Source organism: Esox lucius, chromosome 16, assembly GCF_011004845.1.
Source record: "Esox lucius isolate fEsoLuc1 chromosome 16, fEsoLuc1.pri, whole genome shotgun sequence".
Lineage (NCBI taxonomy): Eukaryota > Metazoa > Chordata > Actinopteri > Esociformes > Esocidae > Esox > Esox lucius.
Window position 1 is genome coordinate 23,679,421 of NC_047584.1, and position 72,089 is coordinate 23,751,509.

General features: G+C 43.5%; 2 protein-coding genes across 5 annotated transcripts in view; one reads left to right on the forward strand and one right to left on the reverse strand.

The window, feature by feature from the left end:
* Positions 1-356: 356 nt before the first annotated feature.
* LOC105016363 (E3 ubiquitin-protein ligase SH3RF3) lies at positions 357-52,196 on the reverse strand. 3 transcript variants are annotated; one of them, XM_020054500.3, is made up of 10 exons: positions 51,538-52,196; positions 18,939-19,214; positions 16,678-16,773; positions 12,770-13,233; positions 10,480-10,650; positions 7,555-7,603; positions 7,383-7,461; positions 6,268-6,593; positions 4,649-4,980; positions 357-2,927 (listed from the first exon to the last, which is right to left on the reverse strand). In XM_020054500.3, exons 1-10 carry the CDS (start codon positions 51,910-51,912, stop codon positions 2,759-2,761), a joined length of 2,337 nt encoding a protein of 778 aa, XP_019910059.1. In that variant the 5' UTR covers positions 51,913-52,196; the 3' UTR covers positions 357-2,758. The 3 variants fall into 3 exon arrangements, with proteins under 3 accessions (XP_019910059.1, XP_010878445.1, XP_010878446.1); XM_010880143.5 differs by having other exon boundaries at positions 7,383-7,603; XM_010880144.5 differs by lacking the exon at positions 16,678-16,773 and having other exon boundaries at positions 7,383-7,603.
* A 3,471-nt stretch (positions 52,197-55,667) lies between these two features.
* edar (ectodysplasin A receptor) overlaps positions 55,668-72,089 on the forward strand; it is a 26,291-nt gene continuing 9,869 nt past the window's right edge. The window contains exons 1-2 of one of the 2 annotated variants that reach the window (XM_010880145.5): positions 55,668-55,920; positions 69,571-69,635. In XM_010880145.5, coding sequence (XP_010878447.1) covers positions 55,812-55,920; positions 69,571-69,635 — 174 coding nt within the window. In that variant the 5' untranslated portion in view covers positions 55,668-55,811. The remainder of the gene's footprint in view (positions 55,921-69,570; positions 69,636-72,089) is intronic. The other variant, XM_010880146.4, reaches the window with a different exon arrangement.

The following is a 72,089-nucleotide window of genomic DNA, read 5'->3' on the forward strand; positions in this document are numbered from 1 at the left end:
CGAGGAGGAAACCAAGAACACAGAATCTGGCATCCTGAAGTACTTCTGGCTTTAGAGAAAGAGAAGTGTTGACTGGAATGGTGATCAGTGTCCTGCTCTGTCTTTCTCTCACTCTCTCTCTCTCACACAAACACACACACCTCCAACTACATAACGTGTGTGTTGGCCAGGCTTCACTCTAAATGCAAATTGAGGTGTGAGGTGATTATTCCTGACAGCCTTGCTATGACTGGGACAGAGACAGGTAGATGTGAGGGGGGAGGAGAGAGGGGGAAGAGAAGAGAGACAAGAGTGATGAGAGGAAGGTTGGCAGTCGAGATAACCGGTTTGTCATCATCAGGCCGAGACGAGAAGGGTTGTTTTAAAACAATGGCATTTATTGCGAAAATGCACCTGAAATGAAAAACCAACCAAACCACAAGGTCATCAATACGAGACAATGTTTAATGATCACATGATCACATGATAGAACGCTGGTCACCAGCTCCGGGAGACTCTGGCACCCATGAAATATAAATAATTTGCACAATATATATTTATATATATCCTTTCTTTTCTGTTGCAGTAATGTAAAACTTCACTCACAGTCAGACAGCATGATGTTCCATGCTCAACAAACACCTTGCAAATTCTTTAAAACCTTGCCAGTGGGACAGCACTCACATCAGACAGTATGTGGTGTTTTGTTCAGGAAAACCCAACAGGCAGTTCACCGGAACTAATTGGGCGAGTTGACTTTTGTATGTGCATGGGTGTGGCTGAAGATTTCACTTAAGGGCCAACAGAACAAAAACGTACAGACTCCGGCTGCTTCATCGTGCCGTGCTAAATAAACTCACCCGATGATTCATGGCACCACTGGGGAGAAGCAACATGTCCACAGTGTGGGGTCTTACACTGCATACTGACAAAAAAAAATTGTAAACTCAAATAATTGAAATACATGCCCTTGGAGATGAACGGCAGGAGATGTGATCAGGTGGGACCATTTTAGCCAATGGGAGGGCTGATATGGCCACTTCCAGCAGTATACTCAACAACTGAAACATTACGAAACTCCAATTTGATCAAAAACGCCTCAAGGAATTTGACCCACTCTGACAGATCGTACAGAAATCTCCACCCGGTCTGCTTATCTGGCTCAGACAGATTTGGGGATTTACGTTCCGTTTACTTGGCCTCTTCCTCCCTGGCAGCGTCGACGTGCTGTGCTCCATCATGGCGGATTTGTGCTTCAGCTCAGCAGACAGACAGCAGAAACAGACAGACGGCAGAAACAGACCGACGATAGAAACAGACAGACATGCGGTCCCTATGGGTTTAAGAGGAACTGAGACAGGACCACTCCTGGTTCTTCGGGGGCCAAGGGTTGTTTTGGGAACAGGCCGAAGAATCTGTCCACATTAACATCAACACATTTTACTGATTCACTCAGTCGGGGGATCCAGTCCTTTCCCATCATCACTGTGTGTGTGTGTGTCAGGGTTGGATTAAAAGTTTGTTATCTAATCTGTATCTCTGGGTAGTCATCTGTCTGTCACCCAACTCAGGGATTACCCTGACTCCCCTGATGCTGCTCCTCCAATCAGAGCCAGATGGTATCACACACCCAATACACACATACGCATGCACACACGCATGCGCGCGCACACACACACGCGCAAGCACACACACACACGCGTGCACACACACACACACACACGCACACACACTGCTGTCGGCTGTATAGATCTAGCCTGATCCCATTTGTGATTTGCTTTAGACAACCTTTTTCTGGCTGTGTCCTTCACAATGTAGTACTGACCTGTTCTGACCTACTTCTTCACTATGTGGTCATAACCTGTTCTGACTGTGTGCTTCACTATGTGGTCATAACCTGTTCTGACTGTGTGCTTCACTATGTGGTCATAACCTGTTCTGACTGTGTGCTTCATTGTGTGGTCCTAACTTGTTCTGACTGTGTGCTTCATTGTGTGGTCCTAACTTGTTCTGACTGTGTGCTTCATTGTGTGGTCCTAACTTGTTCTGACTGTGTGCTTCATTGTGTGGTCCTAACTTGTTCTGACTGTGTGCTTCATTGTGTGGTCCTAACTTGTTCTGACTGTGTGCTTCTAACTTGTTCTGACTGTGTGCTTCATTGTGTGGTCCTACCCTGTAGGCTTCTGTGCTTTACTTTTCCTAATCACCTTCTCTTGGTTTACTTTTGTTGTGTGCTTAGCCAATGAGAAAGGACCATTGTTGTGTGCTTAGCCAATAAGAGCAGAGCGCTTTTGTGTGTTAAGCCAATGAAAAGTCTTGAAGTAGCTTGTCAGACGTGGTGTATGTTTAAGACCGCGATGGACTGTTGGTGTGCTTTCTGTCACAGTGCCTCAGCTGCAACATGGCTGGTATTAAACACTACTGGTCTATCTCACTCACACGCACACAGATACACTTAAACATACATACTGACCAGTAGGAAACGGTATCAGAAGCCATGGACTGTGTGTGGGTGCTTCTGTAACCAGTACAGCCATACCACAAATTCACATGGACAAGTTTAGAGCTAATACACACTGAAGCTGTAGAAAAATACTGTGCAGCGCTGGATGTGCCGTCAGTAGCTGCTGGCACCTCCTGATGATGTAAACATCAAATGTCATTGATGAGTTTGATGAAGGACCCCTCACATAGGTGTCCAGGGAGTGCCTATGTGGAAAAAGGACCCGCTACTGTGTGTGTATGGATGTGTGTGTGTGTGTTTGTGTGGCGGTCCGGTTCAGAAGATCTCCACAAAGCTGCCTGGGAAGAGGCCAGTGCGTCCAGTTCTCTGAAGAGTTCCTTTGTACCAGCCATCTTCTCTCTTCTTATGAACAAACACCACGTCTCCCTCTCTCAACTCAATCTCCGCTTCACTCTGAGGGGGGTAGGGCACCAGTGCACGATACCTGGGGAGGGAACGAGAGATGGGAATAATTGTTCATTGGATGTGTTCTCGAACAAAAGCAATACAGGATTATCTGTGATTATTTTTTTTTCTCTTAAAGTAGCAGTTTCTCTCCTTCTCACACACGCACAAACACACACACGCACACACACGTACAGTGGGGAAAAGTCACTATAATTAAGCAGTCTTTTACATAAAGCCGTAAACAGTTTTTGACACCGTGTGTTATGATTTGTGTGAGGTAGCATATGAGCATGTGGGAAATGATAATCCACGGATCAAGCCAGGGGAATTAATCAAAATTTGGAGATAATTGTAAATAATGTGGATTATTTGTTTGTATAATATAATTTGATAATTATTTTTTTATTAGTAGATGTACTATAGTTGTACTATAGTTATACATTTTTGGTTGTATTTTCATATGGAAGCTCTTGAAAATGAGATGGTGTATCTCAATATTTTTTTTTTCCTGCAAAATTTCAAATTAATAAATAAATACATTTCTGTGTAAATCCGAGCAACTAGAGCTCCCAGTGACTGTTGAAGGATAGACAGCTGTAACTCCTGGCCCTGTATGTGTGTGTGTGGGTGTCTGTGTGTGTGTGTGTGTGCGCGCACGTGTATATGTGTGCATGTGGGTCTGTGTGTGTGTGCGCGCACGTGTATGTGTGTGCATGTGCATGTGTATGTGTGTGTGCGTGTGTGTGTGCGTGAGTGTGCTGGAGGGCACTGTTATCTCTGACACACACTGTGGTTGCACACACACCAATGGGGATAGGAAAGTAATGATGATCACTAGCTCAGTTATTTCTGATGGCATTATTTGAAAAACACTATATAACACTGAAGTAAGCTAAAATATGCAAATGCACCAAAAAGAAACAAAAGCTTCTTGTGTTTTAAAAACAAGTATTTTGTGTGGCCTTACTTACAATGCAAAACTGAAACAATTCGCTTTGGTAGGCTTTTGTGTAATTTTTTTATCCTCTGTAAAAATCTTCCAAGCTTCTTACAAGATTTGCCATAACTCTTGTTTTGACGTAGGCTTTTTCCTGTCCACCTGATCCCACACAGCTTCAATTACGTTCCGGTCTAGGATCTGAGGTGGCCAATCTAATAATCGGGTTTGCAGGGTTTGGGGTCATTACTGCGTGGAACAGTAGCTTATTTTACAGCATGATGAATCAAAATCAGTTCATATTTCTCAGCATTAATATTTCCATCCACTTGGACCCAAACCTGTAGTATGTTGGCTTAAATGCATCTCCAGATGAGTACACAGAAGGCTGCAGATCATTGTACATCATTCTGTCACAGCTAGCTGCTCCATGCTTTACACATTTTGAAATCTCTTTTGCTTGTTGCCTTTCCTCTGTAATGGTTTCTTTTGTGCAACATTCCCACTTCTCATGGTGGAAACGTACATCGGTGCCAGATGAATCTGCCAGATGCCAGTGTAAAGAATTTTTTTCATTGTATTCATGTTTGTTTTTTATTTATTCTGGTGTTATATTGTGGTTTTACAAGCAACTAAACACTTAACAGATATTTAGCCTTAAACAATTTTCTCAGGTGATGTAAGACCTTTGTACAGTACACTATGTTTGAGGGTGTATTTGAGATGGTGTACTCTAGGGTAGGAGTTTCAGATTGTCTGAGGGTGTGTGTTTGTGGGTTGTGTTTGGGAGTGTTTACGGACGTGTAACCACAGTGTTCTACCTTTCTCTGGACAATGGTTTGGGTTCTGGCCGGAGAGCCAGCAGTGCGTTTCCAGAGCGAGTCGTTGGCGGCGAACGAGGGAAGTTAAGGTCGAGAGATCCCGATTTCCTGTGCAGCGGCTCCAAACCCATGGCCCCAGCCATCTCGCTCTCGATTGGACAAGACCCGGCACGCCCCTGAGCCTCCATTGGACAGGACCCAGATCGGGTGTGATGTGGGAGGACGGCACCCGACAGGGGGAGATTTGGGGGGGAGGACGGGGGAGAACGGGATGATTTCTTCTTGGCTGCTGCCCCAGAAAGAAGTTTTAGCAGACCTCCTTTCTTCTCTTTCTGTAAAAGGGGAGCAGGACACAGAAAGTATGAGCAGCATCTTCTACAGGTCTACAGACTCTACAAGTCTACAGACTCCACACGGAGTCACTCAGAGACGGCTAGCTGCCACAATCTACCTGATTTCATAATGACATCTTCAGCTGGCAACTACGTCCTCAGTAGCTTTGTTGGTAGAGCTTGCAACACTAGGGTTGTGGGTTTGAGTCCCATGGCGGACCAGTTACAAAAAAAGTTTGAAAATGTAAGCACACACTTTTGTAAGTTGATCCTGATAGAAGTCAGCTAAATGACTAAAAAGCGGGTGTCTACTTTAGAGTAATTCTCAAAACAGCCACAAGAGGGCAGCACATATGTGCGTCAGATGTGAGGGGTGAGTGAGGGTTAATCAACAGTGCAGTAGGCCTTATACACACATATACACATTTGTCTTTCGATCTTTGTGGTGACCTGACCCTGACCCAGAAATCCATTTCCCGATTCCCTAGCCTTGCACTTAACCTAACCTGAACCTTAATGTCTAAAATAGCCGGTAATACCATAACCTAAAAGTAACCCCATTTAGTTTTCCCCTAAACCTAACCTCTATGACTGAAATTGTATTTCCCCTAGTGGACCTGTCAAAAAACCTTCTATCTGACCAATTTTTCTTGTGTATATTCATGGGGACTTCAGCTCACATAGATGTGGAACACAAACCACAAACCTCATGCTATTCAACTAAGTCATACTACAGTTGCTCCATCACAACCCATATGTGTCATGACCTACTGTTTATTGAGGTCATTCCTTAGTCTCTGCTCCAGATTAAATCCTGCTGTCACCAACTGTCTCATCTTGTGTCTGAAGCCAGTCACTACCATAGCAGATAAGCTCCTCTCTCACAGATAGTCTCCTCTGACAACTCTACCATCTATCACTGTCACCATGGACTCTGTTTGAATGCACACATTCAGACGTAGAACTGGAACACACAGAGACAGTCCTGTCCGTCTTTCTGTCCGTCTCTGCCGGTCGTTTGGGAATCCTGCACCAGGAGCGAGTCACTTTCATTGTCCAGGTGCAAGTTGTTTCCCTTTCACATCACTTCCCCTAGCTGTTCCTATGACATGCATATGGTATCATGTTGAAGGATGTTATTCCCTGACTAACCTGCCTATGGTAAATTATTGAGGGATGTTAAAGATGTTTGACATGGGAAACAGACGGCTAGGGGGGTGGTGGTGCTGTGAGCGAGGGGGAGGAGACGAGGAGGCAGAAGAAGAGAAGTCTTCCTCGGTGACTCACCTTTTCTGGTTTTGGGGCGACTGCCCCATGGGAGTTGCTGTGGGAGGGGCCAGGCGAAGGTGGCTGGAAGGGATTGGTTGATTCACCATTCAGTAGGGCTGCACTGGTGTTGGGAGGGGTGAGGCAGGACAGCGGGGAGGAAAGGGGGAGTAGAGGGGAGGAGAGGCAAGAGAGGGGGCGAGAGGCTGGGGAGGAAAGGGGAGAGGGGCCGGGGGACACCATGGACATAGGGCGTGCCGACTGGCCAGCGGAGCGCGGCGGGGAGGAGTTCTGAGGTCGGACGGCAGCTGTGGGACGCTCTGGACTGCTGGAGGGCGGGCTGTGGACTGAACACACATATTAAACACACTATTACATCTATATTATACACCATAACATATTACACACTATTACAAATTTCTATATAACACACAACCACAAAATTCTATATAACACATAATTACATATTGTTACGCTTAATTTTGAAAGTCGCAATTTCCATCTGTAGTAATACTATCAATAAATGAATTGCTTGCTAAGGTTAGGGTTTGGGTTAGGATTAGGGTAAGGGTTAAGGTTAGGATAAATGTTAAGGTTAGGGTAAGTGTTAGTAGAGAGTTAAAATAGTATTGATAGTCAGTAGATAATTTGTCGAGCATCCTAGAGAAACACTTTTGGGACTCATACTTTCATATTACACTATATTACACACTGGAGCCATCTCATTTAGCAGAGACATTACCTGCCTATTGTTCCTGCAATCACCAGAGCTGCCAACCGATGGGAGACGCTCCTAGCCTACCTATTTCTAGAACCTCTTGTATAACAGATACCAGATGTGTTGATGTGTGTGAGAACGAAAAAGTAGAAAGTGGGTTCTGGGCTCTATCATTACGCCTCCACTAAACAACAGCATAGTGATGTCACTGGCTGAATTGTGTGTGTGTGTGTGTTTTTCTTGGCAGTGATTCCATACTGTGCACTCATACTCCCAGGACAAACTTTAAATACCATCACATGTTCTCTGAGAGAAATGGAGAGAGAAGCCAGATCTAAGAAAGCTGAATCCAGTGTAGGACATCACAGCTCTAGAATCCGAATAATAAGTGCACGTGTGTGTGTGAGTGTACACTCACTCAGTTGCATGGGAGAGCGGGCCTGGTTATGTGTTTGTTGTCCGGAGCGAAGACAGTTCTTCAGCTGAGCTGCAGCAGACTGGGGGGAGGAGGGGGGAGGGGAGGGACGAGAGGATGAGGGGCCAGGGGAGGAGGGGGAGGCTGCCTTACTCCCCTGTGCCGCTCCACCCACCTGCCCCGAGAGACAGGAGCTCCGAGAACCACCGACAGCAAATGGAGCTCTGCAGAGGGAGAGATACAGACAAGAAAGTGAATGAGAAAGAAAGAGAGATAGAGAGACGCACACAGAAACAGACACACAGAGAGAAAAAGAGAGGGACACAGATAAAGAGAAAGAGTGTGTAAAAGAGAGAGCGGGAGAGATGAGGGAGAGCAAGTGAGAAATGAGAGGGATGAATGGTTCCAAAGATAGAGTGGTGACCATGATCCCATTGATATCAGCCCTACTCTAATAGCATTGCTGGTCGTCCTGTAATCCAACACATAACCAAAGAGGTCGTGAGTGAGAAACCACAGTAAAGAAATAGGAAACATACATAGCTGTACTTTTGGGAAATTGCTATTTTGGGTGAGTAGAGGATTGGCAACAGATTGCACAGATATTCACAGAATCTCCACAGATATTCAATGGGCTTCAAGTACAGACTTTGTGTGGGTCACTCAAGGGCATTCACAAACTTGTTTTCCCGAAGCCACTCCGGCGTTGTCTTGGCGTTGATGTGCTGAAAGTCTTTCTGAGGTCCTGTGCACTCTGGATCAAGATATCTTTAAGAACCTTGCTGTTTTTTGCTTTCTTTAATCCTTCCCTCAAACCAGACAAGTTTCCCAGACCCTGCCACTGAGAAGCATCCTCATAGCATGATGCTCCCACCACCAAGCTCTGTAGAGACGGTATTAGCAAGGTGATGATATCGTGTTTTCGCCAGACATAGTTCAAGTCATTCAGGTTCTAATTGAAAATGATCTCATCAGACCAGATCATCTTTTCTTTATGCTGTCAGAGACCTTCATGTGGCATGTCTTATTCCTTTTACTCAGGGGTGGCTTCTGTTTAACCATTCAACCATGAAGGCCTGATTGATGGAGTGTTGCACAAATGCTTGTCCTTCCGGCAGGTTCTCCCATTTGTGCAGAAATATTCTGAAGTTCTGTTTGAGTGGCCATTGGGTTGGTGATTCCAAACGTATGTTTCACAATGATGAAGCCCACTGTGCTCCTGGGAACTTTCCGTGGACTTGAATTGACTGGTTATTGCCTGGTTTGTATATAGGCAAGTGACTTTGTAAATGATGTCCAATCAACTGAATTTGCCACAGGTCTCCAAGGATGGTCAAAGGACACATGATGCATCTGAGCTCAATTTTGAGTGTCATAGCAAAGGTTCTAAATACAGATGTACTTATACATTTATATATTTCAGCAAATTGCAAATATTCAACAAATTGGCACAAATGTTTAAAAATGTGTTTTGACTTTCATTTTGGGGTAGTGTGGGTGATTGATGGCGAAAACATTTATATTTAATCAATTATAATTTAAGTCTTTAACACAACAAAGTATAGAGAAAGTAAAGGGGTCAGTACTTTCCAAAAGCACGGTATGTGTTTAAACTAAAATTGATATTTTCCAAACATCCAAATGAAAACTTGAATAAAAGTTTGAAATACAACTATGGAAAACCAATTTGTCACATTTGTCTGTGTGTACAAATTTTACTTTATAAATTGAGCCAAACATTCTCTAAGCTGTTAGGTGTTTATCTATTCATCGTTATTTTACCAGGTTAGTAAAACATTTCTCTTATTTACAAGAACATCCAGGGAGCAATTAAGGTTAACTGTCTTGCTTGTCTCTGTGTGTGTCTGTGTGTTTGTGTACGTGTCTGTGTGTTTGTGTGTCTGTCTGTGTGCTATTGTATCTGTCTGTGTGTTTGTGTGTCTGTCTGTGTGTTATTGTATCTATCTGTGCGCATGTGTGTCTGTCTGTGCATGTGTGTGTGTACCTGTCTGTGCATGTGTGTGTGTGTACCTGTCTGTGCATGTGTGTGTCTGTGTGTATGTATGTGTCTGTGCGTGGGTGTGTCTGTCTGTGTGTTTGTGTGTCTGTATGTGTGTCAGTGTATCTGTTTGTGTGTTTGTGTATCTGCCTGTGCACATGTGTGTCTGTCTGTGCGTGTGTCTATGTCTGTCTGTGCATGTGTGTGTGTATCTGTCTGTGTGTGTATGTGTCTGTCTGTGCGTGTGGAACGCGTATACATGGGTGCATACACGTATACACGGTCGCATACGCGGTGGTATCCACATTAGGTCATTTCAATAGCTTATTAAAGTCCCTTTTAACCTGCCATAGTGTAAATGTCTGTGTGTGTATGTGTGTGTCTGTGCGTGTGTGTGTGTCTGTGCGTGTGTGTGTGTCTGTGCGTGTGTCTGTGCGTGTCTGTGTCTGTCTGTGCGCGTGTCTAATCACGATTCCCACTTTGCCTTGAGCTGTTGTTAGATCAGGTTTATTTACAGAATTAGATTTTTCTGCTCGCTTGGATTACTTGAGGTGATAAATAGTTCCATGTTTTCATGGCTCTTTATGTTACTTTGTTCTTCACTTCTATTCTATGCTTGAGGACTATGAAGAGACCTCCGCTGGCATGTCAGGTTGGGTAATCGTAGGTGCCTGATCTCTTATGTTATACAAGTGTGGAGACAAGTTGGACTTTAAATCACATCAATATAAATTAATCCAAGAAGTGATGTAGACAGTCTCTCCTCTGTTAGCCCTATTGTCAAAGTCCGTGCTATGGGTTGTTTAGCGCCAGACATGCAGATCTGTTGTAAACCATTGTGGCTTTGTGAATTCTGTGCTCCCCCTAGTATTCAAGATGCAAACAGACCAGAGCCTTTAGACCTTTGTGTCACAAATGGGAAAACACACGTTTTTTAACTAATCGACTGCCTGTCACACAGAGATGTATGTTTGAGGTGGTGTTGGTTTGAGAAGTACGTTCGTCTTAGAATAAGAGATAGAGCTGAGAGACAGTTGTGCGTGTGTTTGTGTGTGTGTGTGTGTGTGTGTGTGCTTGTGTGCGTGTGTGTGCGTGCGTCACCTGGACACGGGTGTGACGTAGTTTCCAGGGAAGACCCCAGAAGCAGCGGTGCGAAGTGAGGTTCCTTTAAACCAGCCGTCCTGGCACTTCTCCGTGACACGATACATCTCTCCTTTCCTCAGTTCCAACTCATCTGCTTTCTGAGGCTTATATGCATACAAGGCCAGGTAGCTGGGAAACACGGGGACAAAATGTAATACTTCAAATGCGACATTAACATTACCCAAAATGACTGTCTGTGTGTCAGTTAGGAAGAAAGTGATGGCGAACAACTTGATGAACAGGAATGATGTCAAACTGTGGGTGTGGCATGCTGAGCTATGTTTATACAGTTAGATTGGACACTGACACAAGCTTTGGCATTTCGTTTTTTTACCTAAATATATTCAAGTTACAATAAAATAATGAAAATGGGCTTAAAGTGTAGTCACTCAGCTGTAATTTGAGGATATTCACATCCAAATTGGAGGAAGGGTTTAGGAATCACAGCTCTTTAATACGTAGACCCCTCTTTTTCAAGGGACCAGAAGTCATTGGACAGTTGACTCAAAAGCTGTTTCATGGACTAGTTTGGGCTATTCCTTTGTTATTTCTTCATCAATTAGGCAGATAAAAGGTCTGGAGTTGATTCCAGGTGTTGCATTCATACATGGAAGCTGTTTGCTGTGAACCCACAAAGAACCCACAAAGAACCCACAAAGAAGCTCTCAGTGCAAGTGACACAGGCCATCCTTAGGCTGCAACAATAAAGAAACCCATCAGAGAGATAACAGGAACATTAGGAGTGTCCAAATCAACCGTTTGGTGCGTTCGGAGAAAAAAAAGAACACACTGGTGAGCTCTGCAACACAAACAGGCCTGGATGTCCTCAGAAGACAACAGTGGTGGATGATTGTAGGATCCTTTCCACGGTAAAGAAAAACCCCATCACAACATCCAGCCAAGTGAAGAACACTCTCCAGGAGGTAGGCATGTCATTACCACAGTCTCCCATATACTGTACAAGGGTTCACCATAGGGTGGAAACCATTCATAAGACTCAAGAATAGAAAGGCCAGATTATACTTTACCAAAAACATCTAAAAGAAAGCCAGCCCAGTTCTGTAATAGCATTCTGTGGACAGATAAAACTAAGATCAACCTGTACCAGAATGATGGGAAGAAATGGATATGGAGAAGGCTTGGAACGACTCATGATCTGAAACATACCACATTATCTGTAAAACACAGTGGAGGCAAGGTGATGGCACAGGCATGCATGGAATATTGATGGCACGGCATGCATGGCTTATTGATGGCATGGGCATGCATGGAATATTCTGCAATGGACGAGTCAATCACCTGATCTCAAACCATTATCGAGCCTGCTTTTCACTTGCTGAAGACAAAACTTATGGCAGAAAGACCCATGAACAAACAACTACTGAAGCTGCAGTATAGCTGCAGTAAAGGCCTGTCAAAACATCACAAAGGAGGAAACCCAACGTTTGGTGATGTCCATGCGTTCCAGACTTCAAGCAGTCATTTGATTCTCATAAGTATTTAAAAGAAAAAAATTATTTAGGATTATTTTTATTTGTCCAATTACATTTAAGCCCCTGAAATAAAGGGACTGTTCAATTGCATCTCGGTTGTTTCATTTCAAATCCAGTGTGGTGGTGTACAGAGGCAAAATTATGAAAATTGTCTCAGTGTTCAAATATTTCCAGACTTAACTTTAGCTAAAAGGAATGTAAACCAGTTGGGTCATCCGCTACAATTGCCCATGAATGACATCACGGTCAGAGGGGCTGAGTTCACTTGCCTTGTTTGTTCAAATTTTTTGTGAAACAGTAACTGAACGTCTTGAGTCCTGCCTACCTGTCAATATTATATAGAGGACTAAACACACTGTATGTAAAATAAAAAAATCATAAATGAATGTAGATATGTAGATATGCTGCATCTCTGAATATATGTCTGAGGAATATAAGGAGTAAACAAGGTATCCATGCACTGCTTCGGGGTTACTATGGTAACTAGGGGACATATTCCCCATAGCAACAGGGCAGGTTGCCGGGTCGGAGATGGAAGTGACCAACCTCATCAGCGGGACAACCCCTTCTGGATTGAGTGTGTGCGCACGTACGCCCAGAGATACTAGATGTACCGCTTCATTCCACCCAGCGTCTGTCTGACCATACAGCTGATACTACCCGTTAACGCATCTTCATTTAGACTGACCGCAGTCAGCGAACCATGCCGAGGTGAGGAGTGGTCTCGGTGTTAGGTTCTTGAGTGGGGGACTTACATGTTGAGTGGGAGTTGGACCTTGGCCTGAGCAAGCAGTTCTGAGGTGACCGAAGCCACTCTGGAAGGAACTAGAACCCCTAGAGAGGAGGGAGAGGGAGCAGGGGGAGGTTCCTGGATGCGTGCTGCGGCCCTGGGGTCAGAGGAGCTGATGAGGACGGGGTGGGAGATCTCCATGCTGTGTCTGTTGTTGAGCTGGGCTGCCCGCTGGGTTACGCTCAGGGCTGTGAACGAGTGGCGCTTTTTGGCGTTCTTCTTCCCCTCCCCTCCCCTCCTCTCCTCTCCCCTCTCCTCCGCTTGCCTCTGGAGGGCGCCATTTCTACTTCCTGGAGAGGATGGGTTAGGGGAAGGGCCAGGGGAGCAGGGACCCAATGGGAGGCTGGGAGATGGGTCAGAACTTGGGCCAGGGACTGGATTGGATATGGGCTTGTCAATTTCCATCAACTGTTTGGCGGTTTCATTCAGCTAGAGTGAAGAGGAGACAAGAGAAAAGAATATGAGATGCAAGTCCTTCAAATGATCCGCTACACAGTCTTGGCTTGAAGAGCCCGCCTGCTCTTGTTGGCGGAGCTTCAAACCAGCAAAACACACACACACACACACGCAAACATACACGCCGCACCCTGAGGAGTATCTATTTACTCAGTGAAAGAGGAGGAGGAGAGAACAGCGTTTGTAATACTGCTCATATCTGAGCGGATGATAGTAGATCTTGTTGTCTGTTCATGCTAGTAAGATAATCCCACACACACGGAATCTGCCCGGCAACAACACCACTCATTCTTCTTCACAGACAGATTCCCAGTCTTACAGTCACAACCCAGGGAGAGCAGGTCCTCTCAGTTCTCACACTCGCACACAAAGGTCAGTGTTATGTCATTTAGTGGGGGCTCTTGTCCAGTTTACAGGAGCAATTAGGGTTAAAGGAGGATTTCACGTTTTATTAAGCTTTATGGCAGATGGTTCCTCACCTTGGAAAGAGGTCTATTGGCAAAGAGGAGGTATAATGATTTAGTTTTATCTAAACAGCCATTTGCAAACTTCTTTTAACTACAGCCACTAATGGCAATGCATCTATGGAGGGAATCAGGACACATGAGCATGTTTCTGTTTTAAAGGGCAAATCACCAAGCATCAAACCTAATATATATAATAACATAATATGAAGCAGTGGTTTTTCATTGATTAATTTCTAGAGGTTGCTAAAGAAAAACATGGGCTTCATAACAATCTGTAAAATGTAATGGCTCTCTAACAGTCAGACAAGTCTCCTAGCTTGTGGACCGTTTACCCATTCTGGACCACTTTCAACCAACAATGTGTTGTACAGTGGGCTCTGTGCATTCATGCATACTCACTGAAGCAAAGTGAAGTTTTGAATATGCGGTCAAATAAGAAATGCTGCGTGCAGACAAAACAATTATGACCGATTTCACAACCTCACTTTCTCTCCACCTATCAAAAAACATGTACCCAATGGATCTCCACTGAGATTTCAGTACCTATTCAATGTTTGGAAGCACAATAAGCAGCAATGTCGTTCAGATGTCTATGAGGAAAGAATGTGTCCATTTAATATTGTGAACCCTCAGGTTTGATACCCATTTACCTCATACTGTCTTTTAAGAGCTAGGATGAAGTGTGTGGAATCTGTGATATCATTTGCATTTCCTTGCCTATCAGAAAGAAAAATTGATTTTTCTCTGGCTCGTAGCGATGACAAACGATGTGGAAGAGCTTAACTCTTGCAGCAAAGGTGAGAGAGATCAGGGCTTGAAACAACAGGGCTTGCATATTGCTATGATGTTCCCAGGCAGATTCATAGCTATGAACAGCAGGAAGTACTAGATTGTAGAATTTTAGCAGAGCTTTCTCTTGGTCACAGACAACTGCAATCCCTTCTGTCGTAAAAGAGAAAGCCATAGGCCGGAGGCGCTCAAACAATGTATGTGATCTAAATGATGCAGGCAGATCCATGTCCGAGATAAATCCTACAAGATGGTCCTAACTTTTTATTGACAGCATGTCAATCAATCAAATGAATTTTGTACAGCCCTTTGTACATCAGCAGTACAGGTCAAGCGCATTTGGCCGGTGAACTGAAGCCGTTCTGTCCCTGAGCAAGACAGTTACACCTAGTTGCTCTCAGGTCAGGCTGTAGATGAGAATGCATTCTCAGCAGACTCATCCGGTAGGAAATGTATCTAAATATCTAAATATATATATAGACTGATGAGCCAAAACCGTGGAGTGAACATTGCTGATCATCTTTTAACAGGGGCACATGTCAAGGTCTGGGAAGATTAGATGGCAAGCAAACAATCAGTTTTGGTGGTCAACATGTTGGATGAGGGGCAAATAGGCAGCATCTCTGAAACCGCAAGGCTTGTGGGGTGCTCCCGGTCAGCAGTGGTGAGTACCTACTGAGAGTGGTCCGAGGAGGGACAAACCACAACCGATGACAGGGTGCTGGGCGCCCAAGGCTCACTGATGCACCAGGGCAACAAAGGCCATCCTGTCTGGTCCAAACAGACACAAGGTCCACTGTGTCACAGAAAATGGTAATGATGGTTACAGGAGGAATGTCTCGCAAAACACACAGCCCATCGCACCCTGCTGCTTATGGGGCTGCGTGGCCGCGGACCTGTCAGAGAGCCCATGATGAGTGCCCTGTCCACTGGTGAAAGCACCTAAAATGGGCATGCGAGTGTCAGAACTGGACCGTGCAACAGTGGAAGAAGATGGCCTGGTCTGATGAGTCCAATTGTCTTTTACATCACGTGGATGGACATGGGTACACCGTTTACCTGGGGAATTGATGGCACCAGGATGCATTGTGGGAAGATGAAAAGCCGGTGGAGGGAGTGCGATTTATCCCATTGACGTTTTATCTAACATTAAGTTGGAAAACTGAAATCCTCCTTTAAGTGCCTTGCTCAAGGGCACAGCAACATTGCGGGTATTCACACTAGCAACTTTTGCTGTAACGGCCCCAACACTACGTGTGAACGTTGTGTGGACGCTCGTGTGTGCGCAAAAGCTGTAGAGGGCAGGACAGAGTGGGTCTGTCTCAGGGCGTGAGACGTCACATCTCCATATTAATAGATATGCTAATCGGAGCCCCGATCATATGCTAATGAGGCTGATAAATGGATCCTGCCCTGACAGCACCACTCTCAGGGGACCAATAAAGACATGCACTTCCTCCTTCTACCTCTCTGTTTCTGAAGGTCAAATACACAGACAGACAGACAGACATATAGACAGTGAATAACTTCATCCATATGTTTTCCTCCCATCTCACTTGACCCCTAAGTATGAACGGTACAGCTCAATGTATTCCTTGTGAATGTTTGTTTACACAATTAACAAGGGTCTTCGCCATCTCCTCAGCAGACCCTGTGTGTGTGTGTGTGTTTGTTTCCTAACCATATAATGGGACAAAAAGGTCCCCAAACTCTGGCAACATCTGAAAATTATTACTAATGAAAGTAATTCCCCATTTAAATACTTCTTAAGTAAACAGTGTGTCTGCATGTGGTTGAGTTAGGAAAAAACTGAGATGCCTTAAATACTCCATGTCCTCAAGGTGAGCCTGATATATGCACTGCAAAGAGTTAGTTAGACTCACAGACAATATACAAACACACACACACACGCACACACATGTGGGGAGGAAAGTGGGGGGGGGGTAGAGCTTCCCCTTCCACCCCCAATGCTCCACACACCTCCAGCTGGGACATCCTCATTATGTTTCCCCCTTACCAGCTTCCCCACCCCCAGCCTGACCACACACAGACACACACACACAAATATACACCCCCTGCCAAGTGAAAGTGATGGAAGACTGTTAATTATTGATGTATCTCTATCTAATAAGACGCCCTTTGTGTGTGTTTGTGTTGTTACCTCTACATAAAGGATGGGGAAGATCCCGATCTTATCGCCCAGCATGCCCTCTGCCCAGTTTTCATCCACTCGTCTAATCACCGTCAGAACCTCATCCTATTTTACAGACAGACAGGAAGTGGTTTAGAAAGTGACCATGCTTATGTTTTGTTAAGCATATCAATGAAAATATAAAGTAGTTGAAGCCTCCAAGTACAAATCACCGTCCCCCCCAAACCATGCTACCTATAACCATGCTACCTGTAACAATGCTTCCTTTTACCATGGTACCTGTAACCATGCTACCTGCAACCATGCTACCTGCAACCATGCTACCTATCGCCATACTAACTGCAACCATGCTACCTGCAACCATGCTACTTATAACCATGCTATCTATAACCACGCTACCTGTAACCATGCTATCTGCAACCAGGCTACCTACAACCATGCTACCTATAATCATGCAACCAGTGCTACCTATAACCATGCTACCAGTAACTGTGCTACCTAGAACCATGCTACCTAGAACCATGCTACCAGTAACCGTGCTACCAGTAACCGTGCTACCTATACCCATGCTACCTATAACCATGCTACCAGTAATCGTGCTACCTATAACCATACTACCAGTAACAAAGCTACCAGTTACTGTGCTACGTATAACCATGCTACCAGTAACCGTTCTACCTATGACCATGCTACCTACAACCATGCTACCAGTAACCGTGCTACCTATAACCATGCTACCAGTAACCATGCTATCTATAACCATGCTACCTGTAACCATGCTATCTATAACCACGCTAACTATAACCATGCTACCTGTAACCACGCTACCTATAACCATGCTACCAGTAACCATGCTATCTATAACCATGCTACCTGTAACCACGCTACCTATAACCATGCTGCCAGTAACCATGCTACCTATAACCATGCTAACTGTAAACATGCTATGTGTCCTTTCCCAACCCTAGCTGGGTTTGCTTTAGTTTTATATACCCCATACATATATGCACCGTGCCCTCCCTATGTATTGGAACCGTAATATTTTTGTCTTCTTTAGGCAGAATTTCCACTGAGCTTGATTTTTTTGTCCAAGACTAGGCTTACTCTATTTCTGCGAAACCCACAATTGACGTTTTGAATTGAAGTATAGAGCCAAAAGAGGATAACCATTACCCGATACTTACAGAAAGCTGTGTATTTGCTTGTATGTATGTGTTTTATACGCATGTGTTTTGATAGCAGTGGTTTGAAAGAACAACAGTAATCAAGGTTCTATTCATCTCTGCATCTTCTCTCTCCTACTGAATTTCAGCCCATGCTTCCATTCAGGCATTTTACTGGGTAACTGCAGCTGTGATCCTCTGTGTGAAAAGGAAGTGTGTGTATGTGACTCTCTGTCTTTTGACTTGGCCCGCTTTCCCTTGCTCCATCCTGAGAAAACAGCGTGAACCCAGACCAGGTGCTGTGGAGGAACACACACACACACACACACGCACACACACAAACAAACACACACACACCTACACACACACACAAACACCTACACATTCACACACACACACACACACACACACACACACACACACACACACACACTCAAACATACACAGACAGACATACAGACAGTTAGACAGACATACACAAACAAACACTTACACACTCACATGCAGACACAGTGAATTAAAGAGAGAATGAGAGATGCTTCATTCTCCAGTGTCCTTAGCGAGACAAGTGTGTGTAACAGCATGAACAAATGATGAGCTTTGAAGAGGAGAGGAGCAGAGTGAATACCAATCACTGTTTATCACAAACATTGTGCTAGGGAAAGAGAGACCCATAGGGGGAGAAAAACTATAACTTCAGACAGACAGGCAGAGAGGGAAGAGAGAAGGAAGAATACATCTATAGACACCAACCTCCCACAGGGCAGCAACACGGAGATAGACAGAGGAAGCATTTCTATATTGTTCCCTTTTATGGCATCAATGAACACACAGGTACTGCCATTGAAGGAATAACTATTTTGAACTGGTTACTACTCTTCATGATTGGCTGCAGTTGGACATGACTCCAACAGGGTTTCAGAGGAGGTATCACCTAAGGAAACTGGAAGTCCCACCAGGTAGACTACATTCAATTAATAAAAAGGTGGACACATTCAATTTCAGCCCATACCTTTATGCAACTGAAGGCCTCTATCTATCTCTGTGTGTATCATAGATAGGTGCATGTGTGTGTGTGTGTGTGTGTGTATGTGTAAGCGTGTGTACCTTCGAGAATGCCAGACAGTCTTTGTCCTGGTCTTTGTCTTTAACTTCAAAGTCATACAGGGCCTTTCCTGTGGGCGGTGTTTGGCTCAGGGGCCGCAACAACGTGATGTAACTAGCTGGCAGGAAACCATGACAACCATTCAGCTCTCCATGGTACCAGTTGTCGTCGACTTTGCGTCGCAGGATGATGATGTCACCTTTAGTGAACTGCAGGTCTCCGGGTTCCTTCCCCTCATAGGAGTAAAGAGCCTTCCCACAGGGCAAGGCTGGGACACTCTGGAGAAGAGAGGTACACAGGTTAGACACTAGTTCACCATCTGCATTTTACACCTTTGGGAACAAACAGCAGTATAGGAAGAGTTGGGTTCTGTTATTGTTGGTGAACTCTCTGATTTCAGTAACGCCAGTCCAGCTGTGCCCTGAGAGTGTGCAGACAGGCAAGCAGACAGACAGACAGACAGACAGACAGACAGGCAGATATAGCTGGACTGAACTGACAGCATCCTGACTCTCCAGACCCAGAAAACCCAGAACCAAATAAAAAGCAGAAGTAATTGCCTGAGTTCCTAATAAATACCTAAATGACCAGCTAAAGACAGTTCAAAACTGTCTAGTGACCATCATTTAAAAAATCTCACTTTTCCTTTTTATTTAATTGATTACTGGTTAGTTATGCAACCAGTAATCAACTCCCTTCACATAATCGTGCAGGTCTTAATAATGAACTACACTAAGCCGGTGAACACAGCCAAACCAAGCAGAGTACTTTTACTCTGTAGTTTTTACACCACTGCCCAGAACATAACTCAGCTCTGAACACAACACAAGTCAGAACACATCCAACATCAGAGCTGACGCAAGGCCAGGAAATACACCTCTTGATCTGTATAGTGTGTCTGTATGCTCTCTCTGTTCTGTCACTGTCATTCACACCATAGAAGTTGACAGAGAAGACAACAAAAAGAACAGAGATAGGATGACTAATGAAAAGACATCCAGAGGAAGAGATAAAGATAGGATGACAGATAAAAGAGAACCAGAGGAAGAGAGAGATAGGATGACAGATTACAAGAACCAAAGGAAGATAGAGGATGATCAGTGAAAAGAGAACCAGAGGACAAGATAGGATGATCAATGAAAAGAAAACCAGAGGAAGAGAGAGGATGATCAATGAAAAGGAAGCCAGAGGAAGAGACAGAGAGCATGACTGATGAAAAGAGAACCAGAGGAAGAGATTGAGGATGACAGATGAAAAGACATCCAGAAGAAGAGAGAGGGGATGACAGATGAGAATAGAGGGAGTGTAGTACTCTTCCATTCCACGGCTCATTACACACACATCATAAAGCTCTAATGTGCAACACGTTCCCCTGCATTATATCATTACATTAGCTCTGCTCCAACACACACACACACACACTAAATACGTACATTCACAGTATTTGAAATGTCATTAAGGCCCTACACATACACATATACCACACTTGTGTTTATATTGTAATAAAAACTAAACTGCAGTTGGCTGGCGTAGGTTGGAGAATGTTGACTGCAAAGTGTGTGAGAACATACTTTACTGCTGCTGGTCTGTGTGTGTGTGTGTGTGTGTGTGTGTGTGTGTGTGTGTGCGTGTGTGTGTAAGTATTTGTGTGAAACTAGAGACTGTTTGAGCACCTGAACCAGTTAGTCTGTCACACAGCAAAACCCCTGCTCCTGATCCAGGCATTCAGCCAGTCAGCTAAAGTACTGGAGAACCAGCCAGTCAGTCATACAGCTAAAGTACTGGTGAACCAGTCAGTCATCCAAACAGCTAAAGTACTGGTGAACCAGTCAGTCAGCCAAATAGCTAAAGTACTGGTGAACCAGTCAGTCAGCCAAACAGCTAAAGTACTGGTGAACCAGTCAGTCATCCAAACAGCTAAAGTACTGGTGAACCAGTCAGTCAGCTACTAGTACTACACATACTACACAATCATAAAAATGGACAGAGGACTAAACTGTAATATAATTTGTTATAGTGTGGACATTGCCATTGAGAATTAGTCAGTTGGGTGGTGTGACTTCTAATTGTTCAAGCATTAAGGACTGTGTCGTCCAACCTGGAGGGATCTACCAATTAATTATACTAATGAAGAACACAATGGACAACTTCAAAATGGAGAGGGCCTTAAAGGTGCTGCCCACGCTCTCACAATACACCATACCAAGACAGACACAGGAGATGCAATTTCTATCCAAGTCCATGGGTTGACCCCACGCACACACACACACACACACACACACACACACACACACACACACACACACACACACACACACATACACCACAGTCCTCTTGTGCTTTCAGGAGAAACCCATTACTGATCCCCACTGGGCACACACACCTCTAATTACTGCACCACAGGGAAGAGAGAACGGCAGGGGGTGTGTGCGTCTGTGTGTCACAGCAGCCAATTCCCCTGTGCAGCAGTAAGATCCCATCTGTTTCAGTGTCTATCTGCTTCAGTGTCTATCTCCTTCTCTGTGTATCTCCTTTTGTGTCTATCTCCTTCTGTGTCTATCTCCTTCTGTGTCTATTGTCTTTTTCTATTTCCTTTTGTGCCCATCTGCTTCTCTGTCTATCTGCTTCCCTGTCTATCTGCTTCTCTGTCTATCTGCTTCTCTGTCTATCTGCTTCTCTGTCTATCTGAATCCCTGTCTATCAGCTTCCATGTCTATCTGCTTCTCTGTCTATCTGCTTCCCTGTCTATCTGCTTCCCTGTCTATCTGCTTCTCTGTCTATCTGCTTCCCTGTCTATCTGCTTCTCTGTCTATCTGCTTCTCTGTCTATCTGCTTCTCTGTCTATCTTAAAGCCTCTCTGTTGTTTGGCATTTTTCTCATCTCCTTTTCCTCCTCCCCTCCTTTCCCCCCTCTCTTCTCCCGCTCTTTTCCTCCCTCCCTGCTCAGTAATAAACTCTTTCTGTCCTTGGAGGGGTACTGGGCCGTTACCACTCTGCTACAGCTACTGGACAATCAGTGTGTCCGTGTGTGTGTGCGTTTATGTGTGTGTGTGTGTGTGTGTGTGTGTGTGTGTGTGTGTGTAGACCTACAGTAATATCATAGTAAATCTGTAACTATGTTCCTGTTCCGAGGGCAGCATTCCATTATCCCAGTTTCTTCCCCTGAAAGAGATCATGTTCAACGGTCCTTAGGCAGAGCATGTCCCTAACACACTTGATTCAGACGTAGCACACCAAGGTACTGATGGTGAACAACCAACGTTTTGGGACATGGAATCTAATTATTTAACACAACGGGTCTTAGAAAGGGTCTGTTGTCTGGTCATCAGCTGATTCAGTATATCTTACCAGAGAAGAACTGCAGGCCTATACAGATTTCTAGCAAGATACTTTATTGGCAACAAACGGTAACAGAAGAGAATCTACTGGCTGGTAAGACACGATTATATATTGTCTATTATAAACCGGGTGTTTCAAATCCTGAATGCTAATTCGTGGTCCATCTAGTTAAATTTACAAGGATCCCCATTAACATAGAGCAGCTACTCCTCCTGCAGTCCATATAAAACATCAACCACATGACAGTACAGACCAGTTAAAGACCAGACAACACGTTATTACAGAATAATAGCTGTAATAGTCATACTACAGTTAAGGTCTATAGTTCTGAGAACAGAATTTATTTTAGTGGTGTATACAGAAGTGAAGAAAAGAGAAACCGGCACCCTGCTTGTATTGAGTTACATTATATAATTACCGTACTAAACTCCATTTCCATTTGAACTACTCAGTGTATGTGGGTGGAGCTATGTCTACATAAGGGTGCCATTCACAAACTTGCACTAAACTCTGAGGAAAGCCGTGGGGCTGACACATAAGCTTCAATAAATAATCAACCGTGGTACAAGTAGAAACCTTGTGCTGGTTTCTCTTTACTTCAAATGTATGTTACCTTTTAGAGTACAAGAAACTGCAATAAGTTGGATCGGAGGCACAAGGGCCTTCTCATTTTATTTTAACCAGTGTATGCAGGAAACAGCATGTCCTCTACAGAGTAGATGGCCATGTATACAAAAAAGGGCATTTCAGTCAATAAAGATGAGATGTTAAGGGTGTAATATAAACCACACAGTAGTGTTTTGGGTTTTGTTTTCGTCTTCCACATTGTTGTAATGATAGGAAGGCAACAGGACCAGGCAGTAACCCTTTGTAATATTTTTATATATCTTCTTATTTACCCTGGTAAGTCAATTTTCATCAACATTTCACATTTCCTATAATTGCTTTCTGTCTTTTATTGTCACCATTATTTTTAGTGTTATCTGTAACACCCATGACGGCTCTGAATGGGATGAATAGCAATGTATCATATCTGAGCTTCTGAAGCCTATACATTCACCACACTTTATGTGCTTGTTTTGGGATGTATTCTTTAGGCCTTCCCTGAAACAATTCTTGATACCATGAAAATGCTGTTTTCTTATCTAGTTAGGATTTTATTGGAAAATATAATCTAAAATACATCTCATTCACAGCAGTACTATTTTTAGATAGAAATGTTTAATGTCAATCTTTTTTCAAAAAGAAAGTAATATAAAAATACATGGATCCACAGAAAATTCCTCCAGGGTCCAGAAAACAGGATAGGCAGCAGACATGTATATACTGTCTGATTGGAAATATTTATTCTTCCCTTAAATCAGGGGACTATATAGAAAATATATTATATCTCTAAATGGTTAATCTGATATCAATGCAAATACCCCCAAATTTAAGCTGACAGTCAGCACTATAACTCCATTGTCATTGTATTTCAAATCCAGTGGCTACATAACTTAGCGCACAACACATCAAGCGAGGGTAACTGACATTATAAAATACATTTGGTCATATTATACTGTTAAATGAGACTTGTTATACAGTGATACTTTATTTGGAAATAGCCCTTTTATCAAAGTGTCAATGAAAATAAACAAATCATTTTCGTCATGATCAGTATAAACCTAGCGTACTGATGTAAGGCATATATTTATCCCAAATACATTTTATTTTAGAATATTTCAAATATCTTTATATTTCTTTGTGTATCTTAGTCAAAGACATCCCATGCATGGGAGAATGACTGTGATGCATGAACACGGGAAGAGAAAGCACACTGGAGCTCTATGATGGAGGAAGAGGAGGGATCAACGTGATATGTCAATCCTGAAGAAGTGTGTCATTGTGTGCTAATCAGAGCTCAATTTTGTTAAGCTTTATGGCGTGCGTGGTCTTTTTGAAGTGAGAAATCGTTCATCCCGAATGGAATAGTTAAGTTGCGTATCTGGTGGGCTACTTGTGCACGTGGGGTTTGTTTAAAGACGAGCAGTGAACAAGCGTGTTACTGATGGATCAATCATTTAGGTCAAATCTTTTAAAATTCCAGCTAGAACAATAACTAATGAAAAGTCACTGGAAAAATACTAAGAAGGCCTAACAAATGTAGACACAAAATTTCAGATTTCTTAAACATTTCTAGATGTCGTTTAGATGTTAAAATGTCGGTGATCAGTTGTTTTAAGCGACCGTTGCTTTTAGTAGGGTGTTTTCACAATTCCAAATGGATTTCTGTGCATTTTCCAGGATTTTTTTTAAAGATCAGTGTCAATAATTTAGGTAGTTATAATATTAGCTAACAAATTAATTGTCATTGAATAACTTTTAAAACTAATTCTTGAGGCTAATGTGGAATAGCCATAAACCTAAAGGGTTCACTTGGTAGACATTTCACACATCCTTAGCTGTCCTGAAAAAAAATTTGAGTCATAAAACTTGGAATAATAGATTCATCTTTAACATTATCTCCACTTTGTTTTCATAAACAATTTTGAAAAATAAAGCAAGGTGTTATAGGTAGGTTGAATAGGCACTCCAGATCTACAATATTTGAACACCTTACCCTGCAGCATCCACTAACAGGACAGACTATTGGGTGCTAAGATACACTGGCAGATCTTCTCAGCGGAGTGGTAATGAAGTGGTAAATTAACGGGAGGAGCTAAATATACATCCTGTCTATTCACCCCTCTACAGCTGTCTAACTGAGCGGGAGAGGTAGGGAGACTCCTGATAGACAGTTATTTAGCAGCAATTACTGACAGGCAGAGTTCTGCTAAGGAAGTGTTAATTCACAGTTGTCTCCTCCTTTCTCCACTCCTGTTAACACATCTGTCTGAATAGAAGGAACAGCAAGCATTCAGAACCTTATTCTTTCCTCGCACCCCCATAGCAAAATGTGCACCATTGCTAGTAATTCGTTGTAGAATTTCAAAAAATAAATGATTGTCTCTCTTTGGAAAAATGGGCCTTCATGAATAGGCCTTCATGAAATTTGAAAGTGCAACCCATGGGGAAATGTGTAGAAATGCCAATCTCTGCCATCTGTTGACGTCACATTTCTATTATGAATCCCACTTTCTCCGGGTTGTTACGACATAATGGGATCCTGTCACCCAGAGCTTGTTGTCATGGTTTCACCAGGCTCAGTTGTCTTCAGTTGTGAGGCATTCCGGAGTTGAGATTGTGTATGTGTGTGTGTGTGTGTGTGTGTGTGTGTCTTCACTATGTCAGAGGTGACCTCCTGGTTAGTGAGTGATGGATGTTGAACAGCAACGCTCCGCTCTCTTCACCAGCTCACAGAATGTCAGTGTGTAAGGTAAGAGACCCAGGGTGCGGGGGTGTGTGTGGGGTTGGGGGTGAGGTAAAGATAATGAATAATAGATAGAAAACAGATCAATAAGCAGTAAATCGCTGAGACGGACAAACTGTGTGTGTGTGTGCGCATGTGTGTTCCTTTCAGACCTTTTGTTATGTCAGGGGTCTTCAACCTTTTCTCGCAGTACCTGGGCTTTAAAGGGCAGTTTTCAAATGACATTTCATTCTCACCACCCTCAAAACACTGAGACAACTGTCCATTAACTGAACATTTCCTCAACCAAGTGAACTAACACATATTCCTGGTTTTCTGGAATATTCTGTTCACATATGAAGCACCTACATACATTCAAGTGACCAAGGTCATTACAGCACTTATGTTACTTCAGCACTACGTAACCACAGCACTACGTTATTCGAGCACTACATTACTACAGCACTATGTTACTACAGCACTATGTTACTACAACAAAGAGTTACTGAACAAAGGCATGGAAGATTTAGCTTGGTCGCTGCAAACAGTTAGGAGCTGGCGGAGAAAGGGTGGGCGTGTTGTACATACAAACAGTGTGCACATAAAAACCAATAAAAAAAAAGTTCACTACAATTCCGGGCAAAAAAATGCATTTCCCTTCCCAGACAAGTGAGTCATAGCTCCTCGCGGTGTGGTCATGTGGGTCGCGTCAGCAATGGAGCCAGAGTCAGCTGCTTAAACCTCCTTCTGACATCTGCTAAACGGCCATTCTAACATCCCACAGGCGCGGCGCCCTAACATTCCACGAGCAGTCTTGACCGTTAGTGCTCAGTCGCCCCTAGCGGCTGGTTTTCAAGACGTATCAACGTTTTGTGAAGCTGGACAAACTTCATGTTTCGACATTAATCTGTAATAAATTCTCCTTACACTAAACCAAGCTCTTATCGTAACCCTTTGAATGACATTTGTATGAATTGAGGTCCTGAAAATGCAGAGAAGCAATTATGACAGTCACACACATTTGTTTGCCTATCCTTGTGGAGACAGGAAACCCAGAAACCCATGTTCCCTACCCCCAACCCAAACCTTTATCTAACCTTAAGCTCAATGACCTAACCTTGATTGGTTCAACTTTATTTAGCCCTAATACCTAACCTTAACCCATAAAACCAAAACCCCAAACTAACCCCAACTCTAACACAATGTCAATTGCATGTTTTACTTCCTTTAAGCGGGATATATTGGGGACGAGACAAAACACATTTTTTATCAGGTTTTACCGGCCTTGTGAGGACCTCCTTTTCTAACATGTACGCATAGAACTGGATCACAAACACAAAGAGACAGTAACCTCAGCAGTTCATCCTTCTCAAACTTCATCTTGTAATCCCTCTTCCTCCATTTATGTCCTATTATTTTCCTCTAGCTTTGTTGTCACCCCTCCCTTCCTTCCCCACAACACCATACCTCATAGCTACCGCTAGTTACCAGCCAGTACACCCTTTGTGGTTGTTTTTAGTTCGAATTACTGGCTCTCGGCTGTGTAGTTAGCACAATGCTTAAGGGAGGCTCTGTGTGTGTTTTGAATCCTTGAGAGTCGATAAAAATCACATTTGTAATGTTTAAATCCTCCTAGATTCAAATAAAGCATTTGAAATGTGTATGTGTGTTTGTCTCTTAGCGTATTTGTGTTGTTTTGCACCCTCTGGCAAGCCGACAAAGTCTGTGTCCTCACAACCAGAGGACTTGGAGGTGTTCAGCACTCTGAGGGTGTGTGTGTGTATGTGTTTGTGTTTGTTCTGCCACCTCCAATTGCAGTTGTGTCATTCTCACACTGACACAACAACAAACCAACAGTAAGGAGGATATTTTAGGAAAGAGTTTGACTTCCTCGGTAGAGTCATTGGAACACTAGTACCACGGGCACGCGTGTGTGTTTGTGAAGCTTGTGATTCTTATTCAACTCTGACATGGAGGGATAGACGGAGGGAGGAGACTGAAATAAAGAGAGATGAGTGAAAGGGGAAGCCTTGATTAAAATTTCTCTCTATCCTCTCCACTCCTCCCCAGAGACCCAACACACATCTATAAAGAGTAGCTACTGTTCTACAGCTAGTCTCCATTCCCCTGGCTCTGCTTGGCCAAGAGCTGTACGCAGATCAGTTGCTCTCTGGCTCGGGGGAAAACCTGCCACTGAGATACACAGGTCATTATTCACTCGCTGTCCTGGAATCTTGGTTTAGAGAAGAACGATCTAAGGCGCACACACATGTCACAGATTGTGAGGGCGAGACTAATCTCCTCACTAATAGAATCCTCATTAACAGGGCCGTGTTCCTCTGAGCCATCCACTCTGACCCACTGTCCTGCCCAAGAGTTAGCAGTCTGCCATGGTGACGGCCAGAGACTGTGTTACAGTGGACGAAACAGACCGCAGGCTTCTGGGTTCATATCTACTCTATTAAACCCGATCCTCTCTGATAATCACTCAGTTAATTACTGTCTGAAGGACAGAGAGAGAGAGAGAGAGAAAGAGACTAACAGACAGACTGACAATCAGAGAAAGAAAAGAGAGAACTCATGCTGAAATGCTTGCTTGTCTTTAACTACCATACTAAGCAAACACTTTCTTCTCTTTCTCCAGATATATACACATATGTTCATGCAGTTTTTATGCAAATGTGTGTTGACAATTTTACAAGGGCATAACTTTGTGTTTCTTTGTACCTTTATCTTTTGAAATGCAAATTGTATGGTGTGGAAACTGCTGAATAGTGTGCTCACGTTAATGTACGTTTTTTTGTGTGTGTCCACATTCGACTGCAAAGATAAGGAGAGAGAAAGACCCTCACAATGTAATGGGTTAATGTCAGTCTTGGAGTGAGTTGGAGGCTTGCAGGCAGATTATGACACCTGACCAGACTGCTTCACACACACACATGCACACTCCTGCAAACAGTGAGGGGTCATGAAGAGGTCATGGGGTCACGAACGTTTGACTGAGGCAGTCGGGCTCCCAGGTGTCCTCATAATTGTGTGTGGGTTCTCACTCGTCCTGACCTCAGCTGCTCAGCTCAATCTGCTGGGATACAGTCCAGAGTGTAAGAGAGAGAGACGCTTTGGAGTGACACACACAAAAACACACACACACACGCACACTCCCATTACACCCCGATCAGTAAGACCAGCCTTCCGTGGACAAAAACATAAATACAAGAGCTGTGTGTGTGTCCGTGTATTTGTGTGTTGTCTAGTTGCGTTTGTTGTGTGAGCGTTCGGGTTTTTCTGTTTGTGCTTAAAAGCGGAGGCAGCATGCGTTTCAGTAGTGCAGCCACAAACTTGTCTTCACACAGCCCCAAGAAGTCAGGCAATGATATCAACCACAAAGACATTCTTCATCTTTAATGAATTATTCATATAGAGTGTGATGTAAATAATGTAGTAACATTAAATATTAACAATATGTGTGGATTTGAACTAGGCTACTAGACGAAGGCTTTGGATGAATAATATTTAAAACAAAAAAATAACAATATTTGATTATTTCCACATATTCAACAACCACATCAAATGGAAAGGCTTCAAAGCAAACTGCTTGGATGTGTTGAGCTACAATACAGCTGAGCTGCTTTGCAGTGAAAGGAAGAAATAGCTGCGTATATATATAACTTTTACACATACTCCTCTCAACTCTATTTCTCAACAAGTCACTAAAAACACATGGATGCACACACACACTGAGCAGACAAGCAGTGCTTTGTCGTCGGGCTATAAATCACGTCTGAGCGGAAGACAAGCTTTGCCTTTTAGGTTCTCAGCACGTTTACATTGTCTTTAGTTTGGTTGGAGAGAAGACACAAAACTGTGGTAAGGCCATTTCGGTTTTATGGACGCTGCATTTCAATGTTTATCTAACAGAATGGTCAAACAAAAAATATAAATGAATTATTTTTTGTTGGCGTCTATAAATATGGGAATATTGAAAAGATAACTGAAATGGTTGCACTGAAAGGATTCCGCCTAATTCCTACACTGACAATAGATGAAGTCAAAACACTCCAGGACAACTCATAGATTGTTAATAATCCCATCTCAAGACGACCCATGACTGCTACTGTAAAAGATCAGACAATGCATAACAAACAGAAATCTTCAGAAGCTATGAGACATTACGATTTATTCAATCCACATCTGATATGGATATTACAGACATCAGAACAATGTTTCCTTTGGATATTGTACATTTCATGATGTGACCACCTTTCTTCAGAATTGCACACAAACAATCAATGAAAATACACTCCACTTCCGTAGGATGTGCGACTCGGAGTCACGTGTAACACTTTCTAAGTCCAAAGCAAGTCCCCAATGAATAATAATTCCTCCAAAAATGCAAGAGTTTTGTTTAAAAGTGGTTTAACATGCTTTCCCAGCCTGCAGCCTGTGAACTCAAATTCACGCTGAGAGGGATCTGTGTGCGCCTGTTAGTGACAGATGAAGAGAGAAAAAAATAGAAAGGGGTTGTGCTGTACCTCTTTACATTTTCTTTATATATCTTTATCGATCTAGTAATGAAAGCCACTACATACAGTCCGATATAAAACATTGCAAGTCATTACATTAATGTCTGTCTCTGAGTCCATGGATTTGGTGGCTATGGTTATAGTCACTTAACAGGAAGCAATTGTTATGCAAATACAAACAACACCCAAAGTATTTTCATTATCCATGTTACAAGGTACCAGTATTGTGTACGATCTAGTGGAATCAATGGCTAGGGTAGTCTCAAATTATATTTGAAAGCCTGAACCATAAGTGTGTTCTCCAATTAGTCAACTGTCCCTTTAGGATAGCGCAGGGATATTTTGATCAAGTCTTGATATCAAGAACATTCATGTTTTTTCCACCCATATTGTAGCAGACAAATTGACTGAAAATACTTTTACAGCAACGACCATGGAGCAATTGCCTTGCTCAGGGACAGAACGTCAGATTTTTCACCTTGTTGTCTAGGGATTAAATCCACCAACCTGCTCTAACTGCTAGGCTACCTGTTGCCACTAAAATGGACAAGCTTTGTCATTTTTGAATAAAATGTCAGCAGAAGCTAAAGTATGTCATCTTCAGTTTCCAGTCTACTCCCTCCACACTGGACTAATAGCGCGTCTGTACTTTCCAAGATTCTCTCTGGTGATTTATCCTCCACCACCACATTCATCTCTGGTTCACATTTCTCTTTAACATCCAGCGTGTGTTCAAATGTAATCTGTTATGTGATATTGCTCTACCCTAGCTGTATTGTTTTTATGACCTCCCAGGCCTCGTGTCTTTAGGGTATATCTTCTCTGGAAGTATTGAAACATATTGTTTACAGGTATAGTGCATTCTGTATGTATTCAGACCCTCTCAATTTTTCCACAGGGGTTTTTTCTGCCATTCTTCTCTGCAAAATCTTTCAAGCTCTGCCAGGTTAGATGGGGATCGTCGCTGCACACTCCAGAGATGTTCAATAGCTGGGCAACACAAGGACATTTACAGACTTGTCCCCGAAGCCACTCCTGCATTGTTTTGGCTGTGTACTTAGGGTTGTCGTCCTGTTAGAAGATGAACTTCTGCCCCAGTCTAAGGTCCTGAGCACATTCGTCAGGTCATTTCCCCCTTGATTCTGACTACTCTCCCAGTACCTGCCGCAGAAAAACATCCCCATAGCATGATGCTCCTACCACCATGCTTCACGGTAGGGATGTATTAGCCAGGGGATGAGCAGTTCAATCTTGGTATCATCAGACCAGAGGATCTTGATGGAATGATAGTGCTTTAGGTTCCTTTTGGCAAACTCATAGTGGGATGTCATGTGCCTTTTACTAAGAAGTGGCTTCTGTCTGGCCACTCAACCATAAAGGCCTGATTGGTGTAGCCTGCTGAGAGAGTCATCCTACTGGAAGGTTTGCCCACCTCCAAACAGGAACTCTGGTTCTCTCTTGCAGTGGTCATCGCATACTGGTCATTTCCCTGACCAAGGCCTTTCTCCCCCGATTGCTCAGTTTGGCCTGGACGGTCAGCTCTAGAAAGGATGTTGGTGTTTCCAAACTTCTTCCATTTAAGAATGTTGGAGGCCACTGTTATTACCCAGATCTGCACCATGACACAATCCTGTCTCAAGCTCTTCGTTCGACCTCGAGCAATTCCTGTGACCTCATGGCTTGGTTTTTGCTCTGACATGCACAGTATATCAAAATTGGCTTGGAGCTGAGTGAAAGATTCTGTAAAAAAACTGAAATGTGATCATTAATTTAAAAGTCTATCTACTAAATCCAATGTCCTTTATGAAAGGTGGAAAGTCTGTATTTTTTGTCATTTTGATAGCCCTGATATAATGCTGTTAATATCCTTTGGAGTGTATTTTATCCATTCCTTTTCCAATACAATTTTGTTTAATCCATGCCACCAAAGCTTTTGACAGAGGCCCAAAAGTATATACAGGTGGGTTAGAGGCTGTGGCTCAGACCACTGGATCACTATAGGTCACTTGGGCTCTTATTTTGCCATATACATGTAGAAAAAGGCTTACTCAACATCTTAAAGGTAGACAAAGGGAGTTAAGTAATGCATCCAATTGAAATCTACACAATAAATTAATTCTCACAGTCTCTACCCTACCGATTAAAAAAGCTGCCAAATATCCCATCTCAGTAAATCCATCTTAAAATAATACCAACATGCCTAAATCCTTGTCTTGACCACTTCAATGACCCATCTTTATCAAGCAGATAGGGGTGCTGTCATGAAATTATCATAACCTCTTACTTTGATTTGTTGACTTTATACCCTGTAGAGCTGACCCAATTCATTCAACTCTCAATTCATTAGGCTCTCGGTCAACCAAGATTTTTATAGTACAGCAGACACAATGGAGTGTAATTTTTAGAAATGAAAACCTCCATGGCATACAGCAAAGCCGTAGGACTCAGGTACTTCTGGACCCCAGATAATATTATCTGCCTAAAACAACTGACTTCAGGTCTGAAAAAACACACATAGTATCTGTATTCACAAAAACATATCACTATATGTTGAGAGTCACAACTTAATCAACTACTATGTTATTTAATAGGTGGGTTTGTCCACTCGTCATTTAAGCCAGTGACTAAATACTCTGAATGAAAAACACTGGACAAAGTAGACTACCTTGCCTATTACCTCTTATCAAACCAAAGACTGTGAGTTGTAGTAAATCTCTCTGACCCTGGACACTCTGACCCACTGAATAAATAATGGGCTGAATCAGATATTCAATAATGTTTGTTTTAACCTCATATAAAATGCCCCTTCAAAAGATGTTTCTGCATCTAAGCGGAAAAGCATTAATATTTGTTGGCCTCCCTTCAAAGAATATGTACTGAAATCTCTTTGCATTTTGTTAGATGTTTGTCTGCCAGGTGAACTAAAAACCTGTCTAATTTGCATTGATCATTTTCCGACTTTGTTTCCAAAGTCTCTGGAATTATATAGCTTAATTTCAGATTTCTGGGGGGATTAGCAGTCTTAAATGGGCTAAACAGGGAAGGATCTGTACCCTCCATGTAAATTACTGACATGATTGGGGGTGGGTCTCCCTCTAAGTGTTTTTAATCTCTTAATGGCTTCCTGAATCTAATTCTGTATCTGCCTATCATTTCGGCTTCCTCCTCTTCTGATCATGTAGTAAGATTTAAGCTGGACAAAAGGGACGTTTTCTTCCCACTGTTTGTTTTACGCATTTCATATTACCGTTGATTAGTTCATCCAAGAGCCCCTTCTGCCATATAAGTCAATACTTTATACAGCATTTGCCTACAATAATTCAGCTTATGCATTGCATCTTTAACCCTGGTTTGTTTATGTTTCCGTTCTATCCTACGTTTTATAAACTGAAACAGATGAGGTGTCAAAAATCTTCCGGAACATGCCTGCTTTCTCTCTTGGGGCATTGGTGCAGGACAAGGACAATGCCCAGAATCAAGACCAAGAAATGCTCAACTTCAGCACTGAGGTTGACACTGGACTCACCATTGGTCTCTCAGCAGTTTGAGAGACCAATGGTGCTTAGAGGCACCTCTGCGGTCAGGGCCTGACTTTGGCCCCCAGGCGCATAGAGAAACCTAGAGGCACCTCTGCGGTCAGGCCCTGACTGTGTCCCCCAGGTGCATAGAGACGCCTAGAGGACCCCAGCCAGGAACTGACAAGTATTATAATTCATTATTAACTTTTGTCAGGTGTAATTCATTTTTCACATTGATTATTTTACACACAAGAGTTGATTATCATATACATATTTATTAAAATCCACTACACCTTCTAATAAAAAATATTTTAATCAACTGCTTTCATTGAAAACGTTTATTTGCGCAGACAGACTCTGGACAGCGTTAGGTGAACACATCTGAAGGGAGCTCTTGGGTCAAGGTTCTGCGCCACAGTCCAATTTGTCCTTATCATTGCTGTATGATAATGTTTTGATATCACCAAACATTTTCATATTTCTTTCATATAATATTAATAAGACTCAACCTTTTGAAAATGTAATATATTAACATTGTTCAAATGTAGACACGTAGTGTAAAACTGAGATTACCCTGTTATACTAATTGATTTAGAGCAGCTGAACATGTAAAATTCACTTTATTAAATTCACACAAATGAATGATTATTGGTTGACCTTTAGGATGTGGGTCACTGTCCAGCATGGCAAGTAGACTGGAATTCCACTTATTACCATTCAGAATGAAGCAGAGCCTTTTCTCCAGGGAGAACAAAGTCCATAAAACTCTTTCTGGTCTCCCTCATGGGCCTCTCGTTGTCTTACTCTGTCATGTAATTATTTTTACTGATCTCTTCTGACTATCCACATTGTCTCCTTACCTTCCTTCCTCTCCTTTCCTGCCTATCTTCCTATTTTGCTTCCTCTCCTTTCTCTCCTCTCTGAAATTATATTTAAGTTTGCTTCATCTTAGTACAATAAACTCAAGGCTCTCTCCCACTCAACTAACTTTTTTAAATTACTATATACACCGATCAACCATAACTTTATGACCACCTGCCTAATATGGTGTAGTTCCCCCTTTTGCCGCCAAAACAGCCCTGACCCATTGAGGCATGGACTCCACTAGAGCTCTGAAGGTGTGCTGTGGTATCTAGCAGCAGATCCTTTAAGTCCTGTAAGTGGCGAGGTGGGGTCTCCATGGATCAGACTTGTCTTTCCAGCACATCACACAGAGGCTTGATTGGATTGAGATCTGGGGAATTCGGAGGCCAAGTCAACACCTTGAATACATTGTTGTGTTCCTCAAACCATACCTGAACCATTTTTACTTTGTGGCAGGGCACATTATCCTGCTGAAAGAGGCCAGTGCCATCAGGGAATACCGTTGCCATGAAATGGTGCACATGGTCTGCAACAATGCTCATTTAGGTGGTACGTGTCAAAGTAATATCCACATGAATGGCAGCACCCAAGGTTTGCAACAGAACATTGCCCAAAGCATCACACTGCCTCCGCCGGCTTGCCTTCTTCTCATAGTGCATCCTGGTGCCATGTGTTCGCCAAGTAAGCGACACACACGCACACAGCCATCCACATGATGTAAAAGGAAACATGATTCATCAGACCAGTCCACCTGCTTCTATTGCTCCGTGGTCCAGTTCTGATACCCACGTGCCCATTGTAGGCGCTTTCGGCAGTATGCGGCTACATAGCCCCATACGCAATAAACTACAAAACACTGTGTGATCTGACACCTTTCTATCAGTACCACAATTAACTTTTTCAGCAGTTTGAGCTACAGTAGCTTGTCTGTTGGATCGGACCACACGGGCCAGCCTTCGCTCCCCACGCGCATTAATGAGCCTTGTCCGCTCTTGACCCTGTCGCCGGTTCACCCACTATTCCTTCCTTGGACCACTTTTGATAGGTACTGACCACTGCAGACCGGGAACACCCCACAAGGGCTGCAGTTTTGGAGATGATCTGAACCAGTCGTCCATCAAAATTTGGCCCTTGTTAAAGGCGCTCAGATCCTTACGCTTGCCCATTTTTTCTGCTTCTAACATCAACTTTGAGGACAGAATGTTCACTTGCTGCCTATATAACCCACCCACTGACAGGGGCCATGATAACGGGATAATCAGTGTTATTAACTTCACCTGTCAGTGGTCATAATGTTATGGCTGATCGGTGTATATTCATTCATATATACATATATAAATTAAGAGACACATGAAAGATGGAGCAGAGTTGTTGCTGAAAGAGCACTGGGCTGTAAATGTACAACCTCTTTGACAGGAACCATATTGTGATGGACCTCGCTGGTGATCTTTATCTCTGTCTTCCCAACCGGTTCCCAGTGAAATCACTCAATAGTAATCTTACAATAATATACTCCAGTAAGTAATTCATAAAAATAACCATGTCATTACTTTCACAGCCCTCTCCTTAGCTGCTAGATACTAGTGTTGTTTCACCGCAGCCTATTTTCATAATGCTGACAATGACTCTTTTGTTATGTCTCCAACTCTGACAATCACAGATGACAATCATAGTTGGTCCTGGTTGGGAGACCAGATGCTGCAGTAAGTGGTGTTGGAGGCCCAGTAGGGGGCACTTTTCCCTCATGTCTACACATCACATCCTAATTCCCCAGAGCACTGAAGAGGACATTGTCTGACTTAGGGCATTTTGGATGGGACGTTAGACTTGTGTCCTGACTCTCTGTGGTCACTAAAGATACCATGGACCTAAGACCAACCATTTTTTCTTGCCAAATTTATTTCCAGTATTTCTGCATTGCTGGAGTAGTCAACCTTTCACTGTTAGTCTGAAAGAGTTGTTTACAAAGCAAGTGACATTTTTCAATTGATTTGTTAGGGAGACAGAGATGTAAGGCCTAGCACATAAAGGAAGGATCATACCTGCTTAGAATGTCAGGCAGAAAAGGCTTAATCTCTGCAAAACGAATTATAACCACCCCCCCCCCCCCCCCCCCCACACACACCCACACACACACACACACACACACACACACACACACACCAACAAGCTGATTGATTACACAAGTCCTTTAGACCATTTCTCAGCACATTGCGGATCTGGCCATTGGAGAAGAAATGTGAAGTGAAAATTCAGTGTGAATAGATTTTTTATAGGGAGTCTGGATATAGAATACCTGTTAAGATATCCACAAGGTGGCTTACCGCGTACCACACCCTCTAAACACCACAGCCAATAATAACACAGTACCACACCCTCTAAACACCACAGCCAATAATAACACAGTACCACACCCTCTAAACACCACAGCCAATAATGACACAGTACCACACCCACTAAACACCACAGCAAATAATTACACAGTACCCAACCCTCTAAACACCACAGCCAATAATAACACAGTACCACACCCTCTAAACACCACAGCCAATAATGACACAGTACCACACCCTCTAAACACCACAGCCAATAATTACACAGTACCCAACCCTCTAAACACCACAGCCAATAATAACACAGTACCACACCCTCTAAACACCACAGCCAATAATGACACAGTACCACACCCTCTAAACACCACAGCCAATAATGACACAGTACCCAACCCTCTAAACACCACAGCCAATAATAACACAGTACCACACCCTCTAAACACCACAGCCAATAATAACACAGTACCACACCCTCTAAACACCACAGCCAATAATGACACAGTACCACACCCTCTAAACACCACAGCCAATAATGACACAGTACCACACCCTCTAAACACCACAGCCAATAATGACACAGTACCACACCCTCTAAACACCACAGCCAATAATGACACAGTACCACACCCTCTAAACACAACAGCCAATAATGACACAGTACCCAACCCTCTAAACACCACAGCCAATAATGACACAGTACCACACCCTCTAAACACAACAGCCAATAATGACACAGTACCACACCCTCTAAACACAACAGCCAATAATGACACAGTACCACACCCTCTAAACACAACAGCCAATAATGACACAAAACCCAACAATCTATACATTACAGCTAATGATGACACAAGGTCAGATAACATATTTCTAGGGAAGACAAAACCTGATCTCTTGTTCCTCCTTTATGCTGAGAGATGAGGAGGACCAATGACATCATTATTTCAGAGGGTTGAGAGTAAGCCAAAGTGGGATATTGACAGGGACCCACTCCAACACATAATTTAGGTAACCATTAACACACACACACAAACACACACCAAAGAACCATAAGGGCATTTTTACATTGAAATATATTTATATAGATGAACAAGACTGGTTGCCAGATTTGGGTCGGAGAAACATTTTTATGTGTAAACGGGAGAAAATGTCAATTATAGCATGTCACCTTCCGAGGCAATGTGGGACACTTTTCATTCAGATACACCCAGTGGCTACTGAGACCTGAAAATGATGTCTCACTCAGCATGTTTTGGAGTGGAATGCATGGAGACGGAATTCGGTTCTATAAGTTCTTCCAGCTCCAAACAGAAATATAAAAACGTATGTTTGGAAGCTAAAAGAAACATCTACCACTGGCACAGAAACAATTCTACTGTCATCAGCAACTTTTTTGACATAGAGTGCCATGTTAGCACCAGGTTAACAACATTTTCAGTGAGTTTATACACCTTCCAGAGTTTCTCGCCGACAGTGCCAAACAAAAATTGTGTTTACTTACTATGTTAATATTTGTTATGTTAATACGGGAGATTGACAGACGGATCGGTGCAGCTTCTGCAGTAATGCGGTCGATGTATCGGTCTGTCGTGGTGAAGAAAGAGCTGAGCCGCAAGGCAAAGCTCTCGATTTACCGGTCAATCTACGTTCCTACTCTCACCTATGGTCATGAGCTTTGGGTCATGACCGAAAGGACAAGATCCCGGATACAGGCGGCCGAAATGAGCTTTCTCCGCAGGGTGGCTGGGCGATCCCTTAGAGATAGGATGAGAAGCTCGGTCACCCGGGAGGAGCTCAGAGTAGAGCCGCTGCTCCTCCACATCGAGAGGGGTCAGCTGAGGTGGCTTGGGCATCTGTTTCGGATGCCTCCGGAACGCCTTCCTGGGAAGGCGTTCCGGACCCATCCCACCGGGAGGAGACACACCTTGTATCTTTGCCATGGAGCCAGTAAGTCTTGCAGTAGAGCATGCAGCTCTCTACACCTTCTCTTGCTACAACTCCCCCTTTCTCCCTGTTTCTCTCTCCCCCAGTCTCTTCACTCCCTCCTATACTTTCACCTTCTTAAGGTCATTACAGAGATACTACATATATACCAGTCTGAATTAATAGGATAAGGACAGTACATTAATGGAGCTGACTGCAATTTACTGCCATAAAAGTCCTGAGTTGAAACCCGAGCAACACCTGAGCTCCTTTTGAGTCAAACTGACTCTCCACTATGAAGGTTGGGAAAGAGGCTGAAGGTGGTGAGATGAGACGTAGAGGTGAGATGTTGAGAGATGACACAGTGAGAAGTAGATCTGTCAGAGGGATGAGAGAGAGTTGGATGGATGAGAGAGGGAGGGATGAAAGAGAGGGAGGTAGAGGGAGGAGAATGAGAGAAGAGGAGGGATGAGAATGATAGAGGTGGAGGGATGAGAGAGAGTTGGATGGATGAGAGAGGGAGGGATGAAAGAGAGGTAAGTAGAGGGAAGAGAATGAGAGAGGAGGAGGGATGAGAAAGACAGAGGTGGAGGGATGAGAGAGGAAAAGAGGAAAGGGGGACCCAGTTCATCTATTGGTGTAGTTCCAGATGGAGGGAGCAGATGGACCCCAGAAACAGAGCAGGCTGGGTACATCTCCAGTGACCATGGTGGCAGAGTGAATCCTTCACATGCTGAGTTACAAACTGTCCAAATGAGAGCAGGCACCCTTCACTCACACATTTACAGAGTCAGATGTGACAGACATTTTGCATCATTCAAATGAACACCTGATCAAAGTCAAGTTAACTATTTGCAAGAAATGGAATTTATCTGCAAATACGTTGCTTGCGTATCATTCTTACGGAAGTGTCGCAACGGCAGTGGTTCTGGTGCATTGTGGGCAATTTCATCCATTCAGTGGTACAATGAATGGCATCGAATGGCATAGCAACACCACTGTTAGTCCGTGAGAATTTGAGATTTTGGGGGGGAATTCTCACAAGTTGACACCTCGTGTTCACTCGGACGATCGGAATTAAGCCACAGAAACACACATAACCTCACTTCCCACCGTTACCATGGAGATGGCTGTCACAGCTGACTGGCTCAGCTGCTGAGTACTGATGTTGTGATGTCATCACTGTGTTGCAGCTGTCTGGTGACATCACTAGCAAGGGACAGCTGAGAGCAGCTGAGAACCTAAAGAGATCGAGCCATGGAACCACAATCCCACCCAGACACAGAGAAATGCACGCACATAAACACACAAACACAATAATTCCTGTAATTTAGACAGTTGAATGACCCTGGAGCAGACTAGGACTTCTGTATGAGAGACAAGTGATGAGAGAGAAGGAGGGGAAGTGAATGAACCCCCCCCCTCACCCCCATTCCCCTAAAGACACACACACACACAAAAACGCAACCTGATATATCTCTGGTCCTAAATAGACAACTTTCAGTGGTACAATAAAGCAGACCTGTGTGTGTATAAGTGTGTTTGTTTGTGTGTGAGTGTGCGTGTGTGTGTTAGCGTGCATGCGTGTGTGCGTGCGTGTGTGTCTGTGTTTGTGTGTGGTGTTTGTGTAATGTGTGTGTCTCCAGTCTGGGCAAGAATCCATACCACTGTGTAGTCTGAGGAAACCACACTGACATTTGAAACACAGCCACAACTCAGACCTGCCTCCATCTGCTGTTGTCTGTTCTGTGGGTTACCCCTAACCTGCACTGTATGAGAGTGAGACAGAGTCAGACATTCAGACAGATGGTCAGACAGTCAGACGGTCAGAAAGACAGACAGACAGAGAAAGACAGTCCCAAGTCTACATTTACATTTTAGCTGACACTCTTGTTCAGAACAACTTACAAATGTTACTGATTCATTTGCATTAAGTACCAAGTACTTGACGCAATAATATAACAAATTTTTAGGGGGAGGAGAGAGGATGAATGAGCCAGTTGGAAGCAGGGAATGATTAGGGAGCAATGATGTTATGAGAGCCAGATTGGAAATGCAGTCAGAACAGCAGGGTATCTACTCTTCCCAAAGTTCTCATGGGGTCTGTAGTGGCCAAAGAGTAGGAGTAGTTGTACTAGTTATAGTAGTCAATGTCCCTTTCACTACACTGGGGCGTTGGGATAGGATCTTCAGATCAGAGGAAAGAGTGCCCCCTATCGGCCCTCTCGCACCACTTTCAGGAGCAGCTGTCTGGAACTGCCTGCCTGCTTAGCAGTGGGATGAAGTGAGCTAAACCTTAATGCATCCTCCATTCACTACTCATTCACACCAAAACACATTTGCATCACTGTAGCGTTCTGTTGACATCCTGAGGCATGCCACTTGAAGAGCTGTGACGAAGATAGTTCAGAGATCCACAGCCCTGATATAGTGCGCACAGACACACACAGATCCTTCTGGCTGTCTGTAGACCACCAGCAGACCCCCATCTGTTCCACCTGTCTGTCTGTAGACCACCAGCAGACACCCGTCTGTCCCACATGTCTGTCTGTAGACCACCAGCAGACACCCGTCTGTCCCACATGTCTGTCTGTAGACCGCCAGCAGACACCCGTCTGTCCCACCTGTCTGTTTGTAGACCACCAGCAGACACCCTTCTGTCCCACCTGTCTGTCTGTAGACCACCAGTAGACACCTGTCTGTCCCAACTGTCTGTCTGAGTGCACATCTGAGTGGATGTCCGGCTGTGTGTTTATGAGTGTCTGTCTGACGCCCAAATCACTAGCTAATCAATACATGACATCATGTGACAAGAAAATACAGATTAGCAGCAAAGGGAAAGATACAGAGACAGGCAGAGACAGAACAATAGAATGATTCTTTAAGCTGTGGTCACACACATTCACACACACACACACACACACACACACACACACACACACACACACACACACACAAAACACACACATGCAAACACACACATTGCCCTGCACTGTACCTCCTCTCAATGAATATAAGTGACATATTTGGAGTATTACATCATATGTGACTATTTCCCTAGAGAACAGGTAGGCCTACAGTACTTTTATACCGTAAATCTGTGATTGACTGTGAATGAAGAAGTGGGATCTAAAGATTTAACAGAAGAGAATACTTTCCTGCTGATGCTGTGTTTCATTTTTAGAGCGTAGGACAGAAAATAAGCGAGACACTCTGAGAGAGAGAGAGACAGAAAAAGAGATACAGAAACAGAGAGAAAGACAGAAAAAGAGAGAAAGAAACAGACAGAAACAGACAGAGAGACAGAAACACACAGAGACAGAAACAGAGAAAAAGAAAGACAGAAACAGAGACAGAAACAGAGACAGAAACACAGAAAGAGACAGAAAAACAGAGAGACAGAAACAGAGAAAGAGAGAGACAGAAACACAGAGAGAGACAGAGACACAGAGAGAGACAGAAAAACAGAGAGACAGAAACAGAGAAAGAGAGAGAAAAACAGAGAGACAGAAACAGAGAAAGAGAGAGACAGAAACACAGAGAGAGACAGAAACAGAGAAAGAGAGAGACAGAAACACAGAGAGTGCAGGCAGCTGTATTCAGCAGATAGGCATTATAATGCCACTCATACCAGCATGACACTAAGGGACAAAGAGAGAAGCACAGGGAGATAGAGGAAGTGAGTGAGAAATAGAGAGTGTGAGCGGGGAGAGATGGGTTGAGAGAGAGAAGGCGGCGAGCACTGAATGAGAGAATTGGTGTAAATGCGGTAGAAGAGAAAAGTGTATTTTGGAGACAAGTGTCGCTGCAGGGGTTCGCTTGTCCCAGTTTCACTCTGCCTTCTCCAGTTGCTCTCTATAGCCTCCCTCTGGAGCTGGGGCAGTCTGGAACCTGGGCCTCCTTCCACAGTCTCCCTCTGGAGCTGGTGCAGCCTGGAACCTGGGCCTCCTTCCACAGTCTCCCTCTGGAGCTGGAGCAGCCTGGAACCTGGGCCTCCTTCCACAGTCTCCCTCTGGAGCTGGAGCAGCCTGGAACCTGGGCCTCCTTCCAGAGTCTCCCTCTAGAGCTGGGGCAGTCTGGAACCTGGGCCTCCTTCCACAGTCTCCCTCTGGAGCTGGTGCAGCCTGGAACCTGGGCCTCCTTCCACAGTCTCCCTCTGGAGCTGGAGCAGCCTGGAACCTGGGCCTCCTTCCACAGTCTCCCTCTGGAGCTGGAGCAGCCTGGAACCTGGGCCTCCTTCCACAGTCTCCCTCTGGAGCTGGGGCAGTCTGGAACCTGGGCCTCCTTCCACAGACTCCCTCTGGAGCTGGGGCAGTCTGGAACCTGGGCCTCCTTCCACAGACTCCCTCTGGAGCTGGGGCAGCCTGGAATCTGGGCCTCCATCCACAGCCTCCCTCTGGAGCTGGGGCAGTCTGGAACCTGGGCCTCCTTCCACAGACTCCCTCTGGAGCTAGGGCAGCCTGGTACCAGGGCCTCATGGCCAATTTGCTCTGGCTCTGTGTAGTGGATGTGGATCGGGACCCACTAAAGTGTCTCAGACCCTAACAAGTGCTACTAGTTGGGATATAGTAAATTAATAAGAGTATCCTGACAGTATGCGTGTGAGGACAGGGTAGGATAGATGGGTTTGGTATGTGACCCGTCAGTTAGGGTGTGAGGACAGGGTAGGACAGATGGGTTTGGTATGTGACCCGTCAGTTAGGGTGTGAGGACAGGGTAGGACAGATAGGTTTGGTATGTGACCCGTCAGTTAGGGTGTGAGGACAGGATAGGACAGATGGGTTTGGTATGTGACCCGTCAGTTAGGGTGTGAGGACAGGATAGGACAGATGGGTTTGGTATGTGACCCGTCAGTTAGGGTGTGAGGACAGTGTAGGACAGATAGGTTTGGTATGTGACCCGTCAGTTAGGGTGTGAGGACAGGGTAGGATAGATAGGTTTGGTATGTGACCCGTCAGTTAGGGTGTGAGGACAGGGTAGGACAGATAGGTTTGGTATGTGACCCGTCAGTTAGGGTGTGAGGACAGGGTAGGACAGATAGGTTTGGTATGTGACCCGTCAGTTAGGGTGTGAGGACAGGGTAGGACAGATAGGTTTGGTATGTGACCCGTCAGTTAGGGTGTGAGGACAGGGTAGGACAGATAGGTTTGGTATGTGACCCGTCAGTTAGGGTGTGAGGACAGGGTAGGACAGATGGGTTTGGTATGTGACCCGTCAGTTAGGGTGTGAGGAAAGGATAGGAGAAGTAGTATCCCAGAAACTGTGATCAGAATGAATGAACCTCAGAATGATGTCTCTCAGGATAAACATCACTTCACCCATTGAGAGAGACAGAGAAAAAGAAGAGAAAGAGCAAGAAAAGAAAAAAAGGAAAAAAAGAGAGATCCCCAGACCTCCTGATGAAACGGAGGTTTAATTTCCAGCAGAATAATCATCAGCATCAGTCAACCAGGCAGAGAGAGGAGGGACAGACGTGTGGAGGGTGGGAGAGGGAGAGAGAGGGATGGAGGGAGGGAGGGCGAGGGACCAAGAAGAGGGTGGAGGGTGGGAGAGGGAGAGACAGGGATGGAGGGAGGGAGGGCGAGGGACCAAGAAGAGGGTGGAGGGAGAGAGAGCCTCTAAAGATGATGGACTCTCCGTTTCCTTTTACACACACAGAGATATAGCCAATTACACACACACACACACACACACACACACACACACACACACACACACACACACACACACATCTCCTAGCGTGGAGAGGATGTAGTCAATTCCAGGCTTCCAGGCACCGGCAGAGAATGGGTTTTAAATTCTGTCAGGACTGTGGATCTCCGCTCTGCTGCAAAGCTGGTCAATACAGGGGTCGGCGCTGAGACGTTCACGTGTGTGTGTGTGTGTTTTCTGGTACCCACAAGGACAGAAATAGTCAGCTGCATGGGAATGTGTGTATGAGTGTGGGTAGAACCAAAATGAAGCTAATCAGCCTGATCAGCAACGTGATGTCCACATATCCTCCAGCAATGTCGTTCTGTTTGACAGGACATCTAGCTCATAGCTCTCACACCTTTCTCTCCCTTCTCTCTCCCTTCCCCTCTCCCTCTCTCTCTCTCTTCCCCTCTCCTCCTTCAGACTAAACAGAAAGAAAGCAGACCTTTGTCGCAACCGGATGTGACACTGCCCACGCGCACACGCTCACCGAAAAATCGAGAGACAGAGAGAGAAAAATCGAGAGAGAGATGGAGAGAGGGAGAGACAGACACTGCAACAGAGAAAAGGGCATTGCATTTCCATGATCCTATTCATCAGGAAAGCGTTCCACGGGAGAACATTAATACTTGATGTTCATAACAGTTTAGACCTTCAGGATGAGTAACCATGTCTGGGATTCGGAGTATAATGTTAGATCCTGAGATAATATATCAGGCTTTCGGGGCCCCTTAACTGCTTCCGTTGAAAGTGATGAAACATTGGAGCCCCATTCATTTTCGATGAAGGGTATTGAAGTGGGCGGGGGGACCCGCTGGCGATACAAGTCACTTTCTCCCACCAACTTTATGTAAATCTGCTATCATGAATGCAGGGCACTGACCAATCACGGAGAATGTGTGGGGGACCCAATTACAATGCCTTCTGTTTTGTCAAAATAAACATTCCACCAATCAGTTCTGTTTCGGTCCACATGTTCTTTTAGCTAGCTTTTTAGCTACCAATTAAAAGGAGGATGTACTAATAAAGCTGACAGAAGCCTTGATGGGTTTCCCCAAGCTCAACAATGTGACACTGATTCTGTATAAGGATCAAAACAAAAGTAATACAGTCTGGAGGCAGGAGGAAGGAACAGTTGCTCTCTGGAGGGTTTAATATGGTTTAATATCAAGCTCATGAAAATGATGCTGGCATATCCAGGGGGCAGCATACTGTGGTATTTTGAGTATAATCATTAAAGAAGATACCATGTGGCAAATCATAGGTGGCTCGTTTCAGCTTGTTACACAGTGCTCTGACTAATTTAATTCACATCCATGATATTAACTACAATGCTTATTAATTTATAAAACATATACATTATTTACGTGTCTATAAATTCCACAGAAAGGACAAACATTTTTCTTGTACCAAAAGACTACTTCATAGAAACTTGCTACGCTCAAGCATTCAAGCACAACCCTACACGCTGCAGAATACCACAGGTACGCCCACAAGCCGGCAACTGGATACCAGCAAGCTGCATGGTTATCCCAATTCTGTCCTGACAAAGAGGCACCGTTTTTTGGCTCAGTAAGATGGAAGCATCTTTTACGGAGAGACGATCGGGTCAGTCACATTGGTAACTGGTCATTACCGTGTACCAAGACATGTTCCAGCGCCGGGCCAGGCGCCAGAACGTAGCGGCCTCTAACTTCATCTCCATACTAACAATGGCAGGAGGTTAACCTCACAACCCTGTGTGTGTGTGTGTGTGTGTGTGTAGGGGGAGGGGTATCCCTGGGGACTAACAGTCAAACTCAAAGCATGTTTAGTCCACAACACCCCCATTCTAGGCATCATCACTCTTCAGCCACACACACCCCACCCCTATCTCTCTGGCTTTCTCTCCACTCCCGAGCTACAAAACACCCTGCTAAATCCCAAATGAAAATAAAAATCCCCCCTTACTCTACTCTACCATCGGCTCTCCATTTGGGCATAGATATGTGCCATTTGCACAGCTGTCCCATGCCATGGGAAGGGAAGTTATCAAGGTCGTTGTCCTGAAGTTGATGCTTTCTAAACCCCTAGCCAGTCTGTAGGAGCCTCCCTCTAAGAATTGTCAACTACTCCTGACCATGGAGGCCACTCTGAGGAAGTGTGTAGGACATATGGCTCGGATTGGAATCCACTGCCCCTCTCTCTCTGGCTAATTTCAATTGAAACATTTTATTTGGCGTTTGAAGCAGTTCTTAACATTTCCATAGCAGGTGGAAAAGGGATATAATGAATAACACAAATTAAAACTTAAATCTTAAATACTAAGCAAACCTTATCACATTCAGGTCCAAGGCACAAAATTCCACGAGTGCAAGGTAAACACATGCAATTGTTTTAAGATTGATATGTTTGGAATCCAGCAGATGGGGAAATAAGTGAAAACTGTATTTTCACGTTATTTTACTGTTATTTACAATGTTCACCCTCACTGTCAATTTTCCCGCCACATACTGTGCTTACAATGGCTCCCTAACTGCACATGTCCTGGAGCAACGACAAAAGAGCAAAGAATCACCTCCTTGTTCCACAGACTCTAATGAGTATAAAACATATATTTTGTAATAATTTTTATCTCCAACTGGTCATTTCTAAGGATTATATTTGTGAGGGCACCTGATGAGGGTGATTTTCAAAAGACTCTATAGTTGTTGGTTGATGGTGTGGATTGTGGGCATCTTACAGGTTAACATAATACATCCACATGTTTCAGAGACACTCCTGGTTCAAATGGAGTTAGTAATATGTCTCTTGCTCCAACTGTCCAAACACCTTCAGACTCCACCTATACGCTGTACCTCCACCTATTAGGTCATGGCAATTGTCTCTGTGACAACACAACCGCCAGTGATGACACTGGGACAGATTTGGCAATGCTTAAGGCCAGCGCGTTCCCATAGCTCTCCCCTTTCAACTGATGTAAACCATGCCTATGTGTCACAAGCGGTTCAATGTTTACAGACGTCTTCGTTTTGTCTGTCCCATTAGGGCACCCCACCTCTGCAAAAAGACCGCAAATGACGCAATTTACTACTGTCCAAAACTTGCTCCTTCTAGACAACGTAGTTCTGACTGTGGTTGGGTGGTTTCCCAGAGCCTTGGAAATTGCATTGTAACCCTTTCCACACTGATGGGCAACAAGCTACATCCGCCCAAAAAAATATCTAACCAAATACAAATAATACGAATTATGTACATAAATTCTGAAAAGAAGGGCCAAATATATACATATAAACAGGTCAGACAGGGTCCAAATATATAAATATACAGTGGGGAGAACAGGTATTTGATACACTGCCGATTTTGCAGGTTTTCCAACTTACAAAGCATGTAGAAGTCTGTAATTTTTATCATAGATACACGTCAACTATGAGCGACGGAATCTAAAACAAAAATCCAGAAAATCCTATTGTATGATTTTTAATTAATTAATTAGCATTTTATTGTATGACATAAGTATTTGATACATCAGGAAAAAAATATTTGACACAGGTGCAATTACAGAGATCATACGTTTCCTGTAGTTCTTGACCAGGTTTGCACACACTGCAGCAGGGATTTTGGCCCACTCCTCCATACAGACCTTCTCCAGATCCTTCAGGTTTCGGGGCTGTCGCTGGGCAATACGGACTTTCAGCTCCATCCAGAGATTTTCTATTGGGTTCAGGTCTGGAGACGGGCTAGGCCACTCCAGGACCTTGAGATGCTTCTTATGCACTCCTTAGTTGCCCTGGCTGTGTGTTTCGGGTTGTTGTCATGCTGGAAGACCCAGCCACGACCAATCTTCAATGCTCTTACTTAGGGAAGAAGGTTGTTGGCCAAGATCTCGCAATACATGGCCCCATCCATCCTCCCCTCAATACGGTGCAGTCGTCCTGTCCCCTTTGCAGAAAAGCATCCCCAAAGAATGATGTTTCCACCTCCATGCTTCACAGTTGGGATGGTGTTCTTGTGGTTGTACTCATCCTTCTTCTTCCTCCAAACACGGCGAGTGGAGTTTAGACCAATAAGCTCTATTTTTGTCTCATCAGACCACATGACCTGGACATGCGCTGGCTTGAGCAGGGGGACCTTGCGTGCGCCGCAGGATTTTAATCCATGACGGCGTAGAGTGTTACTAATGGTTCTTTAAGACTGTGGTCCCAGCTCTCTTCAGGTCATTGACCAGGTCCTGCTGTGTAGTTCTGGGCTGATCCCTCACCTTCCTGATGATCATTGATGCCCCACGAGGTGAGATCTTGCATGGAGCCCCAGACCGAGGGAGATTGACCGTCATCTTGAACTTCTTCCATTTCTAATAATTGCGCCAACAGTTGTTGCCTTCTCACCAAGCTGCTTGCCTATTGTCCTGTAGCCCATCCCAGCCTTGTGCAGGTCTACAATTTTCTCCCTGATGTCTTTACACAGCTCTCGGGTCTTGGCCATTGTGGAGAGGTTGGAGTCTGTTTGATTGAGTGTGTGGACAGGTATCTTTTATACAGGTAACGATTTCAAACAGGTGCAGTTAATACAGGTAATGAGTGGAGAACAGGAGGGCTTCTTAAAGAAAAACTAACAGGTCTGTGAGAGCCGGAATTCTTACTGGTTGGTAGGTGATCAAATACTAATGTCATGCAATAAAATGCAAATTAATAATTTTAAAATCATAAAATGTGATTTTAGATTCCCTCTCTCACAGTTGAAGTGTACCTTTGATAAAAATGACAGACCTCTACATGCTTTGTAAGTAGGAAAACCTACAAAAACGGCAGTGTATCAAATACTTGTTCTCCCCTCTGTATATATTTCTAGAAACCAGACAGCTAGTCACAAACAAACAAACAGTCAGGTAGACAGTAACAGTTCAGCCAATCAGTTCAGTCACCAGCAGGCTAACCTGACATACCAGACTCCTACCAGACTTTACTGATACTTCATTAATACCACATGAATAGTGCATGTATCTGGTTGCCCTCAATGAGTGCTCCATATCAGAGGCTCTCTCTGTGGGCTGGGTGTGTGTGTGTGTGTGTGTATGAGGTCCAGATGTCCTGACTAGTCCCTTTTGCCGGTCCTACCTTTTATATTTAGCTTTTTAAGGCTTGGGGCTAGGGTTGGGGTTAGGGTTGGGGCTAGGTTTGGGGCTAGGGTTGGGGCTAGGGTTCTTATGAGGTTTAGGTTTAGAATTAAGTTTAGGGTAAAGGTTAGTCATCAACCCACCCTATATTCTGCCCTTCATGCTTGGCTTCAAACCCGAGTTTTGACAATGAGATTCCTGCTCCTTAATAAATGATGAGGGTGTATTTGCAAGTGTGAGTGGATGGAGCTACAGCTGGCTGTCTGGTCTGTAGGGGACGTCTAAAACTAACACCTATTTTTCTCCCTTCTTCCTCTGCTCTATCTCTATCGCTGTCTCCGTCTTCGTCTCCGTCTCTCTCAATACAGTTTGTCTCAAAAGCACATCTCACAATGCAGCCCTACCTACACATGAGAGAGAAAAGGGGAAGAAAAAAGGAATATCTGGGCTTGCCATTGTTGTCTCCACGGCGATGGCAGAAATGCTGAGCTATTGTCTCCCTCATCCCAGTGTGTGTGTGTGTGTGTGTGTGTGTGTGTGTGTGTGTTATGGTGTCAGTGGCAGCAGTCATGTTGTTCCCTCTTCTCTCTCCTCATAAGTAAAACCCTCTATAAAACTTTAATGTCAGGCTTCTGCCTGAACTCTCTCACACACACACACACACACACACACAGACACACACACACACACAACCCCTCTGTTGCCATTATCAATAGACATGCAAGGTGATTGTGTGTGCTGCCCTGTCATCACCAGGACAGGTACTAAGGGTTGCAGAGCTGAAGGCACCCAACTACCTGTAAATACATGTTAAGACATTTCAAAGCCTTGTTCTGTGGGGGGTGATGTCACATCCTATTTGATGTCCCCATGAAGAGCCTCTGAAACTCAACGGGGAAAAAGGTTGCTCTCATACACACACATTCACACACACCCTTTACATTCTCTAAAACTACACCCTGGGGATGTCGGCTGGAACAGAGGTGAGGTGGAGGGAGAGGTTCTGGGGGTTTTTGTGACCCTGGGTGTCCAGAATGTCCTCCCCTCACAAAAGAACTAAACCAAACAATAATTGGCTAGGGAAAGAGAGAAAGACAGAGAGAGAGAGAGAGAGAGAGAGAGAGAGAGGAAGAAGAAGGCTGTTTGCCTCACAGCATTCCGTTCATCCATTCTGATGAGTGTTTAGATTCTACTGCTCTGCTATGGGGATCTATCTGGCAGGCTTGCTGGCTGCATCCCACCACACTCTCAGTTTCCCTGTCTTGGCTTCTCCTTCATAGTCAGCCTGCTCTCCTTTAGAGGACTCAGCAGGGTTGGAAGGAAAAAGGCTGGTTTGTGAATACCATTATGGGGCCCAGACACAATGTACAAAATATATGGGCCAAAGACAAGACATGAGATGGGGCTTAGAGCATGAATGGGCTAATGTCATCGGCTTACATCCATGTATATTCAGGGCAGGGGACATAACACCCAGCCATCTATAGGATACAATTGATAAAACAACACGAGCCTACATATATGTGAAATATCAACATTCAACCATTACATTGTGCAACCTGGCTGTGATTGTTCAGGCTCTATGTTGTGATACATGTTACACTGCTGCAGCGCTAGACTACCTGGATACAGCGCAGTCACTGAGGTAATTAAACCATCTCTGGCAACACCTCGCGCTTGTCTGTCTAGCAACGACGTGAATATGTGAGACTTTTTCTCCTTCTTTATACTTTTCCACCCCTTCCTCTAAGTGTGTCTAAAGGGGCAGAGACCACCCCATGTCTCTCAACACTTTTTAAACGTAGCTTTGGTTGGTTTTCTTCCTGGTGTCAAATTGCATTTTCCTGATTCACAACTAAACGCACCACTCCTGTGTACAGCAACTCGGTTCTGGAGAACTCCTGCCAAGGAACATTCTGTACAGCAAGTTGGCAGCCAACCAGCCCAAATACGACGTCGGATTAGATCTTAGCAGAATCACGTACCTTGACTGGAGAGCTTCTTGTGGCCACCGGCAAGTCCCTGATCCCACTGCCCGGGGGAGAAGCGCTGATCCCGGCTGCACAGACCAGCGACCCCCCGCCCCCCACCAGGGACTGCCTGGTACTGCCTCCATTCCGTGGCCGCTGTTTGATCCCGTCCAACAGGCGGACCAGCAAGATATTCGCGGGAAGGTCGTCTACTTCACAGCCGACTAGAATGCGACATTCTGGGCATCTCAGTTCGTTCCTGGAGCTGACTATGTTCTCCAAGCAGCGGCGACAGAAGGTGTGTTGGCAAGGCAGGACTTTAGCTGTAGTGTCCAGCCGCTCCAAACACACTGAACACTCCAGCAAATCTAACAGAGACGATTCGTCCATCTCACACTGGGAATATTTCTTACCGGTTATTATTGACGTTAACCGAGTGGGTGTTGGTTTCTGGTTGCGCTTGTAATGCACCAGAAACTGAAGAATACATATCGGCTGTTTCTAAGCACGGTCTGCTGTGCTTTTCCCCCAACGGAGCCCGTGCAAGCAATCAGGCAGCCCCTCTCTCTATTTTCTGTCTTGCTCCCTCGCGCAGCTGTGCAAAATGCAGTGAGGTCACGCTCTCATCACACACACACACACACACACACACACACACACACGAACGCACAGAGACCCGCACACACACAAAACACATGCACAATGAAGGAGGGAGAGGTAGAAAGCTGTTATTAGGCTGTGTGGGAGTGCATAACTCTATGTGTGTGTATGCGTGCGTGTGTGAGTGAGGGAGACAGAGAGAGATATAATGTAACAGTGATTAGGTGGGGGTAAGCAGTGTGTGAAAAGCATCCAATTGACGTAATGCAGTGCGGGAGCACGTTTCAGTTGTTAGGCTCTAAACAATGTGAAAAATTCAACAACCAAACTGAACCTGATACTTGAAGTAAGCTTTTAGGGTAGGCTATTACACCATAACCAACAAATGGGTGCTTTACCTTTTTTTCCCCCTGGGGCGGGACGCTGATATAATGATAAAGACGCAATAATAAAGACATCAGTCAGACTAGCGCGTACAGATGTGTGATACTGCTGACTTAGGGAAATCTACTGTAGTACGGTGCTTGTGGAACGTATTTAGACACCATCAATTTCTCCTATTTTCTTCAGTTAAATACTTAATTTATAATTTATTACATGTTTGCCATCAATCTAAACTCAAAACCCAATAATCACAAAGCGACAAAACGGGGTCAGAAACGTTTTTTTCCCGCTTAGAAATACATTTAGAAATGTATTGAAAATCTATAATTGACATATCCATAGCTGCGGGAAGCGTTGGTGCTGGGGGTGTGCTGAGATTCTGAAAATAACTTTCAGCTTTTGTGGTGTGCGCGCATGGTCAATCCGTTAGTGAGAAGCGTCTCACACCATTCGATGGGCCCGCATTGCCCGTTTGATCTACAACTGCTAAATACACGAACTAGCGGACATCTAGTGATGTGTGAAGATACTGCCAACTTGGCTTTGGTACATGTCCTTGAGTGGCCAATAGGGCGGACTTGAATCGCGTTTAACATCTGTGTGTTGACCTGAAGATCGCAGCTCACGGATGCTCCCCATCCATTTGACAGAGCTTGAGAGGATATATGAGAGAGAGGGAAATTGCCCAAAGTGTGTGAAGCTGATAAAGGCATACCCGAGAAGACTTGAATCTGTGAATGCTGCCAATGAATACTGTACAGTAGATATTTCATGAGGAATTTCTTCAGAGAATTGGCACAACATTCTAAAAACTAAGTTTCGCTTTGTCACTATAGGGCCTTGTGCGTAGGTTAATGGCAAAAATGTAATCAGTTACAACATAAGTCTATAACAAAAGGAGTCTGAATAGTTTCCGAATGCCCTGAATATTTGGTTTGTATTGTGTACGGTTAAAAGAGGAGTTATTGCGCCGCCTGTTGGTGAAATGTAAAATTGATCGATAGCTCCGACGTTTTGATGATACAACTATATATCATGTGACCTGCCATATAGTACATTCTTACATCAACACATTTTTTAAACAAACGCATTAAAAATGTGATCCTATCTTGTTGGATCTAAGGTTTCTGTATGACTAGAAACAGCACATTCATCATCTAAACCACATTTCCATCTATAAGCACATTCAAGTCTGAAATGGCATCACAGGGCCCTCCTAGTGTCCAGAGTTTGGTAAGAAATTTAGTGCCAGTTGAGACGCAGTCTGAGTTCCTGCTGCAGTCAGAAGGAGAAAAGGTCTTTTAGCTGTAAGGTACAGCCTGTCTGTCTCTACCTGTCTCTACCTGTCCATCCTGCCTGTACCTGCACTGTTCTCATGTTTAACTCTGCCCCCAGGGAAAGGCTGTGTGTGTGTGTGTGTGTGTGTGTGGTTATTAAGGGGATGGCGGCGTGTGTGTGTGTGTGAGTGTGTGGTTATTAAGAGGAACACTATGTGTATACAGACAGACTTGAGTCCAACAGATCTGACATCCTGCCATGCTGAGGAGCGGCGCTGTTTTCTGCCACCCACAGTGAAGAGCACGGGGCCTAAACCTCCCGAGTTGTGTGTGTGTGTGACAACCATCCACCCCCTCCTGCTCACACGTTGTGTGTTTCATCAAACCATCACTAATTCAAGCCTCCACTGCAAATTTGGGGTCTGAGTCACATATGAAAATATTTGAGTAGAAATCCTACAAAAACAACAACTGTTCACCGAAAAGCATGCATTACTGATAGGCTACATTTATTGAACACAATACAATATTCCAAACTTACTGTGCATTAATGATGTCACATGGTCACGGTATGTAGATGTACAGTGCATGTAACCTATAGGTATGTTGTACTCTCCTTCCACTGTCCTTCCCCTGTGGAATCTAGGTTAGCTTACGCAGCAGTCACCATGGTAACGGATTCCACTCTCCTGTTGAGGAGTATAGTGGTTGGAGGGCAGCATATATGTGCGTGTGAGTGTGAGTGTGTGTGTGTGGGTGTGCGTGGGTATGTGTGTGTGTGTGTGTTTGTGAAACTCCGGTGACATAATACCGGGCTAAATAAACATTGTAAACTTTAAGAGAGGAAATCTTTGATGTTTGTTTTGGCTTTCATGGCTAGATAGCTTCCTATTCCGACTGGCTTTATGAAAGAGTTGCTATTGGACTTATCAGTGTTGGATTTGGACGACAGCTGACTGGAACGCTGTTTGCTCTGGCTGTGGTCCGGTGGTGACACTCGTCACAAGAAATGGTATATGATAAGTGTTTTGATCCCAGTGGTTCTATATTCACTGGCCTGTATGTCTGTATTTCAGGATGGAGGGAAACAACCCCTGCGAGAATCAGACATGAGAGGATTGGGGAGGCACTGGGCTAAGAGAGAGAGGGGGGATGAAGAGGAAAATAGAAGAGAGGGGGGTGAAAGCGGAGGGGAAGGCAGGATGAGAGAGTGGGGTGAGATAGGAGAAAAAGAGAGGAGGGAGAGGTGGAAAAAGGTATAATTATAGGACTTCAAAAACACCTCTCTCTCCTCAGAAGCTCTAAGCACCTCTTTTATCTGCTCTTTCCTGCGGAGGAACTGAGAGGAAGGTGACCGGACATTATGAGGAGAGAAGACAAGAGAGACAGACAGGTGGAGTGGAAGAACTGAAAAACACAACAAATAAATAAACGCCAGATCCCCACCTCATCAATTATAAACCAGAAAGAACATTTCAGATCTGATTCCTCCCTGAGTCTAAAGCCTTCATGTTCTAAAGGGTTTCAAGTATTATGTTCCCCTTTCATTAATGGACCAATAACGCTGATACCGGAAACATCCAACCCCCCATGTCTCTCTCACACGGATAATTTGTGTGATTTTCTCCCATACATAATTGGCACTGATAAAAAAATAGGCTCAGATAAATTATTACAGATTTAATAAATAGCCTGTCACACCACACCATTAGTTTAAAAGCAGCACACATGCGTTTCTTTTATTATTGACTAGGCTAACCTTTGAGTTGTATTTGTGGGGCTTGCCTCTAGATGTCGTAGTGGAGCTGTAAAGCCACGTGCAAATGCAATACAGTTCGACTACCTGCATCAGGTTGATCGTCGTCTGGGGCGGAGAAAAACTCATTTTCATCTGTGAGGAGGAGCTATTGCAGATCATCATGCACGCAGCGGTCTCAAAGACAGAGAGATTAACGGAGGATTTGTTTACAACGGTTTACATTTCGGTGATGCCTGTCAGACGGTCGAATACAGTTTGATTATTAGGCTATGCTACAGCAGTCCGCACAGAAAGACCACAGCACTGCTCCGACCATCACTTTATCGTGGACATACACTCCGCTAGACCTGTCCTGTTTTAAACCCACTCCACACGCAGGTAAGGTGCTCTGGAATGTAAAGAGGGATTGCTGCAAGACTTGGGGAAATTCCTGGTGCATTTATGCTGCAGACTCATGTACTTAACTGTAATTTTAACTTTCACAAATCACTGCATGCTTTAGCTTACATTCTTTGCTAGTCCCAAATCTAGTAGATAGAAAAGTAAGACATTGCTCAGAAAGACATTTTAGACAAATGTAAAACGTTCTGCAGATTTAATTAGGAACGTTTTTCTGCTTTAAATATGTTACAGGCCTAATTTAGCTAAATATTAGTTTTTCTTCAATTTCTAACTCCTCTTTTCATATTGCTTTTTGTGTTAGGTCATACCCAGTTAATAGCATGATAATTGAGAGCAGTTTATGTGTGTATGTGTGTGTTGGGGAGGGGGGGTTAAGTGGTTTGTTAAGTAATACAATTTATTATACCGTATTACTGAATCGATTAGAGCTGATGTGTACCATGAGGTAATTATATGAAAAGAGCACAGGCTTCTGTATCACTTTTCATCTTCCGAGAAAGACAACGGGTTCTGTCACAGTGGAGGGTCCCTGTGCCGGTTTCTGGTTTGCTATCCTCTCAATTATTTTGACTGTGCCGCCTAGCTGTCTCCCTCCCCGGGCCCTGGGGGAAGTCCTGGCCGCAGACAGGCAGCCTAGCCCGGCCTGGACATGCTGGGTCCTGCCGCTCTCTGAAGTGTGGAGCTTTGAACCACTGCTGTAATGCTCAGGGTGGAAATCAATCCCTCTCTACTTCTTCTCCTCTGTTTTTCTGTCTCACTCGCTCTCTCCGCTCCTGTGTCCCTCTCTCGTTTTCTTTCTCTCTCCGCTTCTATGTCCCTCTTCCTTTCTCCCCCCAGCACACCGCCGTAGTCTTTCATGTTTGAGGTAGATAAAGGATTTAAAAAATGAAGAAACGGCAGGGAAAAAAGTGTAATTTATCTTCAAAAGCGTTAGGTCTAGGCTATGGCGCCGCGGGATTAAATGGATGAAAGGATGTACTGATACAGTAATAACAACAAAAAGGCAATGATAATATTCATATTTGCCTAGTATTAATAAAGATAATTATCTTGGGCTAATCGTTTTTCGTCTATGAATACGTTTGCCTTTCACTGAAATTCTGGATAACATTTACAACTATAAATAAATAATTTTAAAAATTATATTTCGGAGGTCTAGGATGTCACTCCTGTATTAGGTAAACAAATGAAAATGCAGCTTATTTTAAATTGCTGTCTCTTCAGTCTTCATGTCAGAAATTATCTCAGAATTTGTCAGATCATGTTAAAATAAAACATGTTTTAATAACAGATCAAATGTAACACTCAAGCTTTCTCTTTCAGCAATTTTCCAGATATCTTATTTTCAGTAATGTTGGTAATAAATGCTAAAAATATTGTCCATAAGTAAGACATGCAACTTTGCTCTCTATTTTGTTCAATTTACCACTCTGCCGTGCACTTTGTAACCCGTGCCCCCTTTAACACTCATCACTTCTACCTTTACACCAAGACAAACCCTAACCCTGACCTCCCTTCACACAGTAAGCCAGTCTCTTTTTGGTAAATGCCCTCTCTACCTTAACACATCTCGTGTTAATCTCACTGTGGTCACTCCTAAAGCCCATATTTCCTTTGGTTGACACTAATTTCATTTCTGATGCCACCAATGACTGGAATGAGTTGCAAAAGACCCTTAAAATTTGCACGTGTCTCACCTTACTCTTTTAAAATCAAATTAACAAGCTGCTATCTGTCAGCTGCAAATATGGAATCCTCTATTCCTATCAGTATGTCTTGCTGTATGTAGTGTAATTTAATGTAATTTCATTTTGTCCATTTGTATTAATACATAGTTCTAAATGGTTACAATAGTTCTGCTCTGTGTATTGTCTTGTCCAGCATTTGAATGCCTTTGGCCGTCATCGAAAAGGAGAATTTGTTATGACATTCCTGGTTAAATAATAGTTGTATGTATGATCAAGTTTTTGAGGAGAGAGGAGTACTTTATGTCTGGTGTTTTGAGGCTACAGAAACATTGTCGGTATAGTCCAAGAGACCGCAGTCCTGATCCCCAAAGTCCACCCCTCTATTCACCAGGACCTATCCCCACTCACAGACCCTCTACTCACCAGGACCCAGCCCCAATCACAGACCCTCTACTCAAAAAGGCCCCACTCACAGACCCTCTACTCAACAAGGCCCCACTCACAGACCCTCTACTCACCAGGACCCAGCCCCAATCACAGACCCTCTACTCAACAAGGCCCCACTCACAGACCCTCTACTCACCAGGATCCAACCCCACTCACAGACCCTCAGCTCACCAGGGCCCCACTCACAGACCCTCTACTCACCAGGACCCAGCCCCACTCACAGACCCTTTACCCAGACCGTATACACTGGGTCTGCAGGCTCCATAATCATCCCACTCTAGGCAGACAGACAGTCGTTCCGCGGTTGTGGTAAAGAATGACGAACAGACATAAACCAATATGCCCACCTACTAATATGTTAGGTAGACAAACAAACAGAGTACCTGACCGTGCCCAGCTAAAGCATGACCACCCCCTAAACAAAGAGAGAGAGGGATGAAGAAAGAGAGAAACGGTGAGACGTTCCGCCCTGGTGGAGGTGAAGAGAGATGAAAGACAGACAGATCACTGGCAGACTAGAAAGGGGGGAGAAGATAGATATGTGTGTTTTGACTCCTTTTCATGTAAATCAAGAGTTTGCTTGTGCTGTTTTTGGAGACGGGAGCTTACAGTCCGTCTGTAATTAATCCAATCAATGATGAAGGGAGAGAAAGAGGCTATACCAGACCGACGGGCCAGACTCCCATTCGCACATAGTTGAATCTGAACAGGTCATATCATGACCGTGTTAAATAATTAACAAGCTAGTTGAGCCTAGTTGTCTCTCTGAAAGCATGGAAACAATCTGATTCAAGCATAACTTCATGAATCATCTGATGCGTAACTGACTCTTATTTAGACAGGCAATTTATTAAGAACAAGTTCTTTTTTTTTTTTACAAAAACATCCTGTACCGTTGGATGTCTTTCACTGGAGACCTCTACCACCATCTCTTCAGTCCCTTCCTCTCTCACTTACAACTGCTGGTAATGCGTGGGTCTGTGTTGATGTGTATTTTAATGTGTATTTGATACTTGTGTTGTTTGTTGGCTGGAAATCATTGAGTACTAATGAGAACAAACTGTGTTCCCATCACTCAGTCCAATTTATGAGTTTTCTGCGTTGAGGTCGGTTGTAGTGGTAACATGTGCTGGAGATCTGTATGGATTTGGCACATCTATCTGTATTAAAGGGGAATGATTGGCTTTTTGAGGATAAATCCTCCACAATCTGACTGATTGTGTTTAGGATTTGTTCTTGATTTAGAAGCTGCATGATGGTGTGTTAGAAAGTGTGTCTGTTTGCAATAGACAAGGATGATAGAGTACGATACAGAGGAGACAGGAGGGCAGAGGACAGAGGAGGAGGCCACAGGAGAAAGCTATAGAAAGAAAAACAGCCCTTGACTAAAGAGGGTGGAGACCTATGCCAAGGGGACAGAACTGTACTTGAAACTGTTTTTAAATGGTCATCATAAGTAAAACATAGGCATAGGAACCGAATAGGATATGTGTGTGAGCATGTGTGTGTGTGTTTGTGTGTGTGTGTATGCACGTGTGTGTTGGTGAGGAAGGATTTAATTGGTTTCTTGGCTTCATCTCCTCCTTGATTGCTTTGTTAGAAAAGTGACTTCCTAATCTGACAGTCATTATCGACTCACAGTAAATATCAATTATGAGGTTAAACATTCATTTCCGTTCTGTCTTTCAGATGACATCTGTTACCGCTAAGACTCTGATCAGGGAGCAAAACATTTTTCAAACTAACAGATTCAATCAAATCTGTTTACCAGGTTTACAGAACTAACTAACCCCTGGGCTCTATTTAATGAAATCTGTTTACCAGGTTTGCAGAGCTAAATCCCAAAACACATTGTGTTATAAGATTAAACATTAGGATTCGTAAAAGAAGTCCAACTAAAACATTGTGTCAATTTAGGGGGAGAATGGGGAATCTGTCTGATCCTATTGGTACAATGTTCCCCAGGCTTTCCCGTAGAGTTCATGCACAGTTTTCACTGATCCAGACAAAAAGACACTTAGACCAAAACCCTCACATACACTATTTATCAGGCTCTGTACCTACTGCTCTACAGCTGTCAATCAGTGTCAGAGAGAGAAAGAGGGAAGGAGAGAGATAGAAAGAGAGCAGGGGTTTGATAAAATTCAGAGAGGGAGAGAAAGAATAGGCTCTCCATCTTTTTCTGGGATGATGCAGATATCTGTTATTAGCAGAGCATGAGGGACTCTGCTGACCAAACAACAAACATGTCCTATGTGATTTTTATTTTTAGATTTCATGTTTTGTTTTTGTTTATCTATTCTCTTAATTACTGCTCTACTAATTCTTCAGTTGCCATATTGATTGTTATTATAAATTGAAGGATGTTAAATTGTAAATGAATAATGACTGTATTTCCACAGTACAGTTTGGCAGTACATACATTGTTATGTCATGTCAATAAAACACTTTTGATTTAATTAATAGGAGAGAGAGAAGGAAAGAGAGAGAGAGATAGAGGGAGAGAAAGAAAGAAAAGGGTAGGAGGGGAAGTGGGAGAAGGAGAGGAGAGAAAAGGAGAGGAGGGAGCGAGAGAGGAGGGAAAGCAAGAGATAGAATGAGAGAAAGAGAAGAGAGAGAAATTGAGGGAGAGAAAGAAAGAAAGATAGAGAGGAAGAGAGAGGGAGAGAAAAGAGAAAGAAAGAGGGAGATAAAGGAAGAGAGAGAGGTCGGGAAAGAAATTGAAGGAGAGATAGAGGCTGAGTGATAGCGGGAAAGAGATAGATGGTGGAAAAGAGAGAACTTGCCAGAAAGAGAGAGATAGCGATAGATAGATACAGGAAATGAGATGAAAAAGAAAGCGGGATGAGAACACATTCTTCCACATCCTACTGTTAGGATGCTGTCTATGTCTGTCTGTCTATGTCTGTCTCGCTCCCAGCTATGTCTGAAGAGGTCTGTTGTTTAGGCGCCTTCCTTCCACCAGATTGTGTTTGAATGTATGTTAATGTGTGTATATCTTTGTGTGTTTAGCTGATTGACATTGCTGGTCTCTGGGACTTTCCAATAAATCAGTCTGTCTGTATGACAGTTCTAGGATCAGTGAGAGTGGTAACACTTTATTTGGATTTATTTACTGAATATCAATAAAAAATGTAAGATATCTGTGAACTAACAGTAACATTTACATGAATCCTCACCATATCCCTAACCATAATCATTTCTTTAACTCTTACACTAAAATCTTTCTAAACCTAGTTTACATTGTTCAAGAGAAGATGCATAATTAATTAAACGTTTTGCCATTGATCATACTGGATTACTAGATTATCTTCCTTTAAACAAAATTCTGATACTCATCTGTTTTTAATGACAGCAGTTTAACCTGCTCCATCATGCTGATTAGTTATGGCCACTGATAAGAGAGGGTCAGACCGACATATCCACACCTTATGAAACCCACGAGAGACAAAGAAATAGAGGGGGAGATAGTTGGAAAAAACACAAAAATAATCTACCGATATTCTTCAAAACATTTTGGGAGATCTATTGTAGTATAAAAACCTTCAGAGAGAGAACAAGTGAGTGAAAGACAGAGAGGGCGAGAGGGGGAGAGAGAGCGAGAGAGTTTGTTTGTTTCCCTTAAAACAGTGTGTCATGTTAAACTAAATGATCTGGTCTGGGATCATCTCGGTAAGTCACTGCCTGGGGACAGAATCCTATCTACTACTGTACAAGGACCTCTGTGGTGTCTGCTGGTGTAGAGTCACGCCTGAGGAGTAGGTCTGTAGAAAGCCTTTCTTTGTGCCTGAGGTGTGGGTCTGTCAGCTAGTTAATGACACTGATAATGACTGTCAGTGTGTTGATGTGAGATTAGATCTCGTTAGAAGATGAATACCCTGGAGACTGAGGAGACGGAGGTCTCAACACAGGCATGTCCTGACAAGGAAGAGAGAGAGAGAGAGTGAGAGAGAAAGAGAGAGAGAGGGAAGAAGGGACAAGAAGGAGGAAGAGAGGGAAGAGCGAAGCACTTCAGATAAAGCGACGGATTCCAGGGGAGATGTGTGCGTGTGTGTGTGTGTGTGTGTGTGTGAGGCTCAGGGGACATGGGGGGTGTGAGGTGCTGGGCTGGAGCCTGATGAAAGCATCAGTGTGTGTGTGTGTGTGTGTGTGTTGTGTTCATTTAGTCTGATAATGAGTTGCTCGGGGCACACTTGTTCTGCAGCTCTCACTTCCTGTTCAGTAGACAAGCTTTTTATCAAAACAAAAAGTTCAATTTTCTTCTTTTCATCCTGAAAGCCCAGCAGCGCCACTGGGTCTCCCACACAAACACACAGACAGACTCATACACATGCACCACGCACACACACACACACACACACACCTGTTGTGATTTCTCTCCACAGTAATTTGCACAACTTCCGCTAATCATTTCTAGTGGCCAGTTCTCTGTGTTTGTATTATTCTGCTTTGTAACCCATGTCAAGTCTGGCAAAGCAAAGACATTTTGCTGGTACTCACATCTTAAAGAAATACATTTTAGGCTTGGAGTCAAGGTTAGGGTCAGTTTTCTCAGTTGCCAAGAGACTTTTAATGACAGGGTGTGGTACAGTTGATCTCATTATTTCTCTGCAAAACAGGATGTATTTTCTCATCGTTTTCACACAGAAAGCAATGCTTTGTACATTTTTGCAAAGCGGTCAACAGAACTCTCTACAAAACACGGCATATTCAGTTGAATAAGTAATATCAAACAAAATGAAATGATCTGGTCAGAGCTGATAGCAACGACTCATTTGCAAGTGAAACTGTTTTGAGTGCATGTGCAAAACGTATTTGCACAGTTGTTCAGTCTGCAATCAGTCCTCATTCGTGCAGACTGCAGAGTTCCCATTTGAGTTGCTATTTTCAAGAACGGACCAATTGATTGGGGAGCGTACGGACAAGGTTTAGGGGACCATAGTGGAAGAGGGGTTTGCATGCATGCTGGTGGGGTATCTCAGAGTGAAACAACAAACACTTAATGTTGCAGATGAAGGTTTGCCACAGTTATTGACCATGTTGTCAATCATGGCCTTTCTATGGGAGAGGCTACCCGGCAGGTCCATTCCACTGTCAGCAGCTGTGGCATCATTAGTAAGAGTATTCAAGAATGATAATAGGTAGGTTCAAATGTTTACGTAAGTTTGGTATAATAATTTGGGGAAAACACATACAGCTCATGCTGTGATAATATGTCTAATTCCCTTTTATGGTACATATTATAATTATAGTATAATAATGGCACAGAAATACAGCTCTGGAAAAAATTAAGAGACCACTGCACATTTTTCTTTCCTTTCCAAAAAAGTTGAAACGGAAGGTTTTGAGTGAGGAACAGAAGCGTTCAATTTGCAGTGGTCTCTTAATTTTAACCCTTCTGTTCCTCACTCAAAATCTTCCTTTTCGACTTTTTTGGAAAGTAAAGAAAAAGCTGCAGTGGTCGCTTATTCTTTTCTGGAACAGTATGTAGAAGAGGCTTAACCACTTTAGGGTGTATTGTAGTTAGTGTAATGGTTGAATGGAAAAACCTTTCCTGAGATAGAGTTATGTTTTGATGCAAATAGTTGACTTAGTTTCATATACTTTGAGAATCTTACTGCATTTTTGCACATGTTTCAGATTTGTCCTGTGTGCTGTGTGTGTGATGTGTTTGAGTGTGATGTGTGTGTGTGTTGTGTTTGTGAGATTTACTGTATTTAGTGTGGTTGATGTTTTTTGTGTGATGTTTTTATGTGTGTGTGTGTGTGTGTGTGTGTGTATGTGTGTGTCAAGCAGTGCCACTAGAACACAGATAAGTCTCAGGATCTGGTTGGTTGAACCCGGAACCATCCTGGAGACTAAGCCCTGCTCCCCCTCCCACCACCACCCAACACGCGGGCCTAATCCCGTATCCTGAACCATAAAGGCAAGACGGCATGGACTTAATCTCCCCCAGATTAATTAAATACTGTAGTGAATCAGTCTGATGGGGTGGCTGTTCATAGTGCCGTAATTAGTGGTGAACTCTGTATTTGTTTTAGTGATCGTCAGTGTCTCTGTAGAGGAGGTAGTACAACATTATGGTGTAGACTGGTAGACTGGAGGAAGTGCTGTTCTACTGTTCTGCACATGTTTGTATGTATGTATGTATGTGTGTATTATATGTGTGTGTGTGTGTGATCCTGGTTTTACTTTAGGTGTGGCTTTTACACATGGTTTTGTAAATGCTACTTCTGGCGTAGGGGTCAGGTTTAGGTAAAAAAAAAAAAATTAGGGTTAGGTTAAGGTTGGGGTTAAAGATTAGGATTAGAGAATAGGGGAAACTACTACACATTTTCCATGGTCTCAACCAAGATAGATAAAGAAACGTGTGTGTGTGTGTGTGTGTGTGTGCGCTTGCGCGCGCCTGCATGGTTAGGGTTGTATGCGGGACCCCTATAGCAGACCAGCCTAACATGTTGTTCCTTAATGGACTATCTGATACTTGAACCCATCCAGTATCACACACACTGCATGGCGCCTGCATGAACAGCAACACTGCAGCCTTTATGTCTCAATAAAGGCCCTGTTCAATCTGGGAAACCACAGTAAAAAGACTGTCACTCTCTCACTCTTCATTTCTCTCTCCTCTCAACCTGTTGTTTCTTGCATATGCTGCAATTATATGTCAAAGAGACTCCATGAGAAATTTACTTGATAACAATAATTACAGTCTGCGTGTGAGTGTCTTTACACAACGTCTTTGCAGAGGCTGTTTGTTTTAGTTACTATTCAAATACATATTTGCAGTGAATGTTTTCCCTGTAGCTGTGATTTACAATGTCGGTCCAATTGAGAAGTGTTGTTCTAATTGAGTGTTCCGAATTCCTCCATCCTAAGTGTCTGAATGAGTGTTCATGTGCAGGAGATTGGGCTTCCCTTCTTGTGTCATTGAGGCTGAATGGAAACAGGATGAAACTGCTTGAAGGTTTCAGAGCTAGACACCCATTACAGTAGTGTGGCTCCCGACCTCTTGAGCTTTCATTCCAAACCCTGCCTCTCCTCGTCATCGGTGAAGCAGAATGTAAGGTAGAGAGGGTACCTCAGAGAGAACTCAGGCCACAGTCACTGTTGGACACGTAGTTGCATTCCAGGAGGAGCGTATATATTGGCACTGTGCTACTGGCCATTCATTGCCACTGGAGCCATATCCATGTCTATCACGTTTCACCATGTTGGACCGCAGACACAGAGAGACCTATTTCCTTATCTGTGGTTGGAGGGTTATTCAATAATGACTACAAGTGAGAAAGAAACAGAGAGGTGGAGAGAGAGGAAGACGCAGGCTGTATGCCTATATTCTGGTAATAATCCTTAATGTATCTATTTGGAGTGACTCAAACGCAGCATATTCCACCTTGGCTGGCTCAGCAGCATGCGCGCGCGCGCACACACACACACACACACAGGGCATTTAGGCTCCTGTAAAGGTCTGTGTTAGTTTACGTTTAATAATCCAGCGTCATTAACTCCTAGAGTGGGACATTACTGTGGTGTGTGTCAGAAAACCTGCTTGCACGCTGGTCTCACTGGAATTTGTTTCAAAAAGCACTTTAAACTACGCTGGAAAATACAGCTGCATCTAAAAAGGTCCATAATGACACTTAGTTTCCCCTGAGCCTGGACAATGTGGATCTCAAATCCTGTGTTTCTATACCTGTTGTTACGAAGTCCCTGTTTAACTCAACTTCACGTCAACGGTGTGTCTGAGCGAAAAGACTGCCAACGCATCGCCTTTCAATTACACTGACGACATTGTTTATCCTTTACTGACACACGAATGCATGCCACATTCAGTTATACTTTACTGACACACGAATGCATGCCACATTCAGTTATTCTTTACTGACACACGAATGCATGCCACATTCAGTTATTCTTTACTGACACACAAATGCATGCCACATTCATTTGTTCTTTACTGACACACAAATACATGCCACTTTTAGTTATTCTTTACTGACAAACAAATACATGCCACATTCATTTATACTTTACTAACACACAAATGCATGCCACATTCATTTATACTTTACTCACACACGAATGCATGCCACATTCAGTTATTCTTTACTGACACATGAATGCATGCCACATTCAGTTATACTTTACTGACACATGAATGCATGCCACATTCAGTTATTCTTTACTGACACATGAATGCATGCCACATTCAGTTATTCTTTACTGACACATGAATGCATGCCACATTCAGTTATTCTTTACTGACACATGAATGCATGCCACATTCAGTTATACTTTACTGACACATGAATGCATGCCACATTCAGTTATTCTTTACTGACACATGAATGCATGCCACATTCAGTTATTCTTTACTGACACATGAATGCATGCCACATTCAGTTATACTTTACTGACACACGAATGCATGCCACATTCAGTTATACTTTACTGACACACAAATGCATGCCACATTCATTTGTTCTTTACTGACACACAAATACATGCCACTTTTAGTTATTCTTTACTGACAAACAAATGCATGCCACATTCATTTCTACTTTACTGACACACAAATGCATGCCACATTTAGTTATTCTTTACTCACACACGAATGCATGCCACATTCATTTATACTTTACTCACACACGAATGCATGCCACATTCAGTTATTCTTTACTGACAAACAAATGCATGCCACATTCAGTTATACTTTACTGACACACGAATGCATGCCACATTCAGTTATTCTTTACTGACACACGAATGCATGCCACATTCAGTTATTCTTTACTGACACACAAATGCATGCCACATTAATTTGTTCTTTACTGACACACAAATACATGCCACTTTTAGTTATTCTTTACTGACAAACAAATACATGCCACATTCATTTATACTTTACTAACACACAAATGCATGCCACATTCATTTATACTTTACTCACACACGAATGCATGCCACATTCAGTTATTCTTTACTGACACATGAATGCATGCCACATTCAGTTATACTTTACTGACACATGAATGCATGCCACATTCAGTTATTCTTTACTGACACATGAATGCATGCCACATTCAGTTATTCTTTACTGACACATGAATGCATGCCACATTCAGTTATACTTTACTGACACATGAATGCATGCCACATTCAGTTATTCTTTACTGACACATGAATGCATGCCACATTCAGTTATTCTTTACTGACACATGAATGCATGCCACATTCAGTTATACTTTACTGACACACGAATGCATGCCACATTCAGTTATACTTTACTGACACACAAATGCATGCCACATTCATTTGTTCTTTACTGACACACAAATACATGCCACTTTTAGTTATTCTTTACTGACAAACAAATGCATGCCACATTCATTTCTACTTTACTGACACACAAATGCATGCCACATTTAGTTATTCTTTACTCACACACGAATGCATGCCACATTCATTTATACTTTACTCACACACGAATGCATGCCACATTCAGTTATTCTTTACTGACAAACAAATGCATGCCACATTCATTTATACTTTACTGACACACAAATGCATGCCACATTCATTTATACTTTACTCACCCACAAATGCATGCCACTTTCAGTTATTCTTTACTGACACACAAATGCATGCGACTTTTAGTTATTCTTTACTGACAAACAAATGCATGCCACATTCATTTATACTTTACTGACACACAAATGCATGCCACATTTAGTTATTCTTTACTCACACACGAATGCATGCCACATTCATTTATACTTTACTCACACACAAATGCATGCCACATTCATTTATACTTTATTGACATAAATAAGAGCTGTTATTACAGCGCATGGACTGGGCCAATAAAATCAGTCTTTTGTAGTTAACGGCTGGGCATAGCAGCACACATACACACACAGTTGATAACGTTGTAAACATAATTAAATCCATTGAAAATCTCTACACAGACATTATTCTCTAGAATACATGTATAACTGGGATAAATCATGTTTGACGTGTTCTTTAATGTACCTGTGAGAGCTGGACTGGCAACTGCAGATGCGAAAAAGTTTCCCTCTGATGGACCTTTAAGAGGGTAGTACTACTGGACTAGTTAGAGGTTTCTACCTGTGTAGTAATATGTACTACTGGACTAGTTAGAGGTTTCTGCCTGTGTAGTAATATGTACTACTGGACTAGTTAGAGGTTTCTGCCTGTGTAGTAATATGTGCTACTGGACTAGTTAGAGGTTTCTGCCTGTGTAGTAATATGTGCTACTGGACTAGTTAGAGGTTTCTGCCTGTGTAGTAATATGTACTACTGGACTAGTTAGAGGTTTCTGCCTGTGTAGTAATATGTACTACTGGACTAGTTAGAGGTTTCTGCCTGTGTAGTAATATGTGCTACTGGACTAGTTAGAGGTTTCTGCCTGTGTAGTAATATGTGCTACTGGACTAGTTAGAGGTTTCTGCCTGTGTAGTAATATGTGCTACTGGACTAGTTAGAGGTTTCTGCATGTGGGAAAGGAAGTAAAACCAACAGAGCACAGTCCCTTAAATGACTGTTTACCCATAATCCATGTGTCAAATGGGGGAAGGGGCCGATCCTCTCATCCTCTGCCAGTGTGTTTTCTTCCTTCACTCTCTCCTGCTCTGTCTTCTCAGTGACTGGCAGCCCTGATCAAGGGATCATTAATGATGTCATCACATCAGTAGGCATAGGAATAACTTAAAATGGGGAAGAGTATCCCTCACACACACACATACACACACACACTCATGCTCAGCAGTGTGTAACCCACATAGTCTGATGCGTGGTGGCTGTATTTGGTATGAGTCAGCAACATTCATCAGGACTTGCTGCCATCATGTTTCTGGAGTGACATCTTAATGACCTGCACAGGAGACCCAGACAACAAGCAAGAAACAGCGCCATTAAAAAATGACCAAATAGCACAACATTTGTATACTTATTTCAAGTATGTAATAAACAAAGTAATGCAACACCCTATGCCCACCTGTGAAAACCTGATCGACCCATTACACTCAATATCCTTGACCAAGCTTGGCTTGATATGAGGTCGATATTGTGAACTGCAGTGCATATGGTCCCTTCAAACACTGCATTCCGCAGTATTGACATTGTATTAACTTTGTGTCAAAGGTCAGTAGTGGTGGTAGAGTGGTGTTCTGGGGAGGCTTTGCTGCGGAATGAACTGGAAGACTTGTCATCATTGAAGGAACCATCCATTCTGCTCCAAGAATTCCAAAATGAGTGTCCTGCCGTTAACCAGATCTGAAGCACAGTTGGGTCATGAAGCCAGACAACCACCCAAAACACACTATTCTAGAAAGTCTACACCAGAAAGTCTGAAATGCAATTTATTCATGTCTGTGTGACTCACTCACTCATTCTTTCTGTCTCCCTCTCTCACTCTCTGTCTCATTCTTTGTCTCTATCATTCTGTCTTTCATTCCTTCTCTTATAGGGGAAGGTGTGAAGATGTTCCAGAGAGGGTGTCAGATAGAATTCATATTCCTCTGTTTGTTGTTGGTAGGTATCTCATTAACTACACTATCCTCCTCTGTCACCTTTCCTTCTTTCTCCTCTCCTCATCCTGCAGCTCCTCATCCCTCAGCCTCATCTCCCACTCCTCATCCTTGCTCCCCCTCTTCTTCACCCTTTTTCCATCCTCTTCCCCTTTTCCTCGTTCTCCTCCGCCTTCTTAATCTCATTCCCTCTCTCCTGAATGGCTCATCTTCACCAGGGAAACAGTGTCACAGACCCACACTGACAGAGGTATTACCCAGACATGAGCAGGTCTTTGCCAAAGGTTGTGAAACATCAGAGGTATCTCCTGAATCTCTCCTCTCCTCCTCTGATGTTGAAACCTGTTGGCTGTGTGTGTGTCTGTGTGTGTGCACGCTCGCATGTGCGTGTGCGCATGCGTGCATGTCTGTATTTGTGTGTGTTTGGCTGTATTCCCAGGAGTTTAACTTCCTTCAGAGCTCTGTTAATGATCCACTCTAAAACCATTCCTGGAGCACTGTATTAGAGAGAGAGGAAGAGAGAGACGGAGAGAGACAGCAAGAAAGAGTGAGGAAACGAGGGAGAGCAGAGAAAGACAAGGACAGAGGGAGAGAGAGTGAAAAAGTGGGTGAGAGAAAGAAGGAACTCTTGGACAGTGATACAGTTAGACCCATTTTATCATTGACGAAAAGGCCAATATTCTTACATCATTGATAATGTCTGTTAGAAATACTGCAGTGTCCTATCACAGCAGCAACATGTGTTACCTGTTGCAATGAGAAAAGGGTGTCCAGTGGAGTACAAACAACAGTGCAAACCTATCCAATATCCTCAGTTTATTTTCCCTGGCCGTACTGTATATACTAACATAGTTGCACAAAGTTACCACACTGTATACAGCTAATAATATAACAGTGGACATTTTAGCATTTTGAAACATTTTCTGTGTTTAATGTTGACTTAGATTTCTTGTAATGTTTATTTCACTTCTAACCATTTATAGATTTTTTTTCTTATTTTCCACTCGATTTGGCAGAGTAAACAGGTTCCCATTCCAGTGAAGGCACATTGGATTGAATTGCATTGAAAAGAGGAGAGAGTGTGAAAGAAAGAGGGAGAAAGAGGAGGGTGAGGGAGGGTGAGGAGAAAAAGGGAGAGAGAAGCAGAGAAAGAAGAGAGAGATGTACCAAGCCATTCTCATGGGGGCCCTTCCATTTCTCTCTGTCATTGCTTCCTAACTACTATCAACTTTCTGGTTTGAGTGATTATTTGGTAGTAACCCACAGCCCCACATTCCTCCACCCTCTCTCCCTGCTCCTCCTTCTTTCCACCGCTTTTTCCCTTCCAATCCACCCCCTGCCCCTCCTCTTGCTCCTCCCCTTCCTCCATCATGATAAAGTGTGCTCCGGCAGTCCCATGTCTTCCTGTTAGCTGTCTCCCGTCTCAGTCCTGTCCAGTTCCTCCCAGCAGCTGCCGCTCAGCCGGTGTTTGTTGTTAAAGCATTTCAGTTACAAACAGTAACTGTGTTTCATTTCAGTCCCCATGTTGGTCATTGTATTTGATCTTTCAGAACTGCACTGTGTAAGTTGTTGTGTTTAAAAGAGCAACATTCCTAGCCCTGAGCTGGGAGAGCTGACTGTGTCTTTGTTCTCTGTGGGTTCAGATGGATGGATCTGGACTGCAGATCTGTGTGAGGAGAACAGTTAACGGAACACACACAAACACACACTAAAACACGCGTGCACGTGCACATGCACGTCCCTGCCTGACACACACATTCACAGGAACACATATGTTTACAATCATATTTATGCATAACTAAAACACTCCAACAACTTCAGAAATAAATTAGTGACAAGTTTAAACAAGCATGTTTTGTCCCTACAGTCACTGACACTCAAAGATGGCTGTTTGGTTAGTATGTTAATGATGGATGAAGAGATAATGTTGTAGTATTCTCAGTATGGTTAGTATGTTAATGATGGATGAATGGAGAAATAGAGTTGTAGTATTTTCAGTATGGTTAGTATGTTATTATGTGGTTCAGTTTGGTTTAGAGAGGAAGTGGTATAGTATTTTCACTATGGTTAGTATTTTAATATGTGGTTTGGTTTGGAGAGATGGTGTTGTAGCATTCTCAGTGTAGTAGTATATTAATATCTGGTTTGGATTGGTTTGTAGAAATTATGTTGCTGCCAGAACAGATTCAATGCACTTTGGCACAGATTCTACGAGTCTCTGGAACTATACTGGAGGGATGGAAAAACTGTTTCCATCTAGATCCTAAATCGAGGTCAGCTGGACCTGCTCAACCATCTGTACACACGGCACAGAGCATGATAGGATGTTAATTGTTTAATTGAATCATGCAGTACGCCTGTATGGAAGCATCTGTATTTATTACGTTCCTTTCATTTATTCAGGTTTAATCTTTAATTTGTCACCCGCCTGTAGTTTCCAAAAGGATTTAAAAATCGT

Coding starts and splice junctions, on each gene's coding strand:
- LOC105016363 (XM_010880143.5), bottom strand. CDS start 51,912: ATGGACGAATCGTCTCTGTTAGATTTGCTGGAGTGTTCAGTGTGTTTG. Junction 19,215..51,537: donor CAAGAAGCTCTCCAGTCAAG/GTACGTGATTCT, acceptor TCTCTTCTCCAG/AGTGTCCCAGCCTTGCCCTG. Junction 10,651..12,769: donor GTCCAACTCCCACTCAACAT/GTAAGTCCCCCA, acceptor CGTGTTTCCCAG/CTACCTGGCCTTGTATGCAT.